Source organism: Humulus lupulus, chromosome X, assembly GCF_963169125.1.
Source record: "Humulus lupulus chromosome X, drHumLupu1.1, whole genome shotgun sequence".
Taxonomy (NCBI): Eukaryota; Viridiplantae; Streptophyta; class Magnoliopsida; order Rosales; family Cannabaceae; genus Humulus; species Humulus lupulus.
Window position 1 is genome coordinate 18,879,229 of NC_084802.1, and position 72,089 is coordinate 18,951,317.

The window sequence follows — 72,089 nt, forward strand, 5'->3', positions numbered from 1 at the left end:
GCTGCCTTTGCAGCAATAAAAATAAATTGTCTTTACAAGCAGTGTAATACCCCAAATTTCCTAATAAGGTTTAGGACCTTGATTAGGAGGTCGGGAGGGCCATAATTGATTTATTATGGTATTTAATGATTATATGCATGTTTATGTGAATTATATTATTATATGATGGTGAATGCATGCATATGGGCTCATATTTTAAATGCAAGGGCATTTTGGTAATTTGGCCGTTGGGGGCGTGATTGTGTAATTTTATGCATATGGGTGAATTATAATTTTACCACATTATATGTGGATTGGCTCGAGCTTTTCGACCTGAGACGATCATGAGATGTAAGTGTTCGGTCTAGTCATAACGGGATTAAGTTCGAGGCTCGGGGTGAGTCTCGGGGTCATTTTGATGATTAGAACATTACCGGGAATTAAAGGGTAATGGGATATGATTTATTGGTATTTGATAAGTTTGAGAATAACGGGAAATGGAGGGTGGTAATTATAATTAACGAGATAGGTGGGAAAGGACGGTTTTACCCTTGGGAGTGTTTAGAAGCTTTATTTGACCTAAGGGCAAAATGGTCTTTTCACCCCTAAGATATATATCAGCCCATTTAGTTTAGAAGGCTGTGGAAAAGTGTAAAACAGAGCATTCTCATCTTCAGTCCATTTCTCCTTCCTGTACACCATTTCTCCTCTTCCATCCTTTGGAATTTTTGAAGCCAACTTGAAGAACCAAGCTAGGAGATCAAAGGTGGGAGCTTAGGAATTTAGTTTAATCATTGAAGAGAACTCAAATCCAACTTGAGGTAAGTTTTCATCCAAGAACTTAAGCTTTACTTTGTTTTTTCAAGTTAGCTTTCAGTTGGGAATTTGAGATGTTAGTTATGAGAATTAATGGAAGTTCTTGAGTGTGGTTGCTTGGGTTTTGTTGAGGGTGTGATGTAGATGAGTTTTGGGGGTTGAGTTTGATGTTTTGATGATGTTTGGGATGTGTTTTGAAGGTTGGTTTCAAGAGGAATCGCAAGAATGGAGTTTCAATGCAGCTGCTGGTCTGAAGCTGGCGCCCCAGCGCCAGCCCTAGCGCCCCAGCGCTACTCAGGGCAGAGAGCAGCCCTCTCTGTTTCTGGGACAGCGCCCCAACCCTGGTGGGTGGCGCCTAGGCGCTAGGCCAGTTTCAGGAGGTGTTGATTTTAGGGTTCGGGATGGTTTTTAAGGCTCGGGGGTTGGTTCCTTTGCTCCTTTTGAGTAGTTTGAAAGTCCCGAGAGTGGGGGATTGGTCCCGGGAGTGTGGTTTAGTTTGTAAACCATTCATTGATTTGTTTTATTAATGGTTCCTAATTGGTTATGACTAGGTGACCGCTAAAGGACTAAAAGCTGATCGTTCTCAAAGGTCGTTTCTTTTATTAATTCTCGCTCGAACCCAAGGTAAGAAAACTGCACCCTGTGTATATGTGACATGCATGGCTATAATGGATGCATGTTGGTTGATTATTGAGCATGACATGCATGGATATTATGATGCATGTTGGTTGGCTATTGAGTATGACATGCATGGCTATGATTGATGCATGTTGGATGTTTAAATGTAAACATTGTTAGCATAATGAATGCTTGGCAAGCTTTCCCATTTGCATATGATTATTATTGAGGCATGCTGGATGATTAAGTGTGATGCATGAGATGCACGAGAAACATATGATTAGGGCATGCCATGAGTGATGAATATGAGATTGGCCAGAGCTTGAGTCTCTGATTTTGTGCATGATCATGATTATGCTGGCCACTATTTAGTAAGCGTGCTGAACGCCCTATTCTTGGAAAATTGGCATATGATACATATTGATAGCATTGCTTACTTGTGCATGGTACTGACTAATTAGTCAAATTTGGCAAAGGTGTTGGGATCAACTGTGAAGCTGTGATTTATTAGTCAGGTTCGGCAGTGGTACTGGGCACTGGTCACGTTGCACTGACTAATTAGTCAGAATTGGCAAAGGTGTTAGTATCAGCTGTGAAGCTGTGACTTATTAGTCAAGTTCGGCGGTGATACTGGACACTGGTCACATAGCGCTGACTGATTAGTCAGAACGGTTTTAGCGTGGTTCACGCAAGCCAACGGAGATTAGATCTAATCGACCATCAGCATTGAATGACTCAAGGAGAATTAATGCTAGACCGACCTCGAGGGTCGATGAATGAAATAAGTGCTTGGAGGCTAGTGGCTTACCTAGCAGCCACTCTCCCTCTTGGTTTGGAAGCTTTATGCTCCGTGTGATTATAATGATAATCATTTGATAATGCTTATGTATAGTGTTATGTTTTCTTGCTGGGCTTCGGCTCACGGGTGCTACGTGGTGCAGGTAAAGGCAAGAGGAAGCTGGACCATCCTAGAGTTGAAGAGCTTAGGTGATGATGTGTACATATGCAGCTGCTCGACCGCCACGGCCGAGGTTTAAAGTGGAACTAGGGTTGAACCCTGTTTTGCCGCTTAGAACGGCTTGTTGTAAATATTTTCTGTAATAGACTCTGAAGTTATATTTTCGGGATCCCAATGTATATATTAAACGTTCTAGTGAAACGTTACACCCTAACCAAAATTTTTAAATCCCTAAACCGCTAATCATACTTAGTTGCACGATTTTGGCCAAATGACTCGATTAGCGAGTTTAGCACTGTTTACAAGGCACACCGTAACAGTCCCAGGAGTTGGGGCGTTACAAGCAGACCCGTGGGCCATAAAAACAAAATAATAAAAAAAAAAGAGATAATTACTAAGGAACAGGAGGGTCGTCAGGATTAGGAGGAGTGCTTTGATCGGTCGGGGGACCAGCTTCAGTATCAGCAGCAGGAGCCTTAGCCTTAGCCTTCTCCTCTGCCTCCAACCGGGTGGCGCACTGCGCCATTAAAGTCCTCTTCAACCGCTCGGAAAGATAGTTAAAGTTAGCCTCCCAGTTGTGCTTCCAGAAGTCATAAAAGCAGAGGAGGGTGGCTTCCTTATACTTCTTCAAGTTCGTGGTCCCTTCCTCCTCAAGCTCCTGCACTCGCCCCTCGAGCTCCTGCATCTGCTCTTCGAGTTTCTTCGCCCCTTCCCTGGTGGCAGTCAGATCAAGTCCAAGCTACTTACACTCTTGGGTGACAAGTACAGCACTCTCCCTCCATTTCCCCCGTTCCTCGTTGGCTTTCTTCAAAGCATCTTGGGCGTCCTGAAGCTCCTGGGTGAGAGTGGCTTGGTCCTCGCATAGTTGTTCATTCAGCTTGGACAGCTCCTTGTCTTCCTCGACTAGCTTGTTGTTCTCAACCTCAAGTGCTTGCTTAGCTTGGGCAAGCCTAGAGTCAAAGTTCTTTCCCCGAGAGACCAACGCCTCAGCACGGCGCCAGCTAGCAGTTAAGGATAGCAGCCCCTGAAGACAAAGAACAAGATAAAGTTAGGAAAAGAAGTCAGACATAAACGATGAAGTAGCAGAAGATGACTTACGCTGACTATCTCATTCAACCCTCTGTTGATGATTTGGTCGACCTCCATTAAGGCAGTGTCAATGATGGAGGTCTGGCTGCATCTATGCTTCGAGAGCTTATATATCCTCTCCCTGGCCGAGCCAACTACGAGGCTGGGCAGGGAGCCTTCGGGCAAGTTGTCCAAAGTCTCCTTGTCGACAGCTGATAATTCTACAAAATAGAGTTATTTTACCACTTTTTATGTGCTAATTGTTGCTTAATTCTTGAGTTTTTAATTGATTTATTAAGTTTTTAAGTAATTTTGAATTTATTGGTCTTATTTTGATTTTATATACTTTTGTGTGTTTTTATAGTTATTTTGTTGTAAAATGTTGTAGTTAATTATTTGAATTATTATTGTTAAGTTAGTGGTAAAAAAATGTTTTATTATTGAAATTAAATGTTAAATATAAATTAAGTTATAATTAATATTTTCAAAGAATTAAATTGATTTATTTTATAGTTGAAAATATTTTATTATGATTTAGTTCGTATTTATTTTGTAGAGAAAATGCTGAATTTTTGCTCTTGAGGAAAAAGAAAAATGAAGGAAAGGTAATATTTTCAAGGAAGGAATGAAAAAGATTTGGCATTTATAAAAAGCCTCATTTGGGCCCAAGCCCAACAGCTCCTCCAAGCCCAAGTCATCAGCCCCTGCCACCACAAGTTTCCTCCACCTCCTTCAGCACTTCCAGCCTCCCTCTTCATCAGCATGCCTACAGCCCCACGTGAACACCAACCAGCACCCATACACCAACTGCTCCAACGCCAGCTGCCACTCCAAACACCAAGCGCAAGGCCCACGGCCAGCCTGACCCAGCCACCTAAACCAGCTGCCTTTTGTGCATTTTGAGCCCAACAAAATCACTTTTGTATCCTTGTCTCCTTTGACAAAAATACCAATTTTTTACCCAACTTTCTACACATTTTACCCCAAAACATCATTATTACACCCTATAATTTACCTCTATTTTCCCTATTATAATTAATTAAATTAATTTAATCAATTTAATTAATTTAAATTTATTATTTTAATACCTCATTTTTGGCTATAAATAAGGGATTTAGGGTGTCCATTTTAGGGGAGGTTACTATACCATAATTTATACACATTCAAAACCTCTCAATTCTCTTCATCTTCTTCTTCTTTTTGGTTACTTTCTATGTATTTTTAGAGGAAAAATTTGGGGGTTTCTCCTCCAAATTTTCCTATTTATGTTTGTAATTTTTAGTTTGTATTTGCTATTCTAGTTATGTGTTTCTAATCTTTTTAAGATTATTAAGGTGATGATGAAACAATTTGTAACTAGATAGTGTTTATTTTGTATGTTGATTTCCCATTTTGTGCAACAAAGTTTATGGAATTTTCTTCTTCAAATATCTTCTTTCATCTTAAATATCATGTATTTTGGATTGTTAGCACATATTTACACTTTGTTCTTCATTAGTGCATAAACATAATATTATTTGTGTAAGATGTGTCATTAAATTGTACACATCCATGCTTAGAACAAAAATATTATGTTTTGCCTTATAAATAATGTTCATTGATTTATTTGTTATTTCATTAGATTGATTTACACTAAATGCTTTGAAATTATAATTTTGAAAAGTGAAGAAAAATCCTATCTTTTTAGAAGTAATTTGTGCTTAAAATTATAAATCTATTTGGAAAATGATAGTTTGATTTATTTTAACTATCACTAAAACTTGGGAATCAATGTACTTATAAATATTCTTGAACTTATATTTTGTGGATTCTAATCCTTAATAATCTTATTTTACTATCTTCATTTCTATTATTAATTTATGTTTATATATTGTCTTTAATTTCTCTATTATTATATTTTATTTTATTTTTATTATACAAAAATTATCATCAATCTTTGGAACTAGGTTAGAATTTATTAATTTTGGTTTAAAATAGTTTCTCTTTTTCGATTTTAGACAACTCATTTGGGTTCGATCTCGTGCTTACACGAACACTATATTCCATATACGATTCGTGCGCTTGCGAGTTATAAATTTTTAAAACATACCCGTTTTGGGTCCATCAGCAGCCTTAGAGGAAGGCTGGGGATTAATGGGTGTGGGAGTCGTCTGCTCGGAAGGAGGCGGATGTGGTGAGTTCTCCTTGGAGGGGGCGGTGGCAGGAGCATCTTCTGTTCGAGCCTTCTTCGAGGGGGTCTTGCTGCTTTCCCCTCGAGCCCTCTTGCTATCCCTCTTCGGGACAGAAGAGGCAGCGGCAGCCTGATAGTGCGCAAAGACGTCCTCGGAGTCCATACCTGCACAAAAGGAAGCAACTCAAGCAGTGAGATTAAATGGTCATAGGGGGGCATGGATAAAAGTAAAAAGATTACAAGTAAAGTACCCGGGCTACAACTACTGGTCGTAGCATTATTTACTGAACTACCTAGTTCTTGGAAGAAATCTGAGTTTAAAGAGGGAGCATTCCTAAAGTTGCCGTCCCCATCAAATAGATGAGAGGGAATTGGCAAATTATTTAAAAGCGAGATTATTGTACCGTTTACATCCGATGAGTCGTCAGAAAGTTCGGTAGGCTCGGCAACCTTTTGTTTCCCCTTGCCCTCGGGGACCGAGGATTCCACCGCTCGATGGGGAACGGCAGGTTCCCTGATCGTAACCCCAGTTGGCCTCCTCCATGGAGGGGGTGCCTGAGGTTGCTGCTCAGGTTTCGCATCGGCTTGGACACCACCCGCCGAGGGTTCATTCGTCGCAGATTGGGAGCCCCAAAGGCCGACCAGCCTAAGGTTAGCCTCGTTGACTAAGTTTTTAACACTCTTATCACCATTTGGCATGCTGGCTAAGAGTGTTGCCCTTGACTCCATTCCTGGAGTGGGGGTTGGGCGTAACCATGGGCCTGGAACACAATGGAACGTCGAGACATTATGACAAGAAAACATTAAGGTGCAGAAGCTACTGGCGTAGGAATTTTTACCTCCTCGAGCGAAGGCCAGATTGTCTGCGGCGATGTCGGGCGTGAGGAAGTATTCGTGATGATACCTCCCCACGTTGGAGATATGAGTGGTGTCGGACAAGAAGGTGCGCCCGGTCTCTTGGTGGCAAAGATGGAAAAACCCCGTACCATCTTGGTTGGGGTTGGACTTAAGGTCAAACATGAAATTGACCTCATGTGGAGAAGGAGCTGGCCATTTTTTGAGTTTGTAGAGGATATAGAGTGCAACCAACATTCTGTACTTGTTCGAGGTGATTTGAAAGGGGGATACTCCGAAGTAGTTTACCACCCCTTGAAAAAATGAGTGAAGAGGCAGGGTGGTACCTGCCTCGATGTGGAACCTCGACCAGGCGCTATAAGCCCCTCCTGGCAGGTTGGCTCACTGGTCGGTAGAAGGTCTGACCACGGTCACTCCCGTCAGATTGTATCTGTTTAAATAATTGGCAATCATCCGCAGTGTCACCAAACTTTGAGGGACGACGTGCCACTCAACAGCTGGCTGGTCAGCATGGCGAGGACGAGCATGCCTCTGGACATTAGTCTCAGGAGCGAATTCGCCTCGACCACTGGTCGAGGGGGCATCAGCAGAAGGCTGGCCTGAAGAGTTAGCGTTTCTTCTTTTTCGAGCTTTTATTTTCGTTCGGGCCATTCTCTGATTGGGGACTGGAGGACGGTTTGAGCTAGGGCGAGAAAAGGGGATTTCTGGGATCAATGTAGATGGGTTCTCTTCGCCTTCAAGTAGTTGGGCCAAGAGCTCGTCTTCAATAGGTCTTTCTCCTCCCCAAGGGTCTTGCATATGAACTGCAAACAGACAATGGAGGAGATAAGACAGTCTGCGAAGTAGTGTGGAAGATGGGGATAACGTTGCTCGCGTCTAAATAACCAACAACATCCTACTCCTACGCTAAGTTCGACGCAAGTGGTTTAAAAAAACGGATCAAAAAAGGAAGTAAATTGTTTCCAGAATAAGAACTTTTTTCGACTCCTGAAGGGCGGGAAAAAACTTCGTTTTTTCACCTAGCTTAAAGGTTGGATCTTTCATCGACCTTACGCCCTAAGCCTATGATCCTAACTATCAAACTAAGTCCTAACCTATACAAAGCATAAAGACGCACTCTTACCGAGCAATGGACGGTTTATACAAAAAGATCCTCAAAACCCTACTCAAGAACACAGAAATCACAGAGCATAGAAACGGCATGCATAACGTAATGAAAAGCTTAAAGAACGAAGTGCTTACCTGGGCGAATATGGAGATTCAGAAGAGAGCGAAAAGTTCGAGTCGGAAGACCTTCAGCTAGACGTCGGACTGGTTTCGAAGCTTTGTGTTCTGGGAGCAAAGTTCTTGAGGTTCTTGGCAAAGAAGGTGAGTAAAAAAAAATTAAAGAAGAAAAAGAGGTTACTTAAAGGGACCGAGGTATGGCCAAAAAGTAGTAATCATCACTTCCCATTTTCGAAACATGGGGAAGTGTATAAGCCGTCAAATTGCCTTTTTGGAAACTGGAAAGGCTTGATTAGACATAATTATGTCACGGCTTTCAAGAACGCACGAGGATTCTGACAGACATCGTGGGGATATGAACGGTTGTTTCCTTAAAGTTTCTTTATTGCTGGTTGCACTAAACAAACTTGGGGGGCAAATATTATCCCAAAAATCAGACATGGATGACATGGCAGGCATTAAATACACGTGGCTGACATCTGGCAGAATCCGTGCTCGACTATCAACCAGGAAGACATCTATTGTCGCAACGATCGATTTCTTCATACGACCAGCCTGGTTGTACGCACGCTATACACGGAGGAAATCTTAGGCAGTTATGATTGAATCCGAAATTATCTCCCATGATTTCCTGAGTATTCGATTATTTAGGAAAGAATATCTGTAACAAATTAATGTAAATCTTCCCTAAGCTTATAAATAGAAGAAGAGAGCTCAAGGGAAGGGACTTTTTTTCCTTTTGGTTAGCGAATTATTCGAGATTAGAGAGATTACACTAGAATATTTGTATTTTCTTCTTCAAAGGTTAGTGAAACTCATTGAACCCTAGTTCTTTGATCACCCCTTTGAATCTCATATCAATAACAATTCAAGTGGACATAGGTCATTACCAGATTCTGGGGCCGAACCACTATAAACTCTTGTGTTCTTGTTGTTTTCGTCATCACATTCATTTCAATACATTTGTCCACGTCAAGCGTATTTGACTCCGTGTCAGTTGGCCAAAATCAGGGTCAACACAATGTTTCCATTAGGGCAGTGAAGGTTAATGAATTTGTGGGGTTGGTTCAGGGCAACATGACAGTTACAGAGTATGCCCTGAAGTTCGATAGACTTGCGAAGTTCGCACCAAATCTTGTGCCTATGGATGCAGCTAGGTAGGACAGGTTTATCAGAGGGCTCAATGCTATGATAGCCTGAGATGTGAGAATTACAACAGTACCTGGGGGGACGACTTATGCCCAAGCTGTTGAGAAGGCTCTTACCGCTGAGGAAGCAGAGAACAAGATCTGGAGGGAGAATGCTGCAAGATGGGAGGGTCGTAGAGCGGTGCCTCCATATTCTGGGTTTGGTAGGGGCAAAGGCCCCAGTGATTTGAAAAGGAAGACCCTTGATACTTTGACCACTCCTGGTCCTGATAGGAGAGGTCGAGGTACTCAGGGTGGCCGTCAAGGAGGCGGTGATACATGAAGGAGCTATCAAGAGTGCACTAGGTGCAGAAGACGCCATCTGGGCGAATGTTGGGCTAAGGCCTGTTATGTGTGTGGGGTGGTGGGACACCTTAAGAAGGACTGCCCAACAGTGAAGAAAGGGGACGCATGGAAGGTGGACAGCTTGACTCAAGCTCGAGTGTTCACCTTGACGCAGGCAGAGGCCGAGGCTAGTCCCTCGATGGTGATAGGTCAGCTTTCTAGCGCTGGCTCTCCTTTTACTGTATTGATTAACTCTGGTGCTACACATTCATTTGTTTCTAGTAAGGTAATTGATAGATTATGTAGACCTAGTGAGTATTGTACTGCGGGATTTGGGATTATATTGCCTACAGGGGAACTGGTATTATATTTTAATATAATGTTTGATTGATTAAATAAGTGTTACAAAAGTGATTATTTAATCTAGTAGGGGAATGTTATATTATTTCATATAATATAATGTTAGATTAAATAATGTGACAAAATGTGATTTGTCACACCTTGTAACATATTATTGAGAGTCACAAAATTAGACACATGTGTGTGCCCAAATGTTACATATTTTGGAGTTACAAAATCAGTTACAAATTTGTAACTCCCAAATATTACCCAATAATGTGTATATTATATGTTACACATTTGAAATTGGATTTCACAAAGCCATGATGAAATATGGCTGTTGGAGACATGTTTTTAACTCCCAATAGGTGTTTGGAGGTTACAAAATCACATGAGAAGGGATTTGGGATGTTTTGGAAAATGACATTTTTTGTGCTGAAACTAGGCTATGGCCGTGGCCACTGTCATTCCCTGGCCGCGGCCTGGGGGATAGAGGCCAGTGGCCGCGGCCAGTGAGGCTGACAGCCAACTTGGTTTTTCATTTTTTTCCAAATTGAACGGTTCTAACATCCCAAATAACTCCCAAATCTCCATTTTAATTCCATAACATCCAATTAAACATTGGTAACAGCCATGGGGGTTGGTGGAATTTGAAATTCAAAGGGTATCTCAAACTCTATAAATAAGAGTCTAATGCTCACTTGTAAGACACAATTTTCCATCCACAAAGCACTTGGCTGGAAAATATACCATAGAGGCTTGATAATTCCAGATAGCTATTTCCTAGAGATCCCTTAGTACTTAGAGAATAGGGGGAAATAAGCTTTTGGACAAAGGTTTTGAACCTTGTTCAAGTTGGTGATCCCCACTACTCTACACTTTGGTTGTGTGAGAGTTTGTTTTTTCATTGATCTTTTCATTCTGTTGTTCTTCTTGTATTATTATTGTATTGAGTTTGTAATCCTCTTCTTCTATTTCTATTTACATATTTATTAGTATCTTTTATTTTAGAATTTAGTTCTTATAATTCTCTTCTTTCTCTTATTTCTACATTTAGCTGTATTATTGGTCATTGAGTTGTAATTCTATTTAACCAATCATCTTGTCCATTGTATTTTTGCATAGAGTTATAGTTTTGGTTTTTCCATATTTCCATTGAGTAAAAAATATATTCGCTAACAACTGGTAGTTTCTAGGAGGTGGATTAGAGCACTGCCAGTGATGGTTGATGGAAGGGAGTTGTAAGTAAACTTGATTGAGTTAGGCATGGGGGATTTTGATATGATCTTGGGGATGGATTAGCTGGTTAGATATGGAGCTACCATTGATTGTAGGAAGAATATGGTGACCTTTGAGCAGGAGGACGAGGATCCCTTTGTGTTCGTAGGTGCGGTATGTGGACCCCGCATACCCACGATTTCAGCGCTGAGAGCCAGAGACTTATTACAGGGAGGATGTATAGGCTTTCTGGCTAGTGTGGTAGATACCACCAAGGTTTTGCCAACAGGGCCGGGGGAGACTAGATTAGTTCATGAATTTTTGGATGTATTCGCTGAGGACTTACCAGGGTTGCCGCCGCACAGGGAAATTCAATTTGTCATTGAGTTGGCACCAGGGACAGAGCCAGTGTCAAAGGCACCATATAGAATGGCACCGACAGAACGGAAGGAATTGAAGATACAGCTGTATGAACTTCTAGATTTAGGGTTTATCAGGCCTAGCTATTCGCCATGGGGTGCTCCAGTTTTGTCTATGAAGAAGAAGGACGGGACTCTGAGGATGTGTATAGACTACATAGAGTAGAACAAGTTGACTATTAGGAATAAGTATCCTCTACCAAGGATTGACGACTAGTTTGATCAGCTGCAGGGAAAGACGGTATTCTCGGAGATTGATCTTCGATCTGGTTATCACCAGCTGAGAATCAAGGACGAGGATATACCGAAGACGACCTTCCGAACGAGGTATGGGCACTATGAGTTTTTGTTCATGTCGTTTGATTTGACCAATGCCCTAGCAGCCTTCATGGACTTAATGAATAGGGTATTCAAGGAATTTTTGGATCAATTTGTCATTGTCTTCATCGACGAAATTTTAGTATACTCTAGATCAGAGGCAGAGCACGAGCTACATCTTCGACAGGTCTTGCAGAGGTTAAGAGAGCACCGATTGTACGCCAAGTTTAAGAAGTGTGAGTTTTAGCTACTAGAAGTGACATTCCTTGGACATATAGTTGGCAAAGATGGGATTAAGATGGATCCATCTAAGGTGGAGGCAGTGAGAGATTGGTTGAGGCCAAGGACGCCTCGGAGGTTCGGAGTTTCCTCGGGCTAGTGGGTTACTACAGACGGTTTGTGGAAGGGTTCTCGAAGATTGCTACACCGATGACAATATTGACACAAAAGAATTTGAAGTTTGTCTGGTCAGATAAGTGTGAGAACAATTTTCAAGAGTTGAAGTGGCGACTTATTACTGCACCTGTGCTGAGTCTTCCTTCGAAGGGAGGAAAGTTCGTAGTATATTGTGATGCATCGAGGTTGGGTTTGGGCTGTGTGTTGATGCAGAACGGGAAGGTTATAGCTTATGCATCACGGCAGCTGAAGGAGTATGAATAGCGGTATCCTACTCATGACTTGGAGTTGGCAGCGGTGGTATTTGCACTGAAGGTCTGGCGACATTATATGTATGGGGAGAAGTGCGAGATATACACCGATCACAAGAGTTTGAAATACTTCTTCACGCAGAAGGACCTGAACATGAGGCAGAGGCGTTGGCTGGAGTTGCTAAAGGACTATGACTGTGATATTCTTTACCACCCAGGGAAATCCAACGTAGTGGCGGATGCATTGAGCCGGAGGGGCTTAGGGCAGTTATTTAGTTTCACTCAGATTTCGAGGGGGTTAGCTGATGAGATCTTTAGAGCGAGGATAGAGTTGGTGATGGGCCGGTTGGCCAACATTACTCTGCAGTCAACCCTACTATAGCAGATTAAGGAAGGTCAGATGATGGATGCTCGATTACTGGAGGTTAGAGAGAATGTCCTAGCGGGGGCAGCTAAGGACTATTCTATTTCTGAGGTTAGTTTGCTACGGTATCAGGGTTGGATTTGTGTTCCGACTGATGTGGGGATCAGACGAGAGATACTAGATGAATCGCATACTACGCCATAACCACTTCATCCGGGTACCACAAAGATGTATCAGGATCTACATACGTTGTATTGGTGGCCCGGGATGAAGAAGGATGTGGTGGAGTACGTGGCCAGATGTTTAACCTGTCAGCAGGTGAAAGCTGAGCATCAGCGACCAGCAGGATTGATTCAGCCTTTGGGTATTCCCGAATGGAAATGGGAGGATATTACGATGGACTTTGTGGGAGGTTTACCCAGGACAGTAGGGCTTCCTGTGTAACGCCCTAGATAACCAAGACCGTTACACTGTGTGTTTGAAATAGTGCGAGACTTGATAATCAAGTTATTTAAATAAAAATGTGAATCTAGAGACATAAACAGGTTAGGTTTAAAAGGTTTTGGTTATAAACGAATAATTTTCATTAAAATAAATGTTTGGTACATGGGATCCCAAATCAGGGTTTAAATGACATAATTACAGGATTTCCATATGTTATAAATAATCAAAGCCACTCTAATGGAAAAATACAAAGTTTAGATCTCCGTCCCTGTACAAACCCTCGACCGTGGCGGCCAAGCAACTGACAATGTACCCCTCGCTCCTAGAGCTCTCCAACCCATGGTCGATTCATCTTACCCTTGCCTTTGCCTGCACCACGCAGCACCCGTGGCCGAGGCCTAGCAAGAAAACATAATATCATAGCACAATCAATATCAATAACCAAGTAGTTCACAGAGCATAACCAAATGATTTACAAGACATTAATCAATTACCCAGCAAGCCATAGCATTCATTAAATCCAGGACATCAGTTAATAACCAATGGTCTACTTTTTAGATATTCAACATATCATATACGTCAAATTAACAATAGTATACATGTCAAGCAACAACTAGGGTCGATGCCCGAAGGTCGCACCCTCTATTTAATCCACTGTCTTTGGCTTGCTTAGGCCAAGCCCAGTGTTCACCCCACTGACTCCGGCCGCTTAAACCGAGCTCAGTGATCATTAAGCTGTCCTCAGCTACCAGTGGCTGAGCCGCGCCCTGTGCGCAAGTATTGATTCCGGCACCCTTAGGTCATTTATCACATGTCCCCATGGCATAATACCACCTCATGACATTCATACAATTATAAGGAGCTCTTAGTCCAAACATATTCACATGGTTTATCACAATCATATAATAGTGCATACAATTATAGGGAACACTTAGTCCCATCCTATCCACATAAACGAGTGCAGTTTTCTTACCTTTAATTCCAAGTGCTTTGATTAAGAAAGACGACCCCCGAGAACGACCCTACCCCGAGCCCAAGCGTACACCTAGTCACAACCATACATAGCACTCTCATTACCAAACAATTCATAATCATCTCCCGGAACCAATCCCGTGCTCTCAGGACCTCCCGTTTCCCCACACAAGGTAGCGAAAGCGTCCCCCGAGCCCCCTGAGCCAAAACCCTAAAAACTCAATTTCCCCTTTCCTAAAATTAGCCTAGCGTCGCGGCATAGCCCTATAGGGTCCGCGGTGCCCAGAGTGGTTCCCTCCTCCTAATTCAACCTAGCGTCGCGGCACAGCCCTATAGGGTCCGCGGTGCCCATAGTGGTTCCCTCCTCCTAATTCAACCTAGCGTCACGGCATGGAAGAACAGGGTCGCGGCGCTCATACACGAACCCAGAAACTGGGTTTTTCCCAACATTTTTCCCGAGTCAAAACTCTTCCAAATCAATACCCAGGCACACCCAAGTCCCCAATTCGCCCTAGAACTTCATATAAACTGTATAACAACTTATGAACACCAGAAACACACCCAAACACTCCTCCAAACTCAGAATAACAAAGTGGTTTCAAACTTTACAAAAATTAAACCACAAACCAGAAAACTTAAGAACCCTTACCTTGAGTAGAAACTCATCCCTGAGCCTCTTTCAAATTCAACTCCAAGCCCAAATCCTCTAATCCCCAACTGAACCTTGCCAAGTCTTCACTCCAATGATCCACAAAATAAACACAAATCAGCTCACACCCATAACATATCTCAACAGAATTTAACAACCAAAGATGTAACTCAATACTTACCTCAACCCTTGATTAGATCCTCTAGCTAACCCTGAGCTAATTCCAAAGCTTCAAGTCAATTTTCCTGAGCTTCCAACCAAGTTCTTCCTTATTTCTATGGTTCCCTTGAGAGAGAAAAAGAGAGAGAGAGAGAGAGAGAAGGTCGGTTTGGCCTTGTTCTACCACTTTCTGAGTTTTGTTTAATCTATCCTTAATTGATTAAGTGAATCCCGAGGCTCGGGGTACCGAAAACGTCCCCGAGAGCAAAATGGTAAAATTCCCCAGTATTCCCACCTAGGCTTCCTAACCTCAAATATATCTCCAATTATATATTTCCATAACCCGATAACCCAAATAACTTTCTGATACCCAAAATACCCTTTGACTCGCCCCGAGTCAAGTATCGGGTCCCGTAGTGACTTTCCCGCTACTTGCTCCCTAGGATCGCCTCGTGCCGAAAGCTGCGAATATATATCCACATAATAATGTGGTCTCAACAGTTTATCACAAATAATCACGTTTATGCCCTAACGGGCCAAAATTACAATTATACCCTTACAGACTAAACAGGGCCCGCATGCTTATCTAATACTCATAAACATGCATTCCACATATCCATATAGTCATAGGATCATGCATATCACATAATCATGCATTCTCACCATTAATTCACATAACTTCCGATTATGCCATCCCAGCACACTAATCAAGGCCCTTAAGCCTTATTAGTAATTTTGGGTCGTTACATCATCACTCGGTGTGGGTGATAGTGGACAGATACACCAAGTCAGCTCATTTTCTTCCAGTGAAGATGACATATACGGTGGATCAGTATGCAGAGTTGTATGTGAGGGAGATCATACGTCTCCACGGGGTTCCTAAGTCTATAGTGTCAGACCGGGACCCTATCTTCACCTCTAAGTTTTGGGGTAGTTTGCAGAAGGCTATGGGGACTCAGTTGAAGTTCAGCACAACCTTTCATCCTCAGACTAATGGATAATCTGAGAGGACGATTCAAGTGTTGGAGGATATGCTTAGGGCATGTGTGATCAATTTTGAGGCATCTTGGGGTAAGTATCTCCCATTGATTGAGTTCTCATACAACAACAGTTATCAATCGATGATTGGAGTGGCTCCATATGAGATGTTATATGGGAGGATATGTAGATCTCCCATTCATTGGGATGAGATGGGTGAGAGGAAGTATTTGGGGCCGGACATGGTTCAAAAAACCAATGAAGCTATTGAAAAGATCCGAGCTAGGATGCTTGCTTCACAGAGCATACAGAAAAGCTATGCTGACCTTAAGCGTAGGGACGTGGAGTTCCAGGTTAGGGACCACGTGTTTCTGCGAGTTTCACCAATGTGAGGAATAAGGAGGTTTGGGAAGAAGGGCAAGCTGAGCCCTAGATTCATTGGACTTTTTGAGATCCTGGAGAGGATCGGGTAGGTGGCTTACAGGTTAGCTTTGCCACCGACATTGTAAAGAGTTCCTGACATATTCCATGTTTCTATGCTTCGGAAGTACGTCTCAGATACGACACATGTGTTGAAATATGAAGACTTGGAATTGCAGACAGATTATTCTTATGAGGAGCGACCGGTTCAGGTCTTAGATCAGAAAGATAAGGTTCTACAGAACAAGACAATTCCCCTGGTTAAAGTGTTATGGAGGAGTAGCAGGGTCGAGGAGGCGACCTGGGAGCTTGAGTCGGTAATGCAAGATCAGTATCCCGAGTTATTCAGGTAAATTTTGAGGACGAAATTCTCAGTAGGAGAGGATAGTTGTAACGACCCAAATTTGCTAATAAGGCTTAAGGGCCTTGATTAGTGTGTTGGGAGGGAATAATTGGTTTACGTGTGATTTAAATGATTTGATGCATGATTATGAGTATTAGTATGCATGTAGGCCCTGTTTAGATTATAGGGGCATATCTGTAATTTTGGCCCATTGAGGGCATAAATGTGATTATTTGCGATAAATTGTTGAGATCACATTATTATGTGGATATATTTGCAGCATATAGCTCGAGACGGTCCTAGTGAGCGGTTTGGCGAAATAGTCATGACGGAGATTTATACCCAGCTCAAGGGAGTCTGGGGGTATTTTCGGGAATTTAGGAGATATATTGGAGATTATTAGACATTGGGTAAATAATTAATGATTAATTGGATGACGGGATTTAGGTGGTAAATATTAAGAAATACTTGAGGAATTAGTGGAAATTGGGAACAAATGAAAATTATACCCCTAGATTAAGTTTTATGTTAGTTATATTCTGGGGGGGAAAATGGTCTTTTCCTAAACTAAGGATATAATCAAGTTTTATCTTAGAATGAGGCAGAAGGCTGTAGATTGAAGAAAGGAAGAAGGGAAAACAGAATTAGTTCTCTCTCTCTCTCTCAAAGCGATTTTCTGTCTCTCTTTCTTGCTCTCTTTTGAGTTGAAGCTAAGAACAAGGACCTAGACTAGTTGTTGGGCCTGAGATCTTTGAAGAAGTTGGAGAGGAATCTAAGCTGGAGTTGAAGCTGGAAAATAGGGAGGAGCTCAATCATAATTGAGGTAAGACTACTGTCCTAAACTTCTGAGTTTTGCTGAATGGTTTAAGTTGAATTTTAGGTTCTTGAGTATAGAGTTAGTGATGAATTTGGTTGATGGTTTGAGTGGAGAATCTCAGTGGCTAGATTGTGATTCTTGTGGCTGAATTGAGGTGTTGATGTTTGTTTATGTTGCTGGGAATTATAGGATGAAAATAGGAGTGATTCTGGGTCTAAGTTCGTGGCTGGTTTAGTGTGGAGTTTGGGGGAAATTATGGGTAGTTTGGTGTGTTCTTGGCTGGAAGAAGAAGGAGGAAAACCCAGGTTTTCTCTGGGTTCGCAGGGCACGCTGTGACCCAGCCTGGGAGCGTCGCGACGCATGTGGCTCTCCAGGCAATGGGAGCTCTCTGACTTGCTTGGCCAAGTCGCAACCCGCCTGGGGGTTTTGAGCATGAAAGTGTTGTTAGGGCTCGGGACAATTTCTACTGCCCGGTTTAGTAAAAATTGAGGTCCCGGAGGCTAGTTTTGCTACCTAAGTATGTTATTTCCGATTGGAAGTTGATAGATATCGATAGTTCTTTTGACTAGGTTTGTTGCCAAGGCTTGAGGCTAGGGATCATGCTCGGAGTTAGTTCACCTTCTCCGCTCGGAATCAAAGGTAAGAAAACTGCACCCCGTTGTGTGATTATGTTGGGACTAAGAGTTCCCTTTACTATTATGCAATGTTGTATGATTGTATTATGCCATGTGAACATGAAATTAAACGGCCTACGAGTGTCGGAATTAATGTTGGCACACAAGGACGCGGCTCGGCCACTGGTAGCTGAGGTTAATTATATAATCACTAAGCTCGGCCTAGGCGAGCCGAAGTCAGTGGGATAAACAGAGGGTGCAGCCTAAGGGCGTCGACCCTGGATATTATGTGATATGTTTACTGTTATTAATCTGATGATTATGGAATATTTATTACCTGGATGATTGATTATTGGTTTGTAGATTGATATCACTGATTATGTGAATAATGTGGTCTGCTAAGTATCTGATTAATGATTTGTGAATTATTTGACTATTGATTAATGATTAGCTCTGTTATATGATTTTCTTGCTGGGCCTTTGTTCACGGGTGCTACATGTAATGCTCCAAAATCCCTAATGTGGTTTAATGACTAGATTAGTAGGTCGGGAAGGCCATAATTGTTTTATTACGCCATTAAATGATTATATGTATGTTTGTGTGAATTATATTATAATATGATGTTAAATACATGCATGTGGATCCACATTTGATTACAGGGGTATTTTGGTAATTTGGCCCGTTGAGGCCATATTTGTATATTTTGGTGCATGCTTGTGATTAATTGTTGAGGCCACATTATAATGTGGATTTGTTCGAGCTATTCGGCATGAGACGATCTCTGAATATAAATTATCGGCTTGGTCATAACAGGGTTAAGCCCGGGGCTCGGGGTGAGTCTCGGGGTTTTTCGGTGATTAGAGCGTTACTGGGAATCAAAGGGTAACGGGATAAGAATAATTGGTATTTGAGAATATTGAGAATAGTAGAAATTGGAGAACGTTAATTATGATTAATGAGATAAGTTGAAAAGGGCGGTTTTACCCTTGGGGGTCTTTAGAAGCTTTTAAATGACCTAGGGGCAAAATAGTCATTTCACCCCTAGGATATATATGACCTTGGTAACCTGTAGAAAACATAATCAAAACAGAGGGATGTTCTTGCTCCTCACGTTCATCATCTTTCCTTGTTCTTCCTTGGAGTTTTTGATCCCAAATTGAAGAATCAAAGCTTGGAGGTTATAGACTTAGTTCAACCATTGAAGAGGACTTAGATTCAAGCTTAAGGTAAGGTTCTAGTTCCATTTTATAGTGTTTTGCCCTGTTTTTGAGCTGGTTTTAAAGTTTGGAGTTTTGATAATTGAATGGGGAATTTGAGGAAGTTTTGATCGGTGTAAAGCTTGGGTTTTGATGGTTATATGGTGAATAAGTTATGGTAATAATTGGTGGCCCTGGTTAGTAATATTGGGAGAGTTTTTATAAGGTTTTGAAATATGTTTAAAGGAGAAAAATAGAGATTTTTGGATGAATTTTGGGTGGGGTCGCGGCTCTGTTCTAGAGCGCCGCGGCCCAAGCTTGTTGAAGAAGAAGGTGGTGCTGAAGAGGCCTAAGGGCCGCGGCGCTTGAGGCAGGTGGTTGAGGCGAGTTGCCTCTGTTTTTTTGGGAAAGGTCGCGGCGCTTGGGGAAGGGCCGCGTTGCTTGAGGGCCATCTTGGGATTCGATGGCTCGGAGGCTAGGTCTTGGTCCGGGAATATTTTATTATTCATTTTATTGATGGAATCCCATAATTAGCTATGACCAGGTAACCACTAAGGGACAAAAAGACAGATCGTGCTCAAGGGTCGTTCTTATATTAATTCTCACTCGAACCAGAGGTAAGAAAACTGCATCCTGTGTATATGACATGCATGATTGTTGTTGAGGCATGTTGATTGGTAAATGTGGATATTGATTGCATATTAAATTCTTAGCAAAGCTTGCTTACTTGTGTATGACACTGATTAGTCAGGGACGGCATTGGTCGCGTATTACTGACCTAAGAGTCAGAAACGGCATAAGCGCCCTGAACGCAGGGTCGAATGAAGATTAGATCTAATCGATATCAGCATTGAATGACTCTAAGGCATTAACGCTGGACCGATCCTAAGGTCGATGAATCTTATAAGCGCTTGACTAGTCTAAGCTAGTTACTCATAGTCAGGGCCTAAGGCCTACGTGACTGCTTGTCACATGGCTGGGGAACAGTGTTCCATAGTTATGACTCTAGAGTCATGAGGAAGGTTATGTTGGTGACTAGTCATCATGCACCTATCCTATTTAAGCTAGTGAAATGTTCACTTATCTGTTAAGCCCCGGTGACCCTATCGTCACATGGCTAAAGGGAGTTGTACCCACCTTAGTGACTTTTGCGACTGTCACTTACCTATTTTGGACTGAAAGTCCTGAATGATTATTATGATTAGGGGTGAACATTTGACCCGAAAAACCCGCAAACCCGCCCGACCCGCAGCCCGAAAACCCGTTTTTTGGGAAAACCCGTCGAAATCGGGTGAAATCCAACCCGAACCCGACAAAAGTCGGGTCAGGTTCGGGTTTGAAAATTTGTTAGCCTCGGGTTCGGGTTCAAACCCGAAATCCGAAAAAAAAAATGGTATTTTTGAAAAAAAGTGTAAAAATTGATATTTTTGCAAAATTTAGCTTTTCGGCCCAAAACCCAATAGGCTCAGCCCAACCCAAAATCAAACCTGAAATCTGAAAAAAAAAATGGTATTTTTGAAAAAAAAAAGTGTAAAAAATGGTATTTTTGCAAATCTGGGCTTTTCGGCCCAAAATCACAAATGGCCCAGCAAACCCGAAATTACACCCGAACCCGAACCCGAGTGAACCCGAACCCGAAAAAACCCGAAAATTTCGGATCGGTTTCGGTACCATTTTTCTTAACCTGAAACCCGCAAAACCCAAACTCGATGAGCCCGAAACCCGAAAATCCGACCCGTGTGCACCCCTAATTATGATCATTGTTGATATTATATCATGCTATATTGTGTTTTCTTGCTGGGCCTTGGCTCATGGGTGCTATGTGGTGCAGGTAAAGGGAAAGAAAAGCTCACCCAGCCTTGAGTGGAGAGCTTAGGTGGTGATGTGTACATATGCGGCCGCTTGACCACCACGGTCAAGGAGTTCTCAGAGGAACTAGGGAGTTTACCCTATGTTTGCCGCTTAGGTCGACGAGTTTGTAAATTTGAAAAAGTAATGACTATTTTGAGTTGTAAATAACTTGTAACTGTTTTTGAAGGGCCCATGTACAGTTTTAGGTATTTAATAAAGTATATCCTTTCCTTTTTAATTGGTTTTCCACCTTAGCCTGTTAATAACACTTAGAGAAATAAATAAAGACACCAATTTAATGTGGTTTGATCGACACCAATAAATGACCTAGGTCTATAGGCTTATCTTTTTCATTTAGAATTATGTTAAAGAGTACCTTAGGTTGCTCAACATTCTAGGATGTGGCAGACCAATATTGATGCAAGTAAAATATGTGAGATTTGATACTAAGTCCTAGCAATGGTGATATGACACATCCTAGAGAATTGGTCATACTAGGGTGCCTTATAGCAAGCTCTTTCATTTGTGAACTCAACTAACCTTAAGATCTAATGAACCTGAGTCAGTCAAGTTTCTTCAGATTAGAGAGTTGAGATTACAAGAGAGAAAGTATTATAGTGAAAAGTGTTTGCAAGTTAATCTTGTGTCTAAAAAATAAATTGATTCATTCCCCCTTATTTATATCATGTCTATGTCGGGCTAAATCCCCAACAATTTGAGATCATTAAGTGACCAGGTTTATGAATTTTTAGCTAATTTGAAAACAAAACTTACTAGGCCACTGAGCAAATGGGCAAACAAAAGCTAGTCAGCCAATCGAGAGCTGGACATGCAAACAACTCCCCTTATGTATTTATGCAAACAAATCTCTTTGACAACCCACGTCATTAAAATTCTTGCTACGTCATTTTAAAAAAATGAGTATAACAAATTTTAAAGGTGTTCTTGAATCTATTTCTTTTTATTTAAATATATTGGTATTCTGCATGAGTTTTTTTTTTAAGTATTTTGTATAAGGAGATTTTAATAAATTAATGAATAAGGATTTAGTATTTTAAGTAGAAAAATAACATAGATTTGACATGGCAAGTCTATTCTTTTGGAGAAGTACACTTTGAAAAATAACATAGATTAGACACGACAAGTCTATCTAATAAATTTATGGAATAGGTATACCCTACTCATACCTTACATGTTTCCATCCCTACAATAAGTGTTGTGAAGTGATGGATTTTCATTTTACGGAGAGTAAGCTTTCAATATGTTGAATGTAACGTCATAAATTACCTAATAAGGCTTAAGGCCTTGGTTAGGGTTGGGGAGGGAGGGGGGTGACAAATTATGGAAAATTATGTATTTATGTGATATATATGTGTATCATTATATGATTACGTGAGTTATACTATAATATGACTAAATATGCATGTTTATGTGTATTAAATATGCATGTGGGCCCGTTTTTTATTAAAAGGACAATTTTTGTAATTTGGCACGTTACGGGTATCTTTGAAGTATATGTGCATATATGCCATATATGTGTGAGACCACATTATTATGTGGATATATTTGGGTTACTCGGCATGAAGTGATCCTTGGGAAAGTCAAAACAGGACCAATACTCGACTCGGGGTGAGTCAAGAGGTATTAAGGGTATTTAGTACATTAGTGAGATATTGGGTAATGGGAATAAATATTCGAGGATATGTTTGGAGTTAGCGAGATTAGGAGGGAATTTTAGGGATTTTGACCATTTTGCCCTCGGGGACGTTTTTGGGTACCCCGAGCCTTGGGGTTTGCTTAAGGTTACTTAAACTCAAAGTAACCTCTCATAACCATATAACTCAGAAAAACTCTCTCGTTCTCTCTCCCATTCTCTCATTTCAGCTCGTTAGCGTTTTCGAAGGAAACTCAAGTTTTAGAGCTCAGATTCAAGCAATGTTAGAGTCATATCGATTCTAGGGAAGATTAGAAGCTTGATAGCCTGGGAATTCAGCTGGAAAACAGCATAATCAGAGGTAATTTAAGCTTTAAGTTTCTGAGTTTGGTTTCCTTAGCTTGGATTGGATTTTATGATTTTGATGAGTTTTTGATTCGTTTGTAACTTTGGTTTTGATGGTTTTGAGCTGCTACATATAATTATACATTTGCCTTGAAAAATTAATTCATTTTTCAATTTTGTCTTTTCTAATTTATCTTGTCAGTAGCATCCACACCCTAGACAATGTTGTATGAAGGTAACTTGGGGACCATGGACCTATAATATTAAACTCCAATAAAGGAGATTATTAATCAAACGCTTTAATTAAATAATCTTATTTATTAATTCCATTACTATTTCACAATAAATATGTAATTGCACTCTTAGTAATTATATAATTATATTTACAAAATTATCTTGAGCAGTCCATTGATATAGTCACTTCATGTAATTTTGTCCTCCAATTATTGGTTCATTAATTAGAGCTGGCTAGATCACTTCATAAAGCCCTAATTACATTTCATTCCTTAAGTACCAGTAATTCACTAGTGCATCAAGTTCTCAAACTTGCTTCTATAAGATAGTCATCTTTTACATCCTATTAACCCTTCTCTGGATCTCTACTTCCCATTCTTTTAAGTTATCATCAATATTCTTAATCTCAACAATCACTATAGAGTGAGACTTATCACTACCACTAGATCGATGACGTGCAACCTCCCCATCAAAATGGTCCTTGGTAATTTCAATCGACCAAGAAGACACTGAATCCCAACCCAAATCCTCGGATGTGGATTCACCAAATGTTCCAACTATAGTCTTTCCCCATTCACCCCGAGATGTTGATGAAAAAATACGAGAGATGGCATATTTATAAACTTCGCTACCATTCCTCAAGTGAATTACAGGACCATTTTGAAGTGTATCTTTTGTTTTCTCATTCAACGCTCTCAATGTCCATGTGTTTACGTTAAGTGAAATAGAGGGCAGACAGGTTGTAGCACGTTGTATATTTTGCATTGCTCTAGTATTTCACTCCTAGAACTCACTATGCCACTCCTATAACACCTGCTTGCCACATTCTTGGGATACTACTGTGTGCCAGCTTGTAAACCTTGTATAAAATAAGTGTAAAACTCTTTCCTTTTTCTTTATCATGTGGGACTTTGAAAAGCCCTCTCTTTGCATGGGACTTTGAGAAGCTTCCTTTGTGGTTATTTTTTTTAAAGATTTTTATTCTTCTTAAATTAGGTACAGAAAAATGGATCAAACTCGTTAACATGAGTCGAAACTCCCACAAAATAAACAGGTTTGTTAACTTAACATGAGTCGAAACTCGCACAATTTTTTAAACTATTTATTTATTTTAAAACTACAAATTCATATAAGTATATATCGAACATGGGTATAAAGACTTTTTCTCTATGACTTTTATGGCTTTGTTGATGTGTGGCTTGTGGTGGGTTCTCTTCGATTTCCGTTGGCTATAGTGTTGGCTTTGGGGTTTTTTTTCTTTTTTTTCTGTTTGTTTATGTAATAATGGTATTTCATCACCCTGTCATTGGGAATTGTTGTCTTGTGTCGTGTTTTGGTTTGTCCTTAGCTTTGGTCTCATGTGCACGTGGTTGGTGTCGCTGATTCAACTTAGTGCATCGCCAATTAATTAATGAGAAATTGGTGAAAATAACCTCTTTTTTATGTGGTTTTGCACTCTGGCCTACTTTTGATAATATTTTGCAAAATGACATCTGTCTAAAATTCGACCAGTTGTCTAAAATTTTCGACCAGCTATCTAAAATTTTCGACCCGCTATCTAAAATTTTCGACCGGCTGTTTAAATTTTTCGACCACCTGTCAAAATTTTCGACTAGCTGCCTAAATTATGAGAGGTCATTTTGCAAATAATTATTAAAACTAGGCTAGAGTGCAAAATGACTTTAAAAAATAGGTCATTTTGCCAAGATGCCCTTAATTAATTGTAAGATTTTTAAAAGGCAAGCTGCTAGACTGTGTGTCAATTTGGTTAAGGTCATGATTTTGATCATCTTTTCAGTGTCTTTTCTTTTGGAGGAGACCTTGTTTATGGAAATATATTTTATTTGTTTACTCAACTCGTAAAGGCAAACGAAAAAGGTAGTTTCGTAGAGTAATATACTAATACTAATGAAGTTCTAAATACCATTCGCTATTTTTTGCTTAAAATCAAATATATGCACCATTCCAATAGAACATTTGGGAATGGTCAAAGACTCAACATAAAGGGGTTTTTACTTTTTGGTGGGTTCTTGCACTATAATTCTATGTATTTGTCATATGTCCCCTCTGATTTTGTTGGGTGGAGAGATATCTTACTGTTAAAAACATATCATTTCTGTTTTAATTTAGAGAAGTATACTTCACTGTAATGATATGTGTAGTTATTTTTCTGTCTTCTTTTTATTTTCTGTTATGAGTTTTATCAGAGTTGTGTTTTAAGAGTTCTAATATGTACTCCGAGTAAGAGATTGTTCTCTGCAATTTTTTAAAGTCCTATTGAAATGGCAGAGCACTGTGACTAAGATCCTATTACACTACCATAATTTCGTTTTGTACTTAATGTTATCTATATGCAATATCCCATATACTCAGTGGTCACGGTGCACATGATGTTGCAAATAAAATTGTTCTTCAAGCTTTCATGCTTTAGTTGTACATGCTGTTTTAGTAAACATGCATTGTACCATTCTAAATTATGAATATATATATATATATATTAAACTTTGAAGGAAAGGAATTTGGAAATGTTAGTAGACTGGCTAAATTGATTGGAAAAATAATTAAAACCTCCTTCATAGGCATTAAACAAATAAAAGAAACTATTATCTGTTGTATAACTTGTGCAAATATAACAGAACAATTTTGTTTCGGGCAGCAGCAGACGACAAAAGGCGTAACACATTACTCCGAGGAGAAGGTTGGAAGTGGCGACGGGTGACGCAACATCAGAGACTGGACAGTAGAGAGACTACGAGCTTTTTAGGTTTTATTTTAATTTTTTCTAATCTGCATTTTAATACCAGCCTTCAAATCTAAATTGATCCAATGGTCGAGAATGAGTGTAAAACTTAATCTAAAATATAATCACGAGATAATTAAAAAGTACTTGAGAAGTCGAGACTCTTTAATCATGAGATATTATGAACTCAACACCCTAGTCAAGGCTAAGACAAATCAGAGGTAACCCATCAAACATACATAAAATGCTATGTTAAGATGAGAAAGTGTCATCTTTAAATTATGGAACCCAACACTTTCACTATGATTTGGCCTAGTATTGAGTGAGACATAAATGGCAATAGAATTCAGCAGCAAAGATTCTGAAGAAATTCGACACTGAAATTCTTTTGCTACTAGGAACAGTTTTGTAAAAATCAATGCTTAAAGATGAAAAATATCTTGAAATTTTTTGCTACAAAATTGTTACTCAAAACTCTCGTAAGAAAAAACTAAACATTAGTTGAGACCCACATCCACACTGATATAAAGACATATAATACCAAAATGCACCTAATGTGACAATAAATGCGCCCATTGCTGTGCTTATGAGTTTCAACACCTGCGAAACATTCTCTACCCTCACTTCTTCTTGGCAGCATCTCCTGCCTTTGTCTGAAAAACAAATTGGGAACAAAAATAAGAAACAAATTTGATTAAAAACTAAAATCCAATAACATAAACCAGCCAATCCTATAGTTACCTTCTTCACTCCACGGATCTTCTTGGCCCTGTTCTTTCTCTCCTTCATTTGCTTCCTTGATTTCTCAATCTTGGTATCAAGTCCGTTCTGCAATTGAAAGAAGAATTAGAATAAGAAATGATACAGTAACTCACGGATGCTCCCAACAAAACATTCTTGGAAACTAGGAAGAAGTGAACTCTGAGAAACCATATCACACTAAATTAATATTTCACAGCACAGTTCCTTCACCATGTTTAGATGACATAAACAATTGTCATGTTCTCATATTATCCAAAATAAGAAAAATAAAAGAATTGCTCGAATACTCTCATGTTTTTTCTTTTTTTACCCCACATGAAATAAAGTGGTAAATATTCTGAACGCTGAGAGAGAAATATATCATCCACTTAACTTAATAGAAGTGTATCAAAGAAAGGCAGTTTTTCTCACAAAACATCTATAAGTAGAAAAGAGTGTACTTTCTAAACAATCTAGACAAAAAAATTCAGACAATCAGAATAAACTGTAGTTATATTTTCACGAGAAATAGTTAGCAATCAGCCATTTCTTAAGCCAGCTCAAGTTCGAACACAGGGCTCTTATAAACAACACACCTACTCAAAAAATTGAGCTAGACTCAAGTGGCAAGTAGAGAACTGTCCAACAATTCAGTTTCAGATATTATGACACTGAACCGAAACAGTACAAAAAGTCACCAAAAATCTCAAGAGTTTGGCATGGTTGCAACTCGAGTGAAATACATGTATTGACAATAAAAGCCTAGCGCTAGACATACCCTGACAAGCCTGTACTTTGGCTCGAATTTCTTCGCACTCTCAACCGAATCATAGATCAACCCAAATCCAGTAGATTTCCCACCACCAAAGTGAGTGCGGAACTTGAAAACGAAGATTGAATTGGGGTCCTTGACCTCATACATCCTTGCCAATTTCTCCTTCAACTCAGCCTAAAGAACAAGTAGATAACGAAAGAAAAATATTACACTGACACAAGATTAGCTCTTTAAATTTATACATAATATGAAGAAAAAAATTTACCTTGGACACATTAGGCCTTCCTGGATGAAGAACATCAATGACCTGTGATTACCACCAAAAAAGAAAAAACAGAAAATCTAATAATAAGCAAATACAAATTTGCAACATGAAAAGAAAATCATTTATTTGGGTATCATCTAGATTTTGATAGAAAATGAAAGAACATCATAGAATACAAAAGCAGTTCTGACAAAACACTTGGGTATCATGATAACTAAACGATAGAGAGATAAATTATTCTTGAAGAAGAAGAAATTACATTGTAAAGCCAAAAACTTGTTTGGGAACTAACGAACTGGTATTAGATTTCAGAAAAGTAAAAGGATAATCGATACATACGAATTGCTTCCTTGATAGAAGTCTGTTTGTCATGAACTTCCTGGTGCGAATAGTGACTGCCTTGTCCGCCATTGTTGGTTGAGATCAGCTAGCCTCGCAGAGCTTGAATCTTGCTGAAGCGCAGATCAGAGCAGAGGTAGTAGGAGGCGAGAACGTTATTCCTGGCAGATGTGCTGAAAATCTAAACCCTTTCTCTTCTAGAATTAGGGTTTCCGAAACTCGGGCTGGGCTCTGCTCTTCTTGCTTAAGGCCCATTGTGGCCTCATGTCTTCTAGCATAATATAGGGGATTTTTCATAAATATGGCTTTTTAGCTATTAATGTGCAAAAACATGGTAATTAAACTTTAGTTTGTATGGATAAATTTAATTAAAAAAAATCAGATTATGGGAAAATTTATCCTATATTGAAAAATAAATAAATAAACAAACAAATCAACCATGAAGAAGGGTAGTATTGTAATTAAAGTTGTAAATACTCCCATGCTAAAATTTGAGTCGATAAAATACATCCCCAACATAAATTTTTTCTTCAGCAAGAACACCCATCTTCGGCAACACATTTCACCTCCGGCAACTCCTTGAAGAGATCCTCAAGATCCGATCAAAATCAACTCCAGCCACAATCCCGAACCTCCAACCACCTCCGATCGACAATCTCCATAGACAATCGGCTTCCTACAGTTAGATCTGCTTCTCTAGCATGCATCGGCAACATACATACTCTTCCACATCTCCGGCAATGTGCATCTTCGGCGACGTCCTTCTCCATCGTCCAAAGCATCCAAGAAAACCAAGTTTGTAAAATCTTGCTCTGTCAAATACTATTTTAATCTCATTTTCTTCAACTTCAAATCTATTAAATTCCTATTTCTTCTACATAATATGGAACCATTGATTTCATATTTTTCTCATAGCTATTTTACAGATTATAATGATAATGATGAAGTTCATGATGTGCATTTTTAAAAAAAATAATAATTAACTTGAAATTTGAAAAAAATAATTAAACCGACTAATATGGTTACATTGATTGACCAAAAATATACAAAAAAACAAGATCTATGATTATTTAAGATTCAACTTTGTCTTTTCGATAAAAAAACATTTGATATTGATCTGAATTCTAAATGTCAAAACATTCAGTAACAACAAAGTAACCAGTTATCTTGAAAAACTGTCGTTTTTTCCAATTAAGTTTTTCAGTGACGTGTGCAATTGCAGACTAAAGGAACTAGTTACCTTCACCAGTTACACCCAATTAACTACTTAAAAATTTACAAAATTTTACAGGTATGGAAAATACTACTTCTTTGGTTCAATTTGGAGGCAAGTGGAATGAAAAAAACGAGTACGAAGGGTGCACAATGACTGGAATATTGATTCCACCAAATTGTTCTCTTGACAACTTGGTGAATTTGGTAAAAGATGAGATAAAGGAAACAAGAGCAAGCATTGAAGTTTATTATCAAGTAGCCAAAGGAACACCACCAATGAAGATTGGAACAAACAATTCAATGTTGTTCTACATGGAAATAAAGAAAAAAATTGCTGAAAAAATAACAGACTTACCATTGTGTGTGAATATAGTTCAAGAATCAAGTTGTAGCACCCACATTATTTTGACATAATATAGCCAATAATCACATGATTGCATTGCATTACATATCATACAATATGTATAATTTGAGCATATGCATATTCTTATAAGTGTTTTCATGTATAAGTATAAAAGTTGTGTATGTGATGTCTATATGTATGCTCAATATTATTAACCTTGTGGCATTTGAGTTATCTTTTATGGGTGTTTGATGTGCTCAAGATATAAGAAAGTATGAAAAATATGGACAAGGCATGGAATTAAGTGATGAAAGTGAGATATAGAAGGCAAAATAGGTTAAGTAGTGAAAAATAGTACAATGTCGATTACTAGTATTTCGGTGTAAAATTGAGTATTTATGGATTTACCAAATGTAATCAAGGTATGATTAAGGTCTCATTGATGATGTAAAAATGGTTTTAGAACCATTAGATTAATTCTTGATGGGAGGTATACATAATCAGTGGTATTGATGCAAAGTCAAAACGAGCTTAGCATAAGTGCGCTACGCTCGATCGGGTAAGCATAACTATTGGGTATGAAGTCATATGGACCTAAGGTTTGGTGTGAGTGTTTTACACATAAGGATAATAGGCCTAGTAGATGATTAAGTCGAAATTATTGAAGTGATAAGGTTTTCATAAGTCAAAAGGTGAAATTATGAGATGAAATGTGTCAAATTTTGATACAATAAGGCTAAATCATTGAAAATAAGGAATTTTCATCAACCTTATCACTTTGCGCGACCATTACTCTGAAAAACAAAGAGAAAAGAAAACCAAAAACCATTTCTTGGCTGGTTTGAAGAAATTCTAAGGAGATCCAAGTGAAAGCAAAGCCAAAGAAGTAGATTAAGCTTAGTTCTAGCCTTTTTATGGTAAGTTCTTGTACTTGGAAGTTAAACCATGTTTTTGAATTTTTCTGAAAGCTTAAATATGGTGTTTTATCTTTTTTAAGATATTTCTTGGGGTTTCCAAGTGGTTTGAGGTTTAGAAAAGCTTGAAGAGAGTGTTTTCGCCGAAAAGTTGCTCGGTAAGTGAAATTTTGTGTTTTATGATGTTTTTGGGGTTCTTGGAGTACAAGCTGATTTTTGGTTATTTGATTGAGTTTGTAAGAGAGTATATATGTTTATAAATGTTTGAATAGATGTGGAGACTCATTTAATTTAGGTGATGATCTAGGAAATTAGAATTTTATCAAAATCGGTATATGATAACTTTATGATGAATTATGTTGGTATTTGGGATATATATGGTTATGGAAGGTTATTTGATGTTGATTATTGGTTGATTTTGATATTTGAGGATAGCTAAAATTAAGGGAAACTCTGTCAAAATTTCTCCAAATGTCTAAGATAAATCTAATGCTCGATCTAGGTGGTTTAAGACATTTTAGGCATGTTTTGGGTATGAAATTTGATATGATGTTTTATGGGTATTTTTAAATGAGAGTTCAATGTATTACTGCCATCATTATGATGAGAAATCCATGCCATTGTCAGGATAAGCACATCAATACCTAAGACACCACTTGTTACACGGTGAATTATATTTTGGACAGAAGGTAAGTAAAGTACTCAACTGCAACACAAGAATTACATGTTATGTGAAAGTATGCATTATATGAATATTTTGTGAGTAAGTGGTATTAACATACATTGACACTACATCATAAATTTGTATGCATGGCATAATAGTGATATGGTAAATTATTATATGATATAAGACCATGCATGATATTATGATGATTAATTATATGATGCATTTGCAAGTTTTGTGCAACATAAAAGAAATTTGTAATAAGAAGTTTAAGTTCAGTGCCACTGTTTTGAAAAGGCAAATGAAAGTGTTAATAAGTGTAAACGGAGGCCTATAGCAGGCTTATAGTGGCTGCCCAATAATTTGGGCTAGGTTTTAGTGAACCAATTATATTGTTTGCCATATTTCCGTTTTTATTTCTCCTCCATATGAGTTATTGTTATATGTATTAACACCACAGTGTGTGGCCGCCTTAACTCTTGAGCCTGACGGGGCAACGATGGAATAAGGTTTTTAATGTGCCCTACTGTGATGATGGCTAGCCGGAGGAGAACCCATGAGATTTTATATTGTATGTGTAACAAGCCCTGCAGGCATTGACCAATTCAAACAGTGTGCACAATATTAAGGGGCCCAAAAATTTAAAAAGAAGTTGTGTATGTCCATTGATATTGTGTAATCATTAGCATTGCATGCATTACTTTGCTTACTGAGCTTTAGGCTCACAGTTGTCTTGTGTTGCAGGTAGAGAAAGAAATGTGTGAATGACATGAGGAGAACTGAAGCATGGTCCTGACCCTGATTTGTACATATGAACATATCGACCTTTTGTGGGTTATTTCAGTTATCAATGAGATGTTTATAATAAAGTGTGAAGTTATGTTTTGAAAATAAATTGGGTTATTTAATACTTATGTATAATATGTTTGAGACACACTTTATGTTTAATGTAAATAATGTGAAATAAGTTTTCAAATTTAAAAAAAAATAAAAAATGTCCAGATTTCCACAGTAATAAATTATGATATAGTTTTAAAACGTAACACCTCAAATATGGTTTTAACTATAGTAAGTGAGGGTGTTACACAAGTGACAAAAATAATCTTCTTCAACTAGCAAATCAGAAAGCTACAACAGAAGAAATGGAGGTGGGAACATTATTAATGCAAGCAAACAAAACTTCCATCGATGAACATACGTTACTTGAAGAAGGAATGTCAAGCACAACAAATGAGGGCATCAATGTGGCATACATACCTCACCTTGCTGAAGAAGTAACCGATTTTATAATTGAAGACAATACAAAAAGAAAAAAGAAATTGGAAGAAATTGAAATAGTAATATCTGATTACAAAGTGAACAAAATATAGCAAGGACAAATTTACAAGGACAAGACACAATCAAATCAACTCTTAGCTACTATGCAATGCTACATAACTTCCAGTTCAAAACAAAAAGATCAGAACCGAGAGAGTACCTGGTTACCTGCGCAGATGACACATGCAGCTGGTTTGTGAGAGCTTCTAAATACAGAAATCAAGATTTATTCAAGGTACGAAAATGCATTCCAAATCATACTTGCTCTATTGAAATTGTTATGGAGGATCATAGGCAAGCAAAAAGCATCATAATTGGGGAATTAATAAAGAATAAGTACAAGTCAATCAAAAGAAATTATACTCCAAATGACATCAGGAATGACATGAATGATGACTTTGGAGTAATCATGGGATACACAAAAGCATGGAGATCAAGAGAAAAAGCTTTGCTTCTAGTAAGAGGGAACCCCGATGATTCATATCAAAAGTTGCCAATGTATTTTTACATGTTAAAGCAAGCAAATCCAAGAACAGTAACACATCTACTCACAGACAATGAAGATAGATTCAAATACCTATACATAGCTTTCTTTAATGCAATCAAAGGTTGGAGATACTTGAGGCCTATCATTGTCGTTGATGGAACTTTCTTAAAAAATGCACATGGCGGCACCCTATTTTCAGCATCAACATTTGATCCAAACAACAACATTTTTGTCTTGGCTTTTGGAATAGTAGACTCAAAAAATGATAACTCTTGGTTTTGGTTCTTCTCCAAATAGAAAGACACATATGGAGAACCCGAAGGTATGATAGCTTCAATTATATGATATGGTTTACATAGAAAAAAGAAATGGTTACCCAAACCCAATACACAAATACATGCTATTTCTTTTAGTATCTTATAAAAGTAACTGTTACCTTCACAGGATTGGCTATTGTTTCCGACAGACACAAGAGCATAAAGAATGCAGTACATATAGTGTACCCAAATGCGTTCCATCGAGCTTGCATGTATCACTTGCTCAATAATTTGAAAAGCAAGTATGGAAACCATGGAGAAGAGCTACAAATGAATTTCATTGTAGCAGCAAAAGCATACACAAAAATAGAATGTGAACACTACATGAGAAGCCTTGATAGACTTGACAGACGCATTAGACCATATTTAGAGAAAGCCAAGTATGAAACTTGGGCAAGATCACACTCACCAATAAAAATATACACCATGATGACATCCAACATCGCAGAATTGCTCAACGCTGCACTAAAAGCTGCAAGAAATCTCCCTATTGATATCCTAGTTGAATGACTTAGAAGTTTGGTTCAAAAGTGGGTTTGGAACAACTCAAATAATACAAATGGAACATTCACAAAAGTGTCTATAGCAACAGAAAATGAGTTGAGACATGACATTGTTTCAAAAATGAAGTATGAGGTATGCAACTAAACTTATTCTTACTATTCTTTTATTAGTCAGTGAATGGTAACCAGTTACCTTATGTAACAGCCAAAAAAAACACAATAAACTACACAGAGTGGGAACAGGATACCTTTAACGTTAATTGTACATAAATGTTTATTATTTTATTTTAATTCATGACAAAACTATTTTCAGGTCTTGCCTTTCAACCCAGTAGAATATCAAGTTCGTGATGAAAAGGGAACCAATTTCACAATAAATATACACAATAGAACATGTACATATAATAGGTTTCAAGAAGATGAAATGCCTTGTGGGCATGCAGTAGCTGTAATTGCAAAGAGAAACTTGGGAGTGTATGATTACTGTGCAAAGTTTTACAAAACAGAAACTTTGAAAGCAATGTATGAAGAAAATGTTCATCATTTGCCCCATAAAGATGAATGGAATCTCCCACAACACTTAGACACGGTGGTGCTACCTCCAAAGGCAACAATCCTTACAGGAAGACCAAGAAAGAAAGAATAAGATCAAGAGAAGAACCAAAAGTGATAATCATCTGTGGTAAATGTGGCCAACCAGGACATAACAGGAAGACTTGCAGGAATCCACCAATTGACAAGGCAAACAAGTAGAAAAAACAAAAGTCATAGCTTGATATATTACAGCAAAACAACCCTATCATAGCTTCATTCATTAAATGAGTGACTTTCATATTCATACATTGTTATTGAGTATTATAAAAACTCTGTTACAAATTCAAATACATTGAATGATTACACAAAACATATAAAATTCCTTTTAGAATAAATTTATAACGCCCTGGATAGCCAAGACCGTTACACTGTGTGATTATAAAGGTGCAAGACTTGCTAATCAAGTCATATAGTTGAAAATGTGATCCTAAAGTCATAATTAGGCAAAGATTAAAAGGTTTTAATCATAAATAAGTAAATTTTCATATAAAAAGATTGTTTAGTACATGGGATCCCAAAACAGGGTTTAAAAGACACGTTTATAAAAATTCCAGAAGTCGTAAATAACTCAAGTCACTCTAATGGCAAAATGCACATTTTAGGTTTCCGTCCCTGTACAAACCCTCGACCGTGGCGGCCGAGCAGCTGACAATGTACACTTCGCCCCCGGAGCTCTCCAACTCATGGTTAATCCAACATATCCTTGCCTTTACCTGCACCATGTAGCACCCGTGAGCCGAGACTTAGCAAGAAAACATAATGTTGCAATACGACTAATATCAATGATCAAATACTTCACAAGCATGACCAAATATTCAACAATTCATGAAATTCACCTATTCAATGATAACAAGTGAAAAATTAACAATTTGTCATCCAAATAATCAACATGTCATATTCATCAGGATAACAACATAAATCACATTCATAATCAACAGTTTATCACAACCATCAAATGATTCTCAGGGTCGGCGCCCTTAGGTCGCACCCTCTGTTTAACCCACTGTCTTTGGCTCACTTAGGCCGCCCCCAATGTTATACCCACTGGCTTCGGCTAGCTTAACCGAGCTCAGTGATTAATAAGCTGTCCTCAGCTACCAGTGGCTGAACCGCGCCCTGTGCGCAAATATTGATTCTGGCACTCTTAGGCCGATTATCACATGTCCCCGTGGCGTAATACCACCTCATGACATTATATACAAATAAAGGGAACTCTTAGTCCCAGTACAATCACATATCACAATCATATAGTAATGTATACAAATATAGGATACACTTAGTCCCAACTTAACCACCTAACCAGGTGCAGTTTTCTGACCTTAGATTCTGATAGCTTTGGTTAGCGAAATTGACCTTCGAGCACGATCTCGTCCTGAGCCCTAGTGTACACCTAGTCACAGCCACAAATTAGGATCATTACTAAACTTCAATTCCAAAACCTAGCCTTGGGACCAATCTCGAGCCCTCGGGAAGCCTTAATTCCACCAAACGGGGTGGTGGAATCAAATCTCGAGCTCCCGGGCAAAAACCTTAAGAAATAACTCAAAAACCCACCTATGGGAACAGGGTAGCGCTATAGCGCCCTAAGGAGGGCACTACAAACAGAGCAAAATTTCCCCCAGAACATGAAGTGTAGCGTTGTAGCGCCCTACTGCTAGCGCTACAGCACTACAACCAGCACAACCCACTTTCTGGGTTTTTCCTTCAAACTTTCCCCGAGCCAAAGCTCTACCAAACCACTCCAAAAACTTACCCAACCTCAAAATTGACCTTACAGCCCACTATAACTCAACCAAGGCAACCCATCAACATCAAAAGCTCAACCAAAACATTATCAAACACAAAAATCACTCTTGAGCCCAAGAACTCAAGAACACCATAGAAACCAGAAACCCATAACTTCAAAGTTAGAATTGGTTACCTTAGCTGGGTGAATTTGACCCTAGGTTGTCTTAGATACTCTTCCAAACTTTAGCTCCTCAAATCCCCAAGTTCAAGCCCTTAGTTTCAATCAATAACCCAAAATCAGAATTCAACCTAACACACCCAGGAAAATTCAGTTAAAACCCTTAATCCTTACCTTAATTAGCTTCTAATTCTAGTTAGCTTCTCAACCACCTCCAAGAATCAAAGCCCCCAAGACCTTGCTTAGCCTTTTCCCTGAGTTTCCAGCTCCAACAACCACAAGAAATGGTGGAGAGATGGCCAACCGAATGGAGGAGGAAAGATGTCTCTGTTTTTCCTTCTCCTATTTTTTCCTTCTGTTTCTATAACCTTCTACAACTCCCACTAACTCCAAATAATTAGATATAACAAATATATCTCTTAATAGGCAAAAGTCTCTTTTACCCTCCCATTTAAATCAAGCCTTCTAAAATACTCTAAGGGCATTTTGGTCATTACTCCCAATTCCGGCTAATTCCTCGAGTGTCCCTAATAATTACTGCTTACCTCCCGACACCTAACTAGTCACCAATTATTTTCCTCAGTATCAAATGGTCTCCAATATATTTCCCAATTTCCCAAAAACACCCCCAGGCTCCCCCGAGCCGGGTATAAATCCCCACTGTGACTTTTTCGCTAAATTGCTCACGAGGATCGCCTTGAGTCTCAAACCGCAAATATATCCACATAATAATGTAGTCTCATAAATTTATCTCAAATAATCATGTTTATGCCTTTAACGGGCCAAAATTACAATTGTACCCTTATAACCTAATCAGGGCCTACATGCATACTAGTACCCATAATCATGCATCTCATATATTCATATAATCATATAAACATGCTTATCTCATAGTCATGCAGCTAATCATATCCATATACTCATTCGATCATGCATGCCATACAATCATGCATTTAATCATTCATTCACATATATACCAATTATGTCCTCTTGGCACACTAATCAAGGCCCTTAAGCCTTATTATCAATTTTGGGTCGTTACAAAATTGTTGGTTTTTTTGATGTCTGTCAAATATTTATGCAACCAACACCAGGAAAACATGTTTTTTAAAAATTAAACATAATATTCTTGGTAAGGTAACCAATTACCACTTTGTATATAACTTGATGACCCATCTGAGTACCTGGTTATCATATCTCAATTGTTTTGTATATCACAGTTGCTTTAAAAAAGTTGAATATTATTATATATGATTATTAAACATGAAATACAAAAAAAAAAAAAAAACAAGAAACATTTGCCAAAAAAAAAAGAATATCAAAATCAACAAATACCAAAAGTAACCAGTTACCCCTTGCATAAAAGAGGAAGACCAAACTAATTACCTGGTTACCATTAAAATATATCAGTTGCTTTAAAAGTAGAATATGTATAAAATATAATTATTAAACATTAAATACAGTAAAAAAACAAACAAGAGAAACTGGATACTTTGCTCTAAAAATTGTCACAAATAGCAAAAACATCAAGCAGCAAAAGTACCAGCTACACTTTTGTATATAAGATAAAGACCAAACAAAGTACCTGGTTACCATTAAAATATCCCCGAAAAACTAAGTAAATATATACAGATAAATAACACAAAAAAGATCAAAATATATATATAATATTCTTAAGTAACCAAGGTCTTACAATAGTAGTATTTTAACATATACAAGTATCAAACTAACTATTGGTCATCATTTCCAAAAGTCAAACATCTTTTCCAAAAGCTGATCTGGTCTAAAGTGTAGATAAAATAAAAAAAGTCTAATATCCTTTCCTAAAGCTTCCTAAATAACCTATGCAACCGTCTTAAGTGAACCTATGCAGCAGTCTTCCTCCTCTTTTGCCTCCCATCCAAAAGCTTTTCACTAAACTCATCGCAAGTCAAATATCCATCTTCTTGTTTCTTCTTCCCATGAAAATATAAGCTAACAACAATGTCTTGGGGAAGCAACTGAGCATCAATTTCTTTTGGCATCTCATTTTCCTTTCCAATAATTAATTGCTCGGCAAAATACGTTGTAAAAATCTCATAGTCACTGCAATATTACAAACACATAAAAAAACTAAGAACATAAAAACAAAACCAGAAACAAACAAGATAAACAAACCTAAAAAAAAAACTCACCAATCAACTTGTTGAGGAATGCCTCTAGCAATACTCAATTGCAAAGCATCATTCTCACCAACATCATAAGGACTAATATCAATATTTATGTCAGGACGATCATAAAAACCAATCTTCTCCAATAGAAGAAGAAGCATTACAACAAATGCTCCAATTACATATAAACTAAAATTTTCATGCCTCGCTCCCGACATAGAATCATAAACAATGAGCAACCTCCTCTTTATGTCAAAATGTAGCAAAAGTCAATGAGTCAGATCCTTCATATTAACAGGCATAAGAACATGATCAAGTAAATTCCAGTGAGTGTTGCAAAATAATGATTTGCCCCTCATAATCTTCAAAGCAACACAACTGTCATCAATGTTAAATGTACCACTGCCTGATTTCTCAAATTTCTCATACATGAACACAATATTTTGGCCAAAACAACTATCAGTCGTAGACACCCTCCTCATCAAACCTTTGGACAACTTAACCTTTCTCCTCAAATAATACATCATGACATCAATATGCTGCATTTTAAAAAATAAATGCTTATAAGACCACTATGTAGAAACCTGTTACCACTTACAACAAAACATAATAAAAAAACAAAGGGTAACCAGTTCCAATCAACTGCACAACAACATAAAAAGTTCAGGTAACAAGTTACCATCAGCTAAACATCAAAATTATACATTTGGGTAACCAGTTACACAAAGCATTGCAACACAAAAAATGATTGTGGTAACTAGTTACCCCAGCTAAACTACTAGATTATACATTTGGGTAACCAGTTACACATCATTGAAACACAAAAAAAGACTGTGGGAACTAGTTACCCCATCAAAACACAGTAATATAGAATTCAAGTACATCAAAGAATTTTTCTTTTTAAATGAGAAACACAACATAAAAAGAAAAGAAACTCGCCGATGAATCAACAAATTGCTCAGGATAATACAAACGGTACAACCAAGTCTTCTCGTCAAGAAAAATGAAAGTGAAATTGATCGATGACTCAACCTTGTTATCATCATATTTCTTATACCTAAAAAACAAAAAAACCAAACAATTTTTAGAAAATGAAACAAAAAATTTCACACAAAACCAATTTTTAAAAAAAAACAAAAAAACAAATTGTACATACTTGTTATTGTGCTTGACTTTAGTTTCAATCCAACTATGAAACTCAGAAGCTTGTTCTTTAGTGTGATTATAACCAAGATCATTAGAAAAAGGACATATATCATCCAATACAGTCTTCTTTCTTTTGTGTTTACCTTCACCTTCAGAAGAACCAAACTTTGTCATGAAAGGAGACTTGACCACAGCACTCGGCTTCGCCTCTCTTTTCTTAGGCAAAATAGTCACAGGATTAGACACCCTTGAAGAATCATAAACAACAATCGACCAATTGCTCTTATCCTTCATATTACTACTATCTTTTAATGGCCTCCCAGTAGACTCATTTATCATCTTCCACATTTCATTTGACACATGAAATGTAGGAGTTGAAGGAGTCGAGCATAGCAATGGGGCTTCATTAGATTGACTTTGCAAAAACAAAAAGGACAAAATTTAAAATTTATAACAAATATAAAAAAAATAAACTACTTCCTTAGACAAAATGTGATTAAAACAACATACCTTAACATGAGTAACAAAATCTGAAGCAATCTTCACAGAATGCTCCAAATCGGCCCCCGACTTTTGACCAACTTCAACATCTTGGTACCCCCCACACAAACATCATCAATATAATCCTGTAGAAAAGCAATGAAATATTTAATCAAGATATACAACAAATAATATAGGAAAAGACAATTACATAAGAAATTGTTTACCTGAGAAACATGGTCAAAATCCATTTGATTTTCATAATCTAAATCTCCACCATCAGTTTTGGCAGACACAGCAGACTTAATGTCTACAAGCAAACCGATAGCTGTAGCAAAATCAACTTCAAAACTTTTCTTCAAAGAACCAAGTTCACCAATAATCAACTTTTGGGAAGCTTGAACTTCAGTCAGCTTTACATGTAACTCCTTGATTTGATATTGGAGCCCCTTGTTATATTGATCCTACATACAATTTAACAAGATGACAAACACATTAAAACATAATGACATATAAAAAAGGGTTTTTAAAAAAAAAACAAAGGAAAAAAAAACAAAAAACAAATCTCGAAACGCTTATTTAGAAGAAAGAGTCCAGGCCTCAATAAAGGCATCTCCGATAGTGGAATGTCCTCACCTATAGGTGGTGGTGCTGGACAGAATACACTTTCAAATGATAAATTTGAAAGATACCCAATTTATTTTCTTCCGCATTAGGAATGACAATATTGACATCAAACTACATTAAATTAAAAAAAAAAAAAAATCAAATAAAAATAACATGAATAGCAACAAAAAGCTATAAAAATGAGAAGTAACCAGTTACTTACAAATATAAAAATACAACATAAAACAAAGAGAGGAAAAAAACTACCTTCTCATCTATAAAGACTTTCTCAATAACTTTTTGATAACTCACACTATCATTGCTATGCCAATTCAATATCCTTGGAAATGAAGAACCAATCCTCTGACATAAAAACGATGAACAAATTGGAAGTGTATCGTAAATCCATATAAGGAATGCAAGAGGAAAACCAAAACACTTGTAACTCCAATTATCAAGAGACCCATCTGCTTTTCTAGGAATCTTCATGTAAAGAGCATTCATCTCTTTTAAAGCAGAGTGTATATAACACCTAGTTCTTTGCCACAAAAGTTTGCCAAATGCAAACTTTTCCAACGTGGAAAGCTCACAATCAACTATACCAAAAAACTTATTGTCTACCCTTGTCTCATTCCAGGTCCCAAAAAAAAAACCAGCCAAAAAGTGGACAATACCTAACTTCACAACAAGCTCATCCCCCCATAGCATTAAAATTCTCTGAAGTAAAAAGACTACTAACTTCGTTTTTGCTAACTTTGTCATTCGCTTTAACACTAGGGAAAAATTCTTTCCTAAGACCTTTTTTACTACCAGGAAACATACTTAAATCAACACTACCAACACAATCTAGCCCAGTAATTAATCCAAACTCACTAATAGAAAACCTCACTACCTTATCACCAAGCTTAAACCAAAACTCAAATTCTTCTTTTTCCTGATGAACTTCCCTCATCAAAACACTATGTACAAGTTGTGCTTGCCATGCAATACTTGGAAAATCCAAAAATGACCAAAAGGAGTCCTTCTAAACATAGCCTTCTGCTTCTTGGTGAAGACTTTTTTCAAATCAGCTATAACTTCTCATTTATTCCATTGCTGAACCTTACTTCCAAACCAAAACTCTGGTTTGATCATATAATGCACAACCTGAATAAAATATAACACAAATACCACAAAAACGAAAAATAAAACAAATAATTACTACAACATTAAAAAAACCATACACATCTAAGGAAACAAGTTACTTTAAAACTTAACCAACTACATTATAACATATACAATTAAAAAAATCAAAATTAAAACAAGAACAATAAAAAATCACTAATAAAAATGATTATGTAGCAGAATTAGAAACAACTAATCTAAAAAAAAAAAAAAAAACCAATTACATTCTACAAGTAACCAGTTACCTTAAACATTAAACAACACATGAAAATGCATATACTTGAAGGGTAACTAGTTACATCCTATAAGTAACCAGTTACCTATAAAATTACACAAAACATGAAAAAAGCATACAACCTATACAAACCAAAAACATATCAAATATAGAAACAAGAACAGTTAAAAATCACAAATAAATGATCACTTAGAATCATTAAAAACAGACACTCTAAAAAAGGAACAAATTATTTATCAAAGTAACCGGTTACCTTAACATTTAAACAACATAATTAAAATATCAATAACCTCAATGGAACCAATTACCTATAACAGAAAGAAATATAAATAAATCACAATAAAAAAAAAAATAGAAACCGGTTACTAAGCATATAAAAATTTATTTACTATAAAATGACTAAACACCCAACTAAGAAAAAAAAAACATTGAAACAGGAAGAGTATGCTTTGGACGATGGAGAAGGACGTCACCGGAGATGCACATTGCCGGAGATGTGGAAGAGTATGTATGTTGCCGATGCACGCTGGAGAAGCATATCTAACTGTAGGAAGCCGATTGTCTATGGAGATTGTCGATCGGAGGTGGTTGGAGGTTCGGGATTGTGGCTGGAGTTGATTTTGATCGGATCTTGAGGATCTCTTCAAGGAGTTTCCGGAGGTGAAATGTGTTGCCGGAGATGGGTGTTCTTGCTAAAGAAAAAAATTATGTTGGGGATGTTTTTTATCGACTCAAATTTCAGCATGGGAGTATTTGCAACTTTAATTACAATACTACCCTTCTTCATGGTTGATTTGTTTGTTTATTTATTTATTTTTCAATATAGGATAAATTTTCCCATAATCTGATTTTTTTTTAATTAAATTTGTCCATACAAACTAAGTAAAGTTTAATTACCATATTTTTGCACATTAATGGCTAAAAAGCCATATTTATGAAAAATCCCCTATATTATGCTAGAAGACATGAGGCCACAATGGGCCTTAAGCAAGAAGAGCAGAGCCCAGCCCGAGTTTCGGAAACCCTAATTCTAGAAGAGAAAGGGTTTAGATTTTCAGCACATCTGCCAGGAATAACGTTCTCGCCTCCTTCTACCTCTGCTCTGATCTGCGCTTCAGCAAGATTCAAGCTCTGCGAGGCTAGCTGATCTCAACCAACAATGGCGGACAAGGCAGTCACTATTCGCACCAGGAAGTTCATGACAAACAGACTTCTATCAAGGAAGCAATTCGTATGTATCGATTATCCTTTTACTTTTCTGAAATCTAATACCAGTTCGTTAGTTCCCAAACAAGTTTTTGGCTTTACAATGTAATTTCTTCTTCTTCAAGAATAATTTATCTCTCTATCGTTTAGTTATCATGATACCCAAGTGTTTTGTCAGAACTGCTTTTGTATTCTATGATGTTCTTTCATTTTCTATCAAAATCTAGATGATACCCAAATAAATGATTTTCTTTTCATGTTGCAAATTTGTATTTGCTTATTATTAGATTTTCTGTTTTTTCTTTTTTGGTGGTAATCACAGGTCATTGATGTTCTTCATCCAGGAAGGCCTAATGTGTCCAAGGTAAATTTTTTTCTTCATATTATGTATAAATTTAAAGAGCTAATCTTGTGTCAGTGTAATATTTTTCTTTCGTTATCTACTTGTTCTTTAGGCTGAGTTGAAGGAGAAATTGGCAAGGATGTATGAGGTCAAGGACCCCAATTCAATCTTCGTTTTCAAGTTCCGCACTCACTTTGGTGGTGGGAAATCTACTGGATTTGGGTTGATCTATGATTCGGTTGAGAGTGCGAAGAAATTCGAGCCAAAGTACAGGCTTGTCAGGGTATGTCTAGCGCTAGGCTTTTATTGTCAATACATGTATTTCACTCGAGTTGCAACCATGCCAAACTCTTGAGATTTTTGGTGACTTTTTGTACTGTTTCGGTTCAGTGTCATAATATCTGAAACTGAATTGTTGGACAGTTCTCTACTTGCCACTTGAGTCTAGCTCAAGTTTTTGAGTAGGTGTGTTGTTTATAAGAGCCCTGTGTTCGAACTTGAGCTGGCTTAAGAAATGGCTGATTGCTAACTATTTCTCGTGAAAATATAACTACAGTTTATTCTGATTGTCTGAATTTTTTTGTCTAGATTGTTTAGAAAGTACACTCTTTTCTACTTATAGATGTTTTGTGAGAAAAACTGCCTTTCTTTGATACACTTCTATTAAGTTAAGTGGATGATATATTTCTCTCTCAGCGTTCAGAATATTTACCACTTTATTTCATGTGGGGTAAAAAAAGAAAAAACATGAGAGTATTCGAGCAATTCTTTTATTTTTCTTATTTTGGATAATATGAGAACATGACAATTGTTTATGTCATCTAAACATGGTGAAGGAACTGTGCTGTGAAATATTAATTTAGTGTGATATGGTTTCTCAGAGTTCACTTCTTCCTAGTTTCCAAGAATGTTTTGTTGGGAGCATCCGTGAGTTACTGTATCATTTCTTATTCTAATTCTTCTTTCAATTGCAGAACGGACTTGATACCAAGATTGAGAAATCAAGGAAGCAAATGAAGGAGAGAAAGAACAGGGCCAAGAAGATCCGTGGAGTGAAGAAGGTAACTATAGGATTGGCTGGTTTATGTTATTGGATTTTAGTTTTTAATCAAATTTGTTTCTTATTTTTGTTCCCAATTTGTTTTTCAGACAAAGGCAGGAGATGCTGCCAAGAAGAAGTGAGGGTAGAGAATGTTTCGCAGGTGTTGAAACTCATAAGCACAGCAATGGGCGCATTTATTGTCACATTAGGTGCATTTTGGTATTATATGTCTTTATATCAGTGTGGATGTGGGTCTCAACTAATGTTTAGTTTTTTCTTACGAGAGTTTTGAGTAACAATTTTGTAGCAAAAAATTTCAAGATATTTTTCATCTTTAAGCATTGATTTTTACAAAACTGTTCCTAGTAGCAAAAGAATTTCAGTGTCGAATTTCTTCAGAATCTTTGCTGCTGAATTCTGTTGCCATTTATGTCTCACTCAATACTAGGCCAAATCATAGTGAAAGTGTTGGGTTCCATAATTTAAAGATGACACTTTCTCATCTTAACATAGCATTTTATGTATGTTTGATGGGTTACCTCTGATTTGTCTTAGCCTTGACTAGGGTGTTGAGTTCATAATATCTCATGATTAAAGAGTCTCGACTTCTCAAGTACTTTTTAATTATCTCGTGATTATATTTTAGATTAAGTTTTACACTCATTCTCGACCATTGGATCAATTTAGATTTGAAGGCTGGTATTAAAATACAGATTAGAAAAAATTAAAATAAAACCTAAAAAGCTCGTAGTCTCTCTACTGTCCAGTCTCTGATGTTGCGTCACCCGTCGCCACTTCCAACCTTCTCCTCGGAGTAATGTGTTACGCCTTTTGTCGTCTGCTGCTGCCCGAAACAAAATTGTTCTGTTATATTTGCACAAGTTATACAACAGATAATAGTTTCTTTTATTTGTTTAATGCCTATGAAGGAGGTTTTAATTATTTTTCCAATCAATTTAGCCAGTCTACTAACATTTCCAAATTCCTTTCCTTCAAAGTTTAATATATATATATATATATTCATAATTTAGAATGGTACAATGCATGTTTACTAAAACAGCATGTACAACTAAAGCATGAAAGCTTGAAGAACAATTTTATTTGCAACATCATGTGCACCGTGACCACTGAGTATATGGGATATTGCATATAGATAACATTAAGTACAAAACGAAATTATGGTAGTGTAATAGGATCTTAGTCACAGTGCTCTGCCATTTCAATAGGACTTTAAAAAATTGCAGAGAACAATCTCTTACTCGGAGTACATATTAGAACTCTTAAAACACAACTCTGATAAAACTCATAACAGAAAATAAAAAGAAGACAGAAAAATAACTACACATATCATTACAGTGAAGTATACTTCTCTAAATTAAAACAGAAATGATATGTTTTTAACAGTAAGATATCTCTCCACCCAACAAAATCAGAGGGGACATATGACAAATACATAGAATTATAGTGCAAGAACCCACCAAAAAGTAAAAACCCCTTTATGTTGAGTCTTTGACCATTCCCAAATGTTCTATTGGAATGGTGCATATATTTGATTTTAAGCAAAAAATAGCGAATGGTATTTAGAACTTCATTAGTATTAGTATATTACTCTACGAAACTACCTTTTTCGTTTGCCTTTACGAGTTGAGTAAACAAATAAAATATATTTCCATAAAAAAGGTCTCCTCCAAAAGAAAAGACACTGAAAAGATGATCAAAATCATGACCTTAACCAAATTGACACACAGTCTAGCAGCTTGCCTTTTAAAAATCTTACAATTAATTAAGGGCATCTTGGCAAAATGACCTATTTTTTAAAGTCATTTTGCACTCTAGCCTAGTTTTAATAATTATTTGCAAAATGACCTCTCATAATTTAGGCAGCTAGTCGAAAATTTTGACAGGTGGTCGAAAAATTTAAACAGCCGGTCGAAAATTTTAGATAGCGGGTCGAAAATTTTAGATAGCTGGTCGAAAATTTTAGACAACTGGTCGAATTTTAGACAGATGTCATTTTGCAAAATATTATCAAAAGTAGGCCAGAGTGCAAAACCACATAAAAAAGAGGTTATTTTCACCAATTTCTCATTAATTAATTGGCGATGCACTAAGTTGAATCAGCGACACCAACCACGTGCACATGAGACCAAAGCTAAGGACAAACCAAAACACGACACAAGACAACAATTCCCAATGACAGGGTGATGAAATACCATTATTACATAAACAAACAGAAAAAAAAGAAAAAAAAACCCAAAGCCAACACTATAGCCAACGGAAATCGAAGAGAACCCACCACAAGCCACACATCAACAAAGCCATAAAAGTCATAGAGAAAAAGTCTTTATACCCATGTTCGATATATACTTATATGAATTTGTAGTTTTAAAATAAATAAATAGTTTAAAAAATTGTGCGAGTTTCGACTCATGTTAAGTTAACAAACCTGTTTATTTTGTGGGAGTTTCGACTCATGTTAACGAGTTTGATCCATTTTTCTGTACCTAATTTAAGAAGAATAAAAATCTTTAAAAAAAATAACCACAAAGGAAGCTTCTCAAAGTCCCATGCAAAGAGAGGGCTTTTCAAAGTCCCACATGATAAAGAAAAAGGAAAGAGTTTTACACTTATTTTATACAAGGTTTACAAGCTGGCACACAGTAGTATCCCAAGAATGTGGCAAGCAGGTGTTATAGGAGTGGCATAGTGAGTTCTAGGAGTGAAATACTAGAGCAATGCAAAATATACAACGTGCTACAACCTGTCTGCCCTCTATTTCACTTAACGTAAACACATGGACATTGAGAGCGTTGAATGAGAAAACAAAAGATACACTTCAAAATGGTCCTGTAATTCACTTGAGGAATGGTAGCGAAGTTTATAAATATGCCATCTCTCGTATTTTTTCATCAACATCTCGGGGTGAATGGGGAAAGACTATAGTTGGAACATTTGGTGAATCCACATCCGAGGATTTGGGTTGGGATTCAGTGTCTTCTTGGTCGATTGAAATTACCAAGGACCATTTTGATGGGGAGGTTGCACGTCATCGATCTAGTGGTAGTGATAAGTCTCACTCTATAGTGATTGTTGAGATTAAGAATATTGATGATAACTTAAAAGAATGGGAAGTAGAGATCCAGAGAAGGGTTAATAGGATGTAAAAGATGACTATCTTATAGAAGCAAGTTTGAGAACTTGATGCACTAGTGAATTACTGGTACTTAAGGAATGAAATGTAATTAGGGCTTTATGAAGTGATCTAGCCAGCTCTAATTAATGAACTAATAATTGGAGGACAAAATTACATGAAGTGACTATATCAATGGACTGCTCAAGATAATTTTGTAAATATAATTATATAATTACTAAGAGTGCAATTACATATTTATTGTGAAATAGTAATGGAATTAATAAATAAGATTATTTAATTAAAGCGTTTGATTAATAATCTCCTTTATTGGAGTTTAATATTATAGGTCCATGGTCCCCAAGTTACCTTCATACAACATTGTCTAGGGTGTGGATGCTACTGACAAGATAAATTAGAAAAGACAAAATTGAAAAATGAATTAATTTTTCAAGGCAAATGTATAATTATATGTAATTAATTAATTAATTTTATATGTTTTATTTGAAAACTATATATTAGTTGAAAAGAATATTAATTAGATTTGTATTAATTTTAAGAGAGAATGATATTAAGTTATTATAAGATAAAGTTAATTTTGAATTAACAAAATAAAGACATAATTTTTATGCATGAATATGTTCTCTTATTAATTAAATAAAAAATAAATAAAAAGATTTGGAGCACAATATGTGTTACACGTGTGTTAGAGAGCTTGACCCAATTTTTGAATCGTTCAATTGTATCAGTTACAATTTGAATATTTATATTTTATTAGTTAATTATATTGTCCTATACATCCTATGTGCCCACACACTTCCTAGTGTGTTGATGATTAACTTGGAAGATCTTGGTGCAATTCCCTGGATTAGATATTTGTTATTTTTTATAGTAAAAGATAACAAGGATTCTTGATAGGCTTCAAGAGGTATGAATTTGATTTATATGTTTGATTTAATGTATGCGTATATATATTGATTTTGATTCGGTATTAAAAATAAATTTTTTGCAATACACCTTCCGCTGTACTATGATTTACACATTTAATACCAACAATTCATTTCTTATTTTTCATCATGTTGGCACATTCAGATTGAATATGTCCAAAACCTTCACACTCCCCACATTGAATACATTTTTTATTGTAAGATTCAAAAGGTTTGGAAAAATTGTTATATTTGGAGAATTTAGACATGTTTTTCTTGTTACCAATTTTTTTCATATACTTCTTAAAGATTTTTTTATAACAAGATAATTTCATCATCCTCTTCCTTATCCGAGCTTGCCATTTTATCTTTGGAATATTTAAAGGCAATCGATTTCTCATTCGTAGCAATTGGTTTTTCTTGTTAGCGGATCTTTTGGTTAAGTTCAAAAGTTCGAAGAGATCCCATCAATTCCTCAACTTTTAAGGTATTAAGGTTCTTTACCTCTTCAATGGCTGTGATCTTGGACTGAAACCTATCAGGAAGAGATCTAACAATTTTCCTTACCAAAATAGAGTCAAACAACTTTTCTCCTAAAACAAAATATTCATTAGTAATGTCAGATAATTCCTCATAAAACAAAGTGAGGGTTTCTTTTTTAGACATACAAAGGTTTTCAAACCTTATGGTCAACATTGCAAGCCTAGATTTCTTAACATTAGCAGTTCCTTCAAATTGAGTTTGAGGGATTTCCCAAGCATCTTTGGCAGACTCACAAGATGAAGTCAATTTTATAAAACCCTCACCAACGCCATTAATAATTGCATGTAAAACTTTATTATTAAAATTTGAAAATTTGTCTTCTTCATTAGACCATTCAAGTTCATATTTTACCTGTCTTATTGGATTTCGAATTTGTCTTAACAAGTGGTGTCCAACCAGTCAATATTAATTTCCAAACCCTTTCATCAAGGGATTTGACAAAAACTTTCATCCTTACTTTTTTAATATGGATAGTTTGTATCATTTAACAATGGAAGACGAGTTATAGATCCACATTCTACATAGAAAGCATTTAACAAGAAACAAAATAAATGGAAAACCATAAAATTTCACTAAGAGTTTAGTGACTTGCTCTGATACCAATTAAAATTTCATATTTAATCATTAACAAGTGATCAAATTAAACAACTTAATTGAATGCGGAATATTGATTAAATTATTTTGACAAATGCATAGTCCGTTAAGACAATTTGGATAGTAGTTGGGACAGATTATAACAAAAATAAAAAACGAGTATAAAAAATCAACACCAAATATTTTTTACGTAATATGGAAAACCTAGTCCACGGGACCACGCTCAGAGGTGAAACTGATTAGTAAGGTATCATAAAGTACAAAATCAAAATCACAAAGAACTCTTTCAAATATACAAATTATATTAAAAAAATAAGAAATGAAAGAGATAAAAATTTGTGGTTGCTTGATCCTTTATTTATAGCTAAAATGGTCGTACAATGCAATCCATAAAATCTGCAATAATCAATTAAAGAATCGCACAAATGTTTTAAATAGACAAATCTGCTAACCTGACTAAATTGTCTCAACAAATTGGAAAACTATTTTAACAAATTGAATGCAGCTAGTTAATTAAAATGGCCATATTCATTATGAGACAAAGAACTTTCCCTAAATAAATAAAATCCCAAAGAAATTCCTTTAGAGACATACCAAATAAAATAAATCACAAAAGTTTATTTTGTTTCACAAAAGTCTTCTTTTCTAAATAAGGAAAGAGATATTCTATTTTAAAAAAATGATTCTACAAATAAAATGAACACCAATTTTGAAAAATCGTTATGAGATTTGCGAAATCCATAATAACTTGAAGAATATTTGTCAAATTTTTTTTAAGTCAACGCAATAATATATTTAAAGAAAAATTCCTCATTAAATTAATATTTGACTGGAGAATATGAATACAATTTTCAAACATATATCTCAATTCTCAAGGTTACTTTTTTGAATATGTAAACAATGATGGATTTTAGAGTAAACACAACCTGGACAAAAAATTCAGCAACATATAGTAAAATACAGTGAAATGATATTTACAACTGGTATATTTTAAATATATATTTTTTGATAATTGGAGGGAAAATAATATTAATAAATAATTAGATTAGTTTTAATTAAAAACTGAAAACCCCAAAAGCATATAATTAATTAATTATTGCAATCCTTGATAATATGCTCAAATTTTAAAGTAATATAAAAATGTGAGCTGCATTTCTTCTTCTTTTTTTTCTTTATTTCTTGACAAAGAACTTCATTTAACATTACATATATACTTGGGAATAGACCCAATCCAAGAACCTCTATAACCGAAGTTGATGTTAGGATTATAAAAATACACTTAAGCAACACACATAAACATTAGTATTCAACACAATTTCCCAGATCTTAATCATGTTACTAAAAGTGCATAAATGATAAACACTAAAACATGTTTCTATAAAATCTTTGTTAAATTAAAGAAGAAGATGAACATAAGAGCGGAAGCACTAACCTGAAGCCATTGATGATATTGCATAGAAAGTTATTGATCTTCCAAGAAATCAGTTTCTCTCTATGTATTTCTCTGTGATGGGGAAGAAGAGAATACGAAAGAATACGTTTTTTGGGGACCACTGCCTATTTATTAAAAAACTGATTATTAAATCAATTTTGGGTATTTATAATTTGGCCCCTCATCAAATTATAAATATAACTTATGGTATCTACACATTATTTCCATGACATTTTAATACCCTATGATACTTATAACATGATTGGTCACTTTATTTTGTATCAAACTTTATAATAGCATAATACATTAATACATATGTGCCCATAATAGGATTTTAAACCAACAATCTCCCACTTGGGCAACATATGTGTAACGCCATGGTTACCCCAGACCAGTTACGGTGATCGGTGAACCGGAAATTTGACCCCCTACCCGAGTCCTTTGGTTAAAAACATGCTCTAAATGTGATTAATAGGTTAAGGTGGAAACACCAATAAAAGGAAATGATATTTTTCATTACAAACTGCTCTACAGAGCTAATCAAACATTTACAAGTTGTTCTCAGTACAAAATGGTCATTACTGTTTCAAATTTACAATCCCGCCGACCTAAGCGGCAAAATAGGGTAAGCCCCCTAGTTCCTCTGAGAACTCCTTGGCCGTGGTGGTCAAGCGGCCGCATATGTACACATCACCACCTAAGCTCTCCACTCAAGGCTGGGTGAGCTTTTCTTTCCCTTTACCTGCACCATATAGCACCCATGAGCCAAGGCTCAGCAAGAAAACACAATATAGCATGATATAATATCAACAATGATCATAATAATTATTCAGGACTATCAGTCCAAAACAGATAGGTGACAGTCGCAAAAGTCACTAAAGTGGGTACAACCCCCTCTAGCCATGTGACGATAGGGTCACCAGGGCTTAACAGATAAGTGAACTTTTCATAGCTTAAACAGGATAGGTGCATGGTGATTAGTCACCAACATAACCTTCCTCATGACTCTAGAGTCATAACTATGGAACATCGTTCCCTAGCCATGTGACAATAGTCACCGGGGCCTCATGCCTTGGCTTTGAGTAACTAGTCTTAGACTAGCCAAGCGCTTATAAGTTTCATCGACCTTAGGGTTGGTCCAACATTAATGCCATAGAGCCATTCAATGCTGATATTGATTAGATCTAATCTTCATTTGGCCTTGCGTTCATGACGCTATGCCATTTCTGACTCTTAGGTCAGTATCCCTGACTAGTCAGTACATATACAAGTATACAACATTCGCTAGCATATAATATGCAATCCATGTACACATTTATCAACCAACATGCCTCAATAACAATCACGCATGTCATATACATATACAGGGTGCGGTTGTATTCATACACTGTTTTCTTACCTCAGATTCGAGCTAGAACGATTAAAAGAACGACCATTGAGAACGATCAACCTTTAGCCTTTTAGCGGTCACCTAATCATAACCAAACACGGGACATCATTAATAATAATGATCACCATAGGTTTCCGAACCAATATCTAGCCTCCGAGAGATCAATCCAAACTAATCCAAGTAGTAGGAACACTCCCGAGGCCTATAATTAAGTTCCCGGGGTCAAAACGTGCAAACGGAGTGAAAACTGGGCAAGGGCTGCGGCCCTAGCACCTTGGGCCGCGGCCCCCAGAATTTTCTGAAGCAAGGGCCGCGGCGCCCAGCAGGTTCAGAGAGCTCCACCTGCTTCTTCAAAGCAGGGCCGCGACACCCCAAGAACAAGGCCGCGACCCCCAACTCTAGGCCATTCCCAAACGTGTTTTTAACACTCCAAAGCCTCCAAAATCATACCTAAACATTCCCCAATCATCAAATCAAAGTTCCCAAGCTTCCCAATGCTCCAAAACCCTCAAAAACCAAGGTTCGAACAAACCAAAATCTCAACAATTTACAAAATCTAATTCAAAGCTTAGAAACTCGAAAAACTCAAAACTTAAACTTCGATTACCTTCGATTGGGTTGTTTTCCATCAAATCCTTCGATTAAGAAGCTTATAATCTTTCCTAGGATCGCTATGCCTCGACCCTCGCTTGATTCTGACTCCTAGAACTCGAGATTTCTTCGAAAAGGCTCAAACGGTAAAACGAACTATCGAAAGGGAGAACGAGAGGTTTTCTAACGTACGTTCGATCTGATAAGCTACTTCAAGCATAAGTAACCTCAAATAAAACCTAGAGCTCGGGGTCCCGAAAACACCCCTGGGGACATTATAGTCAAAACCTCCAAAATTTCCTCCTGATCTCATATATTCCCAATTTATCATCAAATAAACATTCCTATTACCCCAAAATTGACCCCGTTATGGCAAAACCGCTAATCCATTAAATATGCCCGTCTCATGCCAAATAGCTCGAATATATCTCCATAATAATGGAATCTTATTCACAAATCACATTATGCACCCAAATACACAAATATACACTTAAACGGGCCAAATTACAAAAATATCATAATATTCAAATGTGGACCCACATGCACGCATATAATATCATATCATAATATAATTCACATATACATGCATATTATCATTTAATGGCATAATTAAACAAGTATGGCCCTCCCGGCCTACTAATCCCGCCATTAAACCACATTGGAGAATTCGGGGCATTACAACTATCCCCTCCTTACAGAAATTTCGTCCTCGAAATTTACCTGAACAACTCGGGAAACTGACTCTGCAAGTCTAACTCCAGCTCCCAGGTCGCTTCCTCGACCTTGCTGTTCCTCCACAATACCTTAACCAAATGTATCGTCTTATTCCTGAGGACCTTATCTTTTCTGTCAAGTATCTGGACAGGCTGTTCCTCATAGGAGAGATCTGCCTCAAGCTCCAGATCTTCATAGCTCAAAATATGATTAACATTAGGCACATATCTCCGAAGAGCTGAAACATGAAATACATTATGCACGGCTGACAATGCCGGAGGCAAAGCCAACCTGTAAGCCACCTGACCAATCCTTTCTAGGATCTCAAATGGACCTAAAAATTTGGGGCTCAGCTTGCCTTTCTTCCCAAACCTTCTCACCCCTTTCCATGGCGAGACTCTAAGGAAGACATAGTCTCCTATCTGGAACTCCACGTCCTTGCGTTTGGGATCTGCATAGTTCTTCTGCCTACTCTGAGAAGTAAGCATTCTAGCTCTAATATTCTCAATGGCCTCACTGGTCCTCTGAACTGCCTCAGGACCTAAGTATCTCCTTTCACCTGTCTCATCCCAATGAATGGGAGATCTACACTTCCTACCATACATCATCTCATAAGGTGCAACTCCAATGGTAGAATGATAACTGTTATTGTAGGAGAACTCTATCAAAGGCAGATACTTACTCCAAGATCCACCAAAGTCCAGCACACATGCTTGCAGCACGTCTTCCAATATCTGGATCGTCCTCTCAGATTGCCCATTTGTCTGAGGATGATAAGCAGTACTGAACTTCAACTGTGTCCCCATGGCTTTCTGCAAACTCCCCCAAAACTTGGAAGTAAAAGTAGGGTCTCGATTTGACACGATCGACCAAGGCGCACCATGGAGCCGAACGATCTCTCTCACATAGAGATCTGCATACTGATCAATTGTATAAGTAGTCCTCACTGGCAGAAAGTGAGCTGACTTGGTGTAGCGATCCACTATCACCCAAATGGAATTATACTGACCAACAGTCCTGGGTAAGCCCACCACAAAATCCATTGTGATGTCTTCCCACTTCCACTCTGGGATATCCAGAGGCTGCAATAACCCTGCCAGCCTCTGATGCTCAGCCTTGACTTGCTGACATGTCAAGCACTTAGCCACGTACTCAACTACATCTTTCTTCATCCCCGGTCACCAATACAACGATCTCACATCCTGATACATCTTCGTGGTGCCTGGATGCAAAGAGTAAGGTGTAGTATGAGATTCATCCAGAATCTCTCGCCTCAAAGCAGTGTCTAACGGAACACATATCTGCCCCTTGTATCTCAACAAGCCCATCTCAGACACTGTATAATCTTTAGATGCTCCAGCCAGAACATCCTCTCTAATCTTGATCAGCTGTGGATCACTCAACTGACCCTCCTTAATTCTTTCCAACAGCGTAGAATGTAGCGTAATATTAGCCAACTGGCCCACCAGCAACTCTATACCAGCTCTGGTCATATCATTTGCTAACTCTCTGGCTATCAGCCTCTACCATAAATCTGTCCCGGACCCTTCCGGCTTAAAGCATCAGCTACCATGTTGGCCTTTCCTGGATGATACAGAATCTCACAGTCGTAATCCTTTACTAACTCCAGCCAACGCCTTTGCCTCATATTCAAGTCTTTCTGGGTGAAGAAGTATTTTAGGCTCTTGTGGTCTGTATAGATCTCACACTTCTCTCCATAGAGATAATGCCTTCATATCTTTAAAGCAAAGACCACAGCTGCTAACTCTAAATCATGGGTGGGATATCTCTTTTCATACTCATTCAACTGATGTGAAGCATAAACAATTTCCCTCTCTGACTGCATCAGAACACAGCCCAGACCCTGATGAGAAGCATCATAGTAAATCACAAACTTCTCCTGATCTGTCGGAAGACTCAGAATCGGAGCTGTAATCAACCTTTGCTTCAGTTCCTGGAAGCTGTTCTCACATTTATCTCACCACACAAATTTCTGACTCTTGCGTGTCAGTTCAGTAAATGCACCAGCTATCTTTGAGAACCCTTCCACGAAATGTATATAATAACCTGCCAAACCAAGGAAACTTCTAACCTTAGAAGCATTCTTTGGCCTTGGCCAATCTCTGACTGCTTCGATCTTTGCTAGATCTACCATAATCCCCTCCTTACTGAAAATATGCCTAAGAAAGGATACCTGAGATAACCAAAGCTCACATTTCTTGAACTTAGCAAACAATATGTGTTCCCTCAGTTTCTGAAGAACTACTCTCAAATGATACTCATGTTTTGACTCTGACTGAGAATATACCAGAATATCATCGATAAAGACGATCATAAACTGGTCTAGAAAATCCTTGAATACTCTGTTCATCAGATCCGTAAAAGCAGCAGGGGCATTAGTTAATCCAAATGACATAACTAAGAACTCATAATTCCCATACCTGGTACGAAAAACAGTCTTCGGTATATCTCCCTCATTGACCCTCAAATGATGATAACCAGAACGAAGATCAATCTTTGAGAATACCTTCTTACCCTGCAACTGATCAAATAGATCATCTATCCTTGACAAATGATACTTATTCTTAATTGTCAACTTATTCAGTTCCCTGTAATCAATACACATTCTTAGAGAACCATCATTCTTCTTTACAAACAGAACTGGCACACCCCAAGGTGAAAAACTAGGTCTGATAAAACCTAAATCCAACAGTTCTTGCAACTGCACTTTTAATTCTTTCAACTCAGCTGGGGCCATTCTGTAAGGCGCTCTATACACTGGCTCCGTCCCTGGTGCCAGTTCTATAACGAACTCAATTTCTCTATGCGGTGGAAACCCTGGCAAATCTTCTGGAAACACATCCAGAAACTCACAAACTAACCTGGTATCTTCTGGTCTCACTGGCACGACCTGGGTGGTATCAACCACACTGGCCAAGAATCCAATGCAACCTCCTTGCAATAGATCCCTAGCCCTCAATACAGAAATCATAGGTGTGCGAGGTCCATGCACAGCACCAACAAACACAAAAGAATCCTCACCTTCAGGCTCAAAGGTGACCATCTTCCTTCTGCAATCAATGGTTGCCCCATACTTTGCCAACCAATCCATACCCAATATCATATCAAAGTCAGTCATAACCAACTCTATCAAATCCACTGACAACTCTCTGCCCTCCACTGTCACTGGCAAAGATCTAACCCATCTCCTGGACACCACTAACTCTCCAGTGGGTAACAAAGTACCAAACCCCACTGCATAAAAATCACAAGGTCTACACAGTCTATCAATAACACTACTTGCAACAAAAGAATGTGTAGCACCAGAATCAATCAAAACATTATAAGGGGTTCCAGCACTAAGAAGCTGACCTGTAACAACTGAGGGAGAAGCCTCAGCTTCTGCTTGAGTTAATGCGAACACTCGAGCTAGGGCCGAGCTGTCCGCTTTTTTGGGTTCTTCTTTTCTTGCCTTAGGGCAATCCTTTTTAAGATGACGCACCGATCCACACGAGAAGTAGGCCTTTGCCCTACACTCTCCCAAGTGATGCCTCTTGCATCTAGGGCACTCTGGATAAGACTTCTAGGCTTCACTACCACCTGGATGACCCATAGAAATACCACGGGGCCGTCTGTCAAGACCTGGAACTGGGAAGGTGTCAGGAACCTTCCTTTTCTGATCACTGGGGCCTCCACCCTTACCTGAACCCACAAATGGAGGACCTTTCCTCCTGAACTCCTTTCTGGCTGCACTATCACGCCAGATTCTATTCTCTGCACTCTCAGCTGTGATTGCCTTCTCAACCACCTGTGCATAGGTAGTAACCCCTGCCACAGTGGTAATACGTACATCACGGGCTAATCTGGGCTGTAGCCCCTGCAAAAATCTCTCTCTCCTGGTCCCATCAGTGGGCACCAGCTCCATGGCAAACTTTGCCAAATGATCAAACTTTAAGGCATACTCAGTGACTGATAAGTTCCCCTGAAGTAGCCTGATAAACTCTCCGGCCTTCGCCGCCCTGCTCGCATCATTATAATATTTTTCATTAAACAAAGTATGAAACTCTTCCCAAGTCAGGGCATTCACATTCTTGGTCTGGGTAATCACTTCCCACCAAATCCGGGCATCCTCCCGAAACATATAAGTGGCACAGGCCACCCTCTCATTACCAGTTACCCTCATAAAATCAAGGATAGTGGTAATCATGCTCATCCACTATTCAGCCTTGGCAGGATCTGCACTGCCCTCAAATACTGGAGGTTGCTGCTTCCTGAACCTTTCATAGAGAGGCTCCCATTTATTTCCAACCTCTGGCAGCTGCCCAGCTGCTGGCACCGACATAGGAGGTGCCTCTGATACACTGGCCACTGCAGGCCCTTGCTGTTGCTTCATAAGATGAAGCTCTTCCCCCTGTTTTAATATTGTAGCCTGCAGATCACTAACTATCTGCTGCCAGTTAACAGGAGCTGGCTGTGGAATCTGTGATTGGTCATTTTCCTGACCCTGGCTATTATTATTGTTCTGGCCCTGATCACTCTGGCAAGCTGAGGTATTTGTCTGCCCTTGATTCATTCTTATCTATATACCTCGCTGAAATAATGGTTAATGCGGCTAGTCAGGTAGTAATAACTAAACCTCTTGCCGCCTTACGGTCCAAGAACAAACAGACAATTATCACATTCCACAGTCATACAAATATACAGACAGATACATGTCTATAGCATTTAGCACTCAACATGTATCACATAGTAGTTCATAATCAACCATACTTATAAGTATGTTCTAACAATTTCAGTACTAATAAGCACATAGTTGCTGAGGATATAATATCTCAGGGCACGGGTTTAACATAGTGCCTCATGCATACAGGTAAAGCATATATACTGTATTTAAGCAGTTATACATCTAACTACATAAATAGTTACCAAACCATGAATCGAGCTTGACTTCAGTGATGTGTGTACATGCCCAGCTAGTCTACATGAACCCTAACCTTGGCACTGCTCTGATACCAAGTTGTAACGCCCTGGTTACCCCAGAACAGTTACGGTGATCAGTGAACCGGAGATTTTACCCGCTACCTGAGTCCTTTGGTTAAAAAAATGCTCTAAATGTGATTAATAGGTTAAGGTGGAAAAACCAATAAAAGGAAAGGATATTTTTCATTACAAACTGCTCTATAGAGCTAATCAAACATTTACAGGTTGTTCTCAGTAGAAAATGGTCATTATTGTTTCAAATTTACAATCCCGCCGACCTAAGCGACAAAATAGGGTAAGCCCCCTAGTTCCTCTGAGAACTCCTTGGCCGTGGTGGTCAAGCGGCCGCATAAGTACACATCGCCACCTAAGCTCTCCACTCAAGGATAGGTGAGCTTTTCTTTCCCTTTACCTGCACCATATAGCACCCATGAGCCAAGGCCCAACAAGAAAACACAATATAGCATGATATAATATCAACAATGATCATAATAAGCATTCAGGACTATCGGTCCAAAACAGATAGGTGACAGTCGCAAAAGTCACTAAAGTGGGTACAACCCCCTCTAGCCATGTGACGATAGGGTCACCAGGGCTTAACAGATAAGTGAACCTTTCATAGCTTAAACATGATATGTGCATGGTGATTAGTCACCAACATAGCCTTCCTCATGTCTCTAGAGTCATAACTATGGAACATCGTTCCCTAGCCATGTGACAATAGTCACTGGGGCCTCATGCCCTGGCTCTGAGTAACTAGTCTTAGACTAGCCAAGCACTTATCAGTTTCATTGACCTTAGGGTCGGTCCACCATTAATGCCATAGAGCCATTCAATACTGATATCGATTAGATTTAATCTTCATTTGGCCTTGCGTTCATGACGCTATACCATTTCTGACTCTTAGGTCAGTATCCCTGACTAGTTAGTACATATACAAGTATACAACATTCGCTAGCATATAATATGCAATCCATGTCCACATTTATCAACCAATATGCCTCAATAACAATCATGCATGTCATATACATATACAGGGTGCGGTTGTATTCATACACTATTTTCTTACCTCAGATTTGAGCTAGAACGATTAAAAGAACGACCCTTGAGAATGATCAACCTTTAGCCTTTTAGCGGTCACCTAATCATTACCAAACACGGAACATCATTAATAATAATGATCAACATAGGTTTCCGTACCAATATCTAGCCTCTGGGAGATCAATCCAAACTAATCCAAGTAGTAGGAACACTCCCGAGGCCTATAACTAAGTTCCCGGGGTCAAAACGTGCAAACGGGGTGAAAACTGGGCAAGGGCTGCGGCCCTAGTACCTTGGGCCACGGCCCCTAGAATTTCCTGAAGCAAGGGCCGTGGCACCCAGCAGGTTCAGAGAGCTCCACCTGCTTCTTCAAAGCAGGGCCGCGGTACCCCAAGAACAAGGCCGCGGCCCCCAACTCTGGGCCATTCCCAAACGTGTTTTTAACACTCTAAAGCCTCCAAAATCATACCTAAACATTCCCCAATCATCAAATCAAAGTTCCCAAGCTTCCCAATGCTCCAAAACCCTCAAAACCCAAGGTTCGAACGAACCAAAAACTCAACAATTTACAAAATCTAATTCAAAGCTTAGAAACTCAAAAAACTCAAAAAGTAAACTTTGATTACCTTCGATTAGGTTGTTTTCCGTCAAATACTTCGGTTAAGAAGTTTCTAATCTTTCCTAGGATCGCTATGCCTCGATCCTCACTTGATTCCGACTCCTAGAACTCGAGATTTCTTTGAAAAGGCTCAAACAGTAAAACGAACTATCGAAAGAGAGAACGAGAGGTTTTCTAACGTACGTTCTATCTGATAAGCTACTTCAAGCTTAAGTAACCTCAAATAAAACCTAATGCTCGGGGTCTCGAAAACACCCCTGGGGACATTATAGTCAAAACCTCCAAAATTTCCTCCTGATCTCAAATATTCCCAATTTATCATCAAATAAACATTCCTATTACCCCAAAATTGACCCCGTTATGGAAAAACCGCTAATCCATTAAATATGACCGTCTCATGCCGAATAGCTTGAATATATCTCCATAATAATGGAATCTCATTCACAAATCACATTATGCACCCAAATACACAAATATACACTTAAACGGGCCAAATTACCAAAATATCATAATATTCAAATGTGGACCCACATGCACGCATATAACATCTTATCATAATATAATTCACATATACATGCATATTATCATTTAATGACATAATTACACAAGTATGGCCCTCCCGGCCTACTAATCCCGCCATTAAACCACTTCGGAGAATTCGGGGCATTACAATATGTTTCCTTATAAATGTATAGCCTTATGAGCTCAAACTTTGCTATCATATAAATGTATTCTTTAACAATCTTGTCCATCAACCATATCCATATAGGATCAAAGCGGTCTTTGTCATATTAGTCATGACTAAACCCATCAATGGTCACATATACAAATACAGTCAAATGACATAGATCAATCATGGATGTGTAGCATGGAAATTACATGCAATGTGAACCAAACATGCCTATTTCCAACTGGTCCTACATAAACTTTAGTGAGGTCAGAATCAAATATGACAAAATAGAGTGAATAAACTGAATACGTCATTCTGATCAGAAAATAACTAAATACATAAATGTCTGAAACAAATATAAAGCAAATAAAATACAAACTCCCACTAAATCATGATATCCTCAAACAATACAACACCCATATGAGTAGTGTGCTCATGAAAGACCTTGGGTGGCCATCCTTTTGTGAGCGGATCCGCTATCATGGAGTTTGTCCCAATGTGCTCTATGGATATTTGTCCACTCTGCACTCTCTCTTTCACAACTAGGAACTTTATGTCAATATGATTTGACTTGGATGAGCTCCTATTGTTGTTGGAATACAACACTGCTGAATTATTGTCACAAAATAACTTGAGTGGTCTTTCTACATTCTCCAAAATACGCAGCCCAGTGACAAAGTTTCGCTGCCATATTCCATGATTTGATGCCTCATAGCATGCTACAAATTCTACTGCCATGGTGGACGAAGCTACAAGTGTCTGTTTGACACTTTTCCAAGATATAGCTCCTCCAGCTAACAGGTAAATATAGCCTGATGTAGACTTTCTGCTATCTTGGCATCCAGCAAAATCAGAATCTGAATACCCTATGACCTCCAAATGATATGATTTCGTGTATGTGAGCATGTAATCTTTTGTTCTACGAAGATACCTCATAACCCTCTTGGCTGCTATCCAATGGTCCATACCAAGGTTGCTTAAATATCTGCCTAACATCCCAACAAGGTACGCAATATCTGGACGCGTACATACTTGACAATACATTAGACTCCCAACAACTGATGCATAAGGGATCTTTTGCATTTCTTGAATTTCAAGGTTACTTTTAGGGCATTGACTAAGACTAAATTTGTCTCCTTTAGCAACAGGGGTATCACCCGGTCTACAATCTTGCATGCCAAATCTTTTAAGTACTTTATCAATATAGCCTTTTTGTGATAATCCAAGAATACCACGAGAACGGTCTCGGTGTATCTGAATTCCTAATACAAAAGAAGCATCCCCAAGATCTTTCATCTCAAAATGCTTAGATAGAAATCTCTTGGTTTTGTGCAATAAGCCTATATCATTAATGGCAAGCAATATGTCATCGATATATAGAACCAGGAATATATACTTACTCCCACTAAACTTGTGATATACACAATCATCAACAACATTCATCTCAAAACTGAATGAGATAATTACTTGATGAAACTTGTGATACCATTGACGAGAAGCTTGCTTGAGTCCATAGATAGATTTTTTTCAATTTGCAAACCATATTCTTTGGGTCTCCTAACACAAAGTTTTCTGGTTGCACCATATAAATTGTCTCGTCAATGTCTCCATTCAGAAACGTGGTTGTAACATCCATCTGATGTAGCTCAAGATCAAGGTGAGCAACAAGTGCCATTATTGTCCTAAAAGAGTCTTTCGATGAAACTGGAGAGAAAGTCTCTGTATAATAAATGCCTTCTTTTTGAGTTTAGCCTTTAGCTACAAGACGCGCCTTATACCTCTCCACATTACCATTTGCATCCTTCTTGGTTTTAAATATCCATTTACAACCAATTGGTTTTGCACCGTTTGGTAATGGGACATGTTCCCAAACTTTATTGTCTTGCATAGACTTATACTCTTCTTTCATGGCATCAATCCACTTTTGAGAGTTAGAACTTTTAATGGCCTAGTGAAAGTTGATTGGATCATCTTCCATCATTCCATTGTCATCCTCATGTTCTTGAAGAAATACAACATAATCATTTAAAATAGCATTTCTTCTTTCTCTTGTGGACCTTCTTAATGGCTTTGGTTCTTGAGGCTATTGAGTTTGTTCTTCTTGAACAATTACCTCATCTTGAATTGGGGTTTGTTCAACATTGTCTTGTTGAGGTTCTGGATTCATTTTTTGAACAATTACAGGTGTAGAAGCCTGAACATTGTCAAAAATGATAGTAGGAATTGAGTTTGAATTCAATTTCCCCTCAAAAGCAATGTCTCTAACCTTATTTCTCCCCCCAAACTCAACATCCTCAAAAAACATTGCAGTTCCCATCTCAAAAATATTTCTAATTGTGGGATCATAAAACTTATAGCCCCTAGATCGCTCAGAATAACCAATAAAGTAGCTGCTCACTGTTTTGGAGTCCAATTTCTTTTCATGTGGCTTATATGGCCTTGCCTCAGCCGGACATCCCCAAATGTGAAAGTGCTTTAGACTAGGCTTTCGACCTGTCCAAAGCTCATAAGGTATTTTTGCCACTGCTTTAGTTGGTACTCTGTTCAGAATGTAAGCTGCCATCTTTAATGCTTCTCCCCAAAGGGACTTAGGTAAGGTAGAATGAGCAATCATGGTCCTTACCATATCCTCAAGAGTCTTATTGCATCTTTCAGCAACACCATTCATGCTTGGTGATCCTGGCATGGTGTACTGTGGGACAATACCGCATTCCTCTAGGAGTTTAGCAAACGGTCTTGGACGTTGTTCGCCTGAGCCATCATATCTACCGTAGTACTCACCACCACGATCGGATCTGACGTTTTTAATCCTTTTGTTGAGTTGATTCTCAACTTCAGCTTTATAAGCTTTGAACACATCCAGAGACTGTGACTTTTCATGAATGAGATATAGGTACCCATAGCGTGAGTAATCGTCTATGAATGATGTGAAATATTGTTGACCATTCCATGATGCTGTAGGGAATGGCCCACAAATATCTGTATGAATCAATTCTAAGACATCTGAAGATCTGTTGGCACCTAATCTCTTAGTTTTGGTCTGTTTTCCCTTGATACAATCGACACAAACATCAAAGTTTGTGAAGTCAAGAGACTCTAAAATGCCATCAGAAACAAGACGCTCAACTCTACCTTTTGAGATATGACCTAAGCGCTTATGCCATAATGACGCTGAATTTTCCTTATTTAATTTGCGTTTAGTACCACGTGATTCCACATGCAAGGTTTCATTATAGGATGCAATTGTTTCTAGCAAATAAATGTTGTCATAAGCATTCAAGTAACCAGTTCCAACAACATTTGAATTTAAAGACAAACTAAATTGATTGTTTCCAAAAGAACAACAATATCCAAATTTGTCCAACAAAGAAACAGAAACTAAATTCCGTCTAAAAGACGGTACAACAAAAGTTTCTTTCAAATCCAAATAAAAACCAGTTCCTAACAACAACCTAAAATGCCCAATTGCTTCCACTTCCACCGATTTTCCATCACCCACAAAGATGTGGGTTTCACCATCACTTGGCTTTCGGTAGCTCAGGCAACCCTGCATAGAAACACTTATGTGAGTAGTAGCACCATAATCTATCCACCAAGTGTTCCTAGGTACTGAAGCTAAATTAACCTCAGAATAGACCAAAGCAAGAATCATACCTTTCTTTGCACGCCATGCATAATACTTGGTACAATCTTCTTCACATGTCTAGACTTGTTGCAAAAGAAACAACCATCTGAATCCTTCTGTTGTTTCTTTTGGGCTGGACCCTTAGTAACTTCATTCTCAGATGTCCTTTTCTTGCCCTTATCTTTAGGAGCAGTGGCCAAGGGAGCACTTTCAATTTTGTCCTTTTTCAACCTTTCTTCCTCTTGCACACAATGAGAAATGAGCTCATTGAGAGTCCATTTCTCCTTTTGACAGTTGTAACTAATTTTAAATTGGTTAAATTGTGCAAGAAGTGTTAACAAAACCAAAAGTACAAGCACATCATCAGAAAGCTCAATCTTAAGTGTCCTAAGTCTTGAGACAATATGATGCATTTCCATAATGTACTCCCTTACATTTCCTTGACCCTTATACTTCATGGTCATCAAAGAACCGAGAAGTGTTGTCATTTCAACCTTATCGTTTTTAGCAAAACGTTCCTCAATTTGTTCAAGGAAATTGTTGGCCTTAGTAATCCCTTCAGATTCTGTGCCCAAAAGACTTCTGGGATGCTGTGTTTCATCATCATTAAACTCATGCGATTTGAACGATCCCACCTCTCAAAATCCGTTTTCTCATCACGGGTGCTTTCCTCAGTGAGAGGTGCAGGTTGTTCATCCCTTAATGCATGGTCTAAATCCATACATCCCAGAACTTATAGTAAGTTCCTTTTCCAATCCTTGAAATTGGTCCCATTAAGCATAGGAATAGAATTAATATTAGCAGATATTAAGGCAGCAAAAGATGAACTAGCTGAATATATAGAACAAAATAAATAAAATAAGCTCAAATCAATATGGATAATCAAACAATAAATTCAAAAATTGGTTAATCCCATCTCAAGATACCAAGCACACCATTAATATTAAGTCTTTGGACAGTAATATTAACTGTAAGTAGTACTCTTGTTGTAGCAATCAAACATTGACAGTATATTATATCAAACAATAAATCAATCTTTGGATTAACATATTGCTCACACAAGATACTTTACAATTGTCACACATTTATCACCACGGGTATGCACGAAATTTGGCCAAATATTAACTCACCTTTGAGTCAGTTAATAAATGCATGAATTACATACACACAATTATCTTGATATTTTAATTAAATTAATCTACACAAAAGAGATCACTTTGGTGATATTTTGTTTCAATTAATTATTTTGAAATATTAGATATTCTTGATAAAATTCAAAACCAAAATTTGAATTTTATTGTCACTTAAATGTATATATATATTAACAACATTGTATAATATATATATATATATATAAAAAAAAAAGAACCGTACCATATATATATTAAAAAACGGTTATCTTTACTCAAATATATATATATATATATAATTAAAACAATTTGTTAACATATATGATAAAAATGCCAAATCTGAAACCATATACATGCCAAATCAAATCAAATATGATCATATATGATCATTCAAACCAATTCCCTGAAGCCAAATCAAATACTTGCCGTATATCACACATAATAAGCACCCAATATGTAAATGCATCACAATTGAATATTATATATATTCAAACCATTTAAAATATAATATGACATTATCAAAACAAGGGTAGAAGTTTAAATAGCCCATAACAGTAGTCTGAAGCCAAAAGACATGAAAAACTCATATATCACATGATGATAATATGAACAGTATACACAAATCTTTATAATAAAACTGGGTTTAAACTTCAATCAACACATCAACTGTGTATATATATACACTAACATATACGAACAGTATAACCCAAACCATAACTTTAGAAAATCTCCAAATTTTTATAAACAAAATCATCAAATCTTCAATAAATTCAGCAAAGATGGCTCTAACATATACGAACAGTATAACCCAAACCCTAACTTTAGAAAATCTCCAAATTTTTATAAACAAAATCATCAAATCTTCAATAAATTCAGCAAAGATGGCTCTGGTACCACTTGTTAGGATTATAAAAATACACTTAAGCAACACACATAAACATTAGTATTCAACATAATTTCCCAGATCTTAATCATGTTACTAAAAGTGCATAAATGATAAACACTAAAACATGTTTCTATAAAATCTTTGTTAAATTAAAGAAGAAGATGAACATAAGAGCGGAAGCACTAACCTGAAGCCATTGATGATATTGCATAGAAGGTTATTGATCTTCCAAGAAATCAGTTTCTCTCTGTGTATTTCTCTGTGATGGGGAAGAAGAGAATACGAAAGAATACGTTTCTTGGGGACCACTACCTATTTATTAAAAAACTAATTATTAAATCAATTTTGGGTATTTATAATTTGGCCCTTCATCAAATTATAAATACAACTTAGGGTATCTACACATTATTTCCATGACATTTTAATACCCTATGATACTTATAACATGATTGGTCACTTTATTTTGTATCAAACTTTATAATAGCATAATACATTAATACATATGTGCCCATAATAGGATTTTAATCCAACAGTTGACACCAAATTTTGCTAAATTTTGTGGTACTATATTAGTATTCCTAGTCTTTTCTCTAATCACATAACACAATATCTCACGTACGATGTTTGAGAGAATTCTGCCTAGTGTGATCCCTCTAACAACTCATTAGATCGAAGACTCCTCAAACAGCATATTGCCATATAGCAAAAGAAGTAGCTAGGACAACAAAAAACCATTAAACACTTTGTTTCCTTGTTATATTATTTAAATAATATAATGTTAGATTAAATAATGTGACAAAACGTGATTCGTCACACTTATATATTATTGAGAGTTACAAAATTGGACGCATGTGTGTGCCCAAATGTAATATATTTTGGAGTTAAAAATTTGTAACTCCCAAATATCACCCAATAATATATAGATTTTATGTTACACATTTTGATTTGAATTTATCAAAGCCATAAGTGGAATGGTTGTTAGAGCATGATTTTAACCCACATAATGTGTATGGAGGTTACAAAGTCATGTAGGAAGAGGATAAAACCGTTTGGAAATGAAAAAGTTGAGTTTTGCTTAAATTGGAGCTGTGATCGCGGCCACCGATTATCCCTGGCCGCAACTTGGGGGGCAGAGGCCAATGGCCGCGGCTAGGGACGCTGACAACCAACTCCAACTTCTTTTTTCTATCTTGAACAGTTCTAACACCTCATGTAATACCCAAAACTCTTTTTTAATTCCATAAACATCCAATTAAACATTGGTAACAACCATGGAGGTTGGTTGAATTTGAAAGTCAAAGGGTGTCTCAAAACTCTATAAATAAGAGCCTACTGCTCACTTGTAAGACATACTAATTCTATCCATTTGAGCACTTGGCTAGAAATACACCAAAAAAATTTGATTATTCCACAGAGTTATTTCCAATATTGAGAGAATCCCTTAGTGTTTGAGATAAGGGGAAGTAAGCTTTTGGGCAAAGGTTGTAAACCTTGTTCAAGTTGGTGATACCTAATGCTCTTCACTTTGATTGTGTGAGTGAGAGAGTTTTGATCATTGTTCTTGTTATTTCTTATTTCTACTATTGCTTTTATCTTCTCTTTTTCTTTTTTCTATTTCCATATTTATTTGTATCTTCTGTTTTAGAGTTGTAATTCTTATAATTCTCTTTTTCCTCTTATTTCTACATTACTTGTATTTTGGTTATTGAGTTGTAATCTTATTTAATCAATAATTCTGTCTTTGTATTATTTTCCCTAGAGTTGTAAGAGTCTTACTATTTTCCATTGAGGTAATATATATATATATATATCTAACAATCAAAAGCTTATTCCCTTGTTTGTTTCAATGGAATGTGAACCATCAAGATCATGAACCAAGACCTAGTAAGATTGGACAGGTTTGATGAATCTAATTTCACTGACAAGATAAATGTAAAAGGTATACACTATTTTATATAATAGTAATGAAATTATATTAGCATGATTTCTTATGTTAATATATAAAGGTATATTGATATATACATGTGAATTATCATGATTTTATGGTGTGCCATATAATATGATTATTAATGTGATTACTAACCATTTATTTGGTAAATAAAAGAATAATTTGAGAAATTAAAATTTCTCAGTTAAGTGTTAAGCATCTCAACTTACAAGATAAGAAAAGATGAACCAAAGGGGGTTACTTGCCATTGCAAGAAAAATGGATCAAGGTGGATTCAAAAATTGTGGGATGACATATTGAATCATAAGGCTTGGAGTATAACATAAATATTTGAGAATTATCTAGTGACAATAATTCTTAAATATTCAATATCTCAATGATGAGACATTACAAAATGGGAGAAGCAATTTTGAATCTTAAAACCAAAAATAGTGAATGAATTGATGAGAATTTTTTTCATTTTGGTTAAGTATAATAAAATGGCGATATGATTAATTTAATCTCAATGAGGGGACATTTTTAATTGTAAAACCAATTTTAAAGTATAAGAAATCAAAGTATTTAAATAAATCAATGAGTGTTTATTTTCTTTGATTTAAGTGTTTTGACATCTTCAAATTGATCTTAGTGAGAAAAATCAATGGATGTCAAAGTGGTGTTTTGAAAAGAATCTCAAAGAGACTCTTAGAAAATGCACAAAAGTTGCTTGAGTAATTTTGAGATTATTTAGACAACTAAAAGTGAAAATTAGTGATTATTTTGAGAAATTTTCACATGACATATGTGTTCACATTTTTATTTTGTGAAATATATAAAAGAAAGCAACTAAGTGAAAGTTACTTTCAAAGAAATGTGTCTTGCTTTAGCAAGTAAATAAATCAAAATAAACATTGATGTTTTTGTTTATTTTGATCTATTGTGAGTTTATCATGTGGCTTGAGGATTCATGATGAACTTTGGGAATTATAAGTATAGATTTATCTTGGAGGATAAAAGACTTAATAGAAATGAAGATATTTCTATTTTGAAGTGATATTTTATTTTCACTTTGTGTGAGAAATGTGAGGGAGATGCTCCAAAATTAATCAATTTATTTTGTTGATAATAATTGATTAATTTGGTCATCCTATCAAATATGTGATTTGGAATTCCACATTCTAAATTACTTTGGCTATATGTGTATAGAATGAATAAATCTAGACATGCTTGATATCAAAAGTTATTGTTTGTAAAATATTTGATTCAAGAAGGAATCAGTTTAAAACACAAAGGGAATTTAGAAACAAAGAGGTTTCTAGAATTAATATTCAAGAAAATGTTTTCTTGGATATTGAAGTATAAAATAGTAGGGGTGTTGACTATGATTAAAAGTGTAACTATTTTAATCAAACTATAGCTAGCAACAAGGTTTGAATAAAATAATGAGAGAATGATTAAGTAAGCATACATTAGAAAAGAAATGACTCATATGGAATTATTTCTACATCTCAAGGGATGAGACCTAGACTCCCTAAAGAGATTCACGACTGATGGTAACCTTTCTTAATACTAGTAACCAACTAGTATTAGGTTCAATAGGTAATAACAAGTCATTCAAGTGAATAGTAGTAGTACTCAAAATTTTGTCCTATCTGAGATATGAGTACTAGAGTTTACCAAAATTAGGGTTAAAACCGAAATATTTTTTTAATAGAACTCAGTCTTGAAAATATAAGTATTTTAGGGTAACAAAATACTGTAAGAGTTCTACCTATATAGACCTAGGGGTAGTGCCGCCCCTCATGAGAATTGAGAGTCATTATCAAGAAAAGTCTATGAATGGAATGTGCACATGGCCATCAACAGTCCAAAAGCGAGACATTGAGGTCTCAGGTGATATAGCAAATGTGTGTGTGTTATCACTGGTTTGTTATCAAGGGATAGTGGTTCAATGCTTCAGCAACCAAAATTTTAACAAACTTTGTGATAATTACACTAAGGTAAAATTTAAGTCAAAAGACATTTTATTTTATGCACCAATGCAAATGTTTCTATAGAGAGTGATTATTTAATCAAGTGGGGGAATATTATATTTTAATATAATGTTTGATTAATTAAATAAGTGTTACAAAAAGTGATTATTTAATATAAGTGGGGGAATATTATATTATTTTAAATAATATAATGTTAGATTAAATAATGTGACAAAATGTGATTTATCACACCTTGTAACATATTATTGAGAGTTACAAAATTGGACACATGTGTGTGCCCAAATGTAACATATTTTGGAGTTACAAATTTGTAACTTCCAAATATCACCAAATAATGTGTAGATTTATGTTACACATTTTGATTTGAATTTATCAAAGCCATAAGTGAAATGGTTGTTGGAGACATGATTTTAACCCCCATAATGTGTATGGAGGTTACAAAGTCATGTGGGAAGATGATAGTGCCGTTTGGAAATGTAAAAGTTGAGGTTTGCTGAAATTAGAGTTGTGGTTGCGACCACTGAGTATCCCTGGCCTCAGTCAGGGACGCTGATAGCCAACTCCAACTTCTTTTTTTTGTAACGTCTCAAATTATCTAATAAGGCTTAGGGCCTTGATTAGGGGGTCAAGATAGCAAATTATGGAAATTATGTGTTTATATGATATATATGTATATCATTATATGATTATGTGAGTTATATTATAATATGACTAGATGTGCATGTTTATGTGTATTAAATATGCATGTGGGTCTATTCCTGATTAAAAGGGCAATATTCGTAATTTGTCCCATTATGGGCATATTTAGCATATATGTGATATATGTGTCAGACCATATTATTATGTGGATATATTTGGGTTACTCAGTACGAGGCGATCCTATGGAGCAAGTTAGCGGGAAAGTCACAACAGGGTCAAATACCGGGCTTGAGTTGAGCCTAGGAGTAATTTGGTAATTTAGTACATTACTGGGATTGATCAGGTAATGGGAAATTATTTGATGATATTGGAGGTAACCGAAATTGTGAGACGTTAATAATGATTAACGGGATAAGTGGAAAAAGACCAAAGTACCATTGAGGGCATAAGAGGGTAAAGATTAAGCTAAAGGGCATAGTTGTAATTTTGAGCCAAAATCAGTGACTTTGTCACTATTTCCTTCAATAAAAGGAAACCCCAAAACAGAGCATCATCCCTCTCTCTTTCTCTTTCTCTCGGTTTCTCTCTTTCTCTCCCTGTTTTGGTTTGAATTTTTGAGGAAAT

At 37.1% G+C, this 72,089-nt stretch overlaps 3 protein-coding genes and 1 long non-coding RNA gene across 4 annotated transcripts; 3 read left to right on the forward strand and 1 right to left on the reverse strand.

Annotated features, from left to right (window-relative positions):
- Positions 1–26,286: 26,286 nt before the first annotated feature.
- Positions 26,287–28,243, reverse strand: LOC133807347 (small ribosomal subunit protein eS24z). The gene is made up of 5 exons (XM_062245610.1): positions 28,003–28,243; positions 27,664–27,705; positions 27,402–27,572; positions 26,624–26,710; positions 26,287–26,535 (listed from the first exon to the last, which is right to left on the reverse strand). The coding sequence occupies exons 1-5, from the start codon at positions 28,072–28,074 to the stop codon at positions 26,503–26,505; spliced, it is 405 nt and encodes a 134-aa protein (XP_062101594.1). The 5' UTR covers positions 28,075–28,243; the 3' UTR covers positions 26,287–26,502.
- Positions 28,244–30,186: 1,943 nt separating this feature from the next.
- On the forward strand, positions 30,187–32,111 carry LOC133804328 (uncharacterized). Its single transcript, XR_009878426.1, has 4 exons — positions 30,187–30,477; positions 30,558–30,632; positions 31,102–31,163; positions 31,883–32,111. It is a non-coding gene; the product is annotated as an uncharacterized LOC133804328 (long non-coding RNA).
- Positions 32,112–32,280: 169 nt separating this feature from the next.
- Positions 32,281–33,769, forward strand: LOC133805592 (uncharacterized). The gene is made up of 4 exons (XM_062243772.1): positions 32,281–32,475; positions 32,583–33,191; positions 33,240–33,264; positions 33,387–33,769. The coding sequence occupies exons 1-4, from the start codon at positions 32,281–32,283 to the stop codon at positions 33,767–33,769; spliced, it is 1,212 nt and encodes a 403-aa protein (XP_062099756.1).
- Positions 33,770–43,094: 9,325 nt separating this feature from the next.
- On the forward strand, positions 43,095–44,990 carry LOC133807423 (small ribosomal subunit protein eS24z). Its single transcript, XM_062245746.1, has 5 exons — positions 43,095–43,274; positions 43,572–43,613; positions 43,705–43,875; positions 44,567–44,653; positions 44,742–44,990. Exons 1-5 carry the CDS (start codon positions 43,203–43,205, stop codon positions 44,772–44,774), a joined length of 405 nt encoding a protein of 134 aa, XP_062101730.1. The 5' UTR covers positions 43,095–43,202; the 3' UTR covers positions 44,775–44,990.
- Positions 44,991–72,089: the final 27,099 nt, after the last annotated feature.

Bases quoted from the DNA above. Each gene is read 5' to 3' on its own strand.
- LOC133807347 (XM_062245610.1), bottom strand. From the start codon at position 28,074: ATGGCGGACAAGGCAGTCACTATTCGCACCAGGAAGTTCATGACAAAC. The intron at 27,573-27,663 runs GTAAATTTTTTT...CTTGTTCTTTAG, and splicing joins GAAGGCCTAATGTGTCCAAG to GCTGAGTTGAAGGAGAAATT. The intron at 26,711-27,401 runs GTATGTCTAGCG...TTTCAATTGCAG, and splicing joins CAAAGTACAGGCTTGTCAGG to AACGGACTTGATACCAAGAT.
- LOC133807423 (XM_062245746.1), top strand. From the start codon at position 43,203: ATGGCGGACAAGGCAGTCACTATTCGCACCAGGAAGTTCATGACAAAC. The intron at 43,614-43,704 runs GTAAATTTTTTT...CTTGTTCTTTAG, and splicing joins GAAGGCCTAATGTGTCCAAG to GCTGAGTTGAAGGAGAAATT. The intron at 44,654-44,741 runs GTAACTATAGGA...TTTGTTTTTCAG, and splicing joins AGATCCGTGGAGTGAAGAAG to ACAAAGGCAGGAGATGCTGC.
- LOC133805592 (XM_062243772.1), top strand. From the start codon at position 32,281: ATGGAGGTGGGAACATTATTAATGCAAGCAAACAAAACTTCCATCGAT. The intron at 32,476-32,582 runs GTAATATCTGAT...CATAACTTCCAG, and splicing joins AATTGGAAGAAATTGAAATA to TTCAAAACAAAAAGATCAGA. The intron at 33,192-33,239 runs GTAGACTCAAAA...TTCTCCAAATAG, and splicing joins TTGTCTTGGCTTTTGGAATA to AAAGACACATATGGAGAACC.